General features: G+C 46.0%; 2 protein-coding genes across 7 annotated transcripts in view; both read left to right on the top strand.

Annotated features, from left to right (window-relative positions):
* SLC23A2 (solute carrier family 23 member 2) overlaps window positions 1-715 on the top strand; it is a 134,440-nt gene extending 133,725 nt beyond the window's left edge. For all 4 annotated transcript variants that reach the window (XR_013961538.1, XM_080686436.1, XM_080686438.1 and 1 more), the window contains one exon: window positions 1-715. This exon is cut by the window's left edge and continues 4,023 nt beyond it. The gene's annotated coding sequence lies outside the window, so the exon portion shown is untranslated.
* Window positions 716-33,969: 33,254 nt separating this feature from the next.
* On the top strand, window positions 33,970-68,704 carry RASSF2 (Ras association domain family member 2). Of its 3 annotated transcripts, XR_013961486.1 has the most exons (12): window positions 33,970-34,302; window positions 51,307-51,397; window positions 53,402-53,477; window positions 55,640-55,791; window positions 58,354-58,442; window positions 59,690-59,850; window positions 60,604-60,705; window positions 61,634-61,685; window positions 62,165-62,286; window positions 63,533-63,630; window positions 64,800-67,101; window positions 68,020-68,703. XR_013961486.1 is itself a non-coding variant. In XM_080685416.1 (11 exons), exons 2-11 carry the CDS (start codon window positions 51,339-51,341, stop codon window positions 64,867-64,869), a joined length of 981 nt encoding a protein of 326 aa, XP_080541542.1. In that variant the 5' UTR covers window positions 33,973-34,302; window positions 51,307-51,338; the 3' UTR covers window positions 64,870-68,704. The 3 variants fall into 3 exon arrangements, 2 of the variants coding, with proteins under 2 accessions (XP_080541542.1, XP_080541543.1); XM_080685416.1 differs by having other exon boundaries at window positions 33,973-34,302; window positions 64,800-68,704; XM_080685417.1 differs by lacking the exon at window positions 33,970-34,302 and adding an exon at window positions 35,111-35,247 and having other exon boundaries at window positions 64,800-68,704.
* Window positions 68,705-71,196: the final 2,492 nt, after the last annotated feature.

Raw genomic sequence — 71,196 nt, 5'->3', positions numbered from 1 at the left:
GGGTTTTCACCTGCTACATGTGTTGTGCTCTGTCCACTTATGACCTGAACACGGAGAACAGGACATCCCCCCCGCCCGACCTGCAGTCACCACCCGACAGTGCAAAAAGACCGCGCGTTCTGCCAACGTTTCCGCCCATGGACCCAGAAAGCACGTCCTTTTCAGCAGCCTCACACACATTCCTGTTCTTCTAGGTTGTTCTTGACTGTGCCTCGTCATCACTCTGCATAAGTAACTCCCAGCGTCTTTAGAATTGTGTGTGTTTTCTGGCATTTAGGACACCCTCACCAGCCTGGTCATGTTACTGACAGTTCAAGTTAATACCCTCTTTCGTTCGTTTGTAACAACCTTCGTTTGATACGTTAATAAATTTCTGACTGTTCTTAACACAGTGAGGATGCCTATATTTTCCTTGAGTTTTTGTGGCTGACTTTGGCTATGTACCTTTTGGGGATTTTGTTCGTTTTTTTATTTTGCATACCGAGGGTATTTAGGGTGGGGTTGTTTTTCAGGTGTGTAATTCTTTTACGGAGTTTTTAAAAAGAATTTTCATATTGTTTTTCTAACATGGCTTCATTAAACGTTTAAGTATTTTAAAAATATGTAATATTTGGACCAGATGTTGTGAATAATAGTAGAGATAAAGCTATTTTATTCTGTATTTTTAAAACTGTTCCGTACAAATAAAAGCTCTCCTGGGCACAGCTCTGCTGTTCACACGCCTCCTCCTTTGGTCTTTAAGACAGTGGTGAGTGCATGGAAATCGGCTGATGAAAAGTTCAGTTCATCAAGTTCACAGACATTGTTGGGTGCCTGGGAGATGCCTGGAGAACCACAGTGGCTCCTTGGGAGGATGCCTGAGGGGCACGGAGACCCGAGGATCGCTGATGCTGGACTTTGGGAGTGAAATTGAGTCTCTTATTAAGGCAGCACCATTTGGAGATTGGGGATCGTTTAGGGGCTGGTGATCAGAAAGCCTGTCTGTCCACACGGTGGAGTCAAAGGCTCTGAGAGCAGCCTCGGCCGAGTCCGGTGCACCGAGTACACAGGCAAGCAATGTTGAGGTCCAAGCCTCAGAGAGCCGGTGCGGGCCGGCATGGGGTGTTGCCCCCACCGCCATGAGGGGTGAAGATGAGTCCAGAGGTGCTTCAGTGTCGTTAGAGAAGATGGAGAGCTCCCATTCCCATCCCACCCCTGATTCGTCTCTGGCAGTTTGGACCATGAGTGGCCACCACAGCTACCATATTCCCAATATCCTGACCTGTGAGCCGTTGCTAGACAACCAACCACAAGGTGAAATTTTTATGTGTGTGAAAATAGTCAAGTATTTTTAAAAATAAAAAGAATACCCATGTTCTCATGCCCAGCTGGGACAACAGCACATTACCAATACTTCAGACCCCCTCTCCCCAATCCCGAGGACCTCTCTCCTGTTGCATCCCCATCCTCATCCCCCACAAAGAGAGAGCCACTACCTGGATTTTGGGTTCATCTTTTCCTTGCTTTTCTTCACAATTTTGCCATATACAGGAGTTGGCAAAAGTAGATTTACAGTTGTTTATAGGGAAAAATATGTAATACAAGAATAATACAAAATGAACTTCCATGCACTCACCACTGTAAACCTACTTTTGCCCACCCTTGAATACATATTCCTAAACAATTTACTGTTTTGTTTTAGTTTTGCATGTTTCTGAACGTTATGGAAAAGGCATGATACATTGTATGTATCGTCACATTCCACCCGCTATTGTGAGGTTCATGTTGCGACATACCTAGAATGTAGTTCATCCACCTTCCCTGCTAGGTAGTGAAATGTAAGATAAAGAAAATGAAGATCATTCTGAAAGCTCCCAGAGAGACTGAGCAGAGGGCAGGCCTGAAAAGCCGGGACCAGTGGGTGTCAGGGTCTCCGCCAGCCGCCCTGTCTGTGGAGCTACGTGTTTGAGGACTGCAGAAACTGAACTTACAACTTAGAATGTTACGTCTAGCCACTCAAAGGCCCCCCATTCACATACTTTGGATGAAGAACTTAAAAAAGGAGAAACCTGGGTAGTCATAGGAGATACTGAGGAAAGGTGAACAAGGAATATCTTGCTAAACCTGGTATCTTGGGCCGTTCTGTTGCTATCCCAGAAAACCATAGACTGGGTATCTTAGAAACAAACATTTCTCGCAGTTTTGGAGGCTGGAAATCCAGGCATCCACAGATTTGGTGTCTAGTGAGGGCCTGCTTCCTGGTTCTTGACGGCCATCTTCTCGCAGTATCTTCACCTGGTGGCAGGGGTCAAGGGCCCCCTCTTTGGGGCCTCTCTTAACGACTAAACCCATTGAAGAGGTCTCTGACCTCATGACAAAATCGCCTCCCAGAGTCTCCCCCTCCAGATTCCATCACACTAGGCATTAGGTTTCTACATCGGAGTCCTGGGGTACATGGTCAATAGCACCTGATCATAAAAAAGGGAGGCCAAAGATAAGAAAAAAGTCCATAATGATCTCAAATTACAATCCAAGGCCATATCACCTTGGCAGTGGGGAAAGAGGAGATTTCCAGAGATGAGAGAAACAGGCCCAAGTGTACCAATAGCTAAAAGGACCAAACTTGCCAATTAAAAGGTAGATTGTTAGACCAGATGGCAGAACAAAATCCTGATACATGCTGTTTACAACACTGATGTTAGAAAGTGTGGCCGTAATTGTTGAAGGCTGCAGCAGGGTATGTTCAGAAGTTAATAGTGTTTCAGAAACTTTATAAAAGTTTCTAAGCAATTTGACAGTTATTCTATGTGTTTAATATTAAAATATATGGCTTATACTTTAATTTTAATAAACTTCCAGAACTTTATTAATATACTAGAGGCCTGGTGCACTAAATTCGTGCACTTGGGGGGATCCCTCAGCCCTGGCCTGTGTCCTCTTGCAATCTGGGACCCTTTGGGGGATGTTGGATGTCCGTTTCAGCCTGATCCCTGAGGGATGTAGCAGTGCGCGAAGCGGTAGGTGGCCAGAGAGGAGCCTAAGACAGGACTGGCTCCACTGTGCACCCTGACCCCACTGCGCCTGCGGTGCCGCTGCTTGGTAGCGCTGCCGTGGAGGCAAGAGAGGCTCGCGCCACCACAGCAGCACTTGCCAGCCGTGAGCCCGGCTTCTGGCTGAGTGGTGCTCCCCTGTTGGAGTGCACTGACCACCAGGGGGCAGCTCCTGCATTAAGCGTCTGGCCCCTGGTGGTCAGTGCATGTCAAACCGACCAGTTGTTCCATCATTCAGTTGATTTGCATATTAACCTTTTATTATATAGGATTATATATATAAAAGCCTAAGTGACCGGCCAGTAGCTATGACGTGCACCACCAGGGGGCAGATGCTCAACGCAGGAGTGGAAACCACAGGCATGGAAACATGGAACAGACTGATGAATCTCAGAGGGAAGGGGGGAGGGCAGGAAGAGATTAACCAAAGATCTTATATGCATACTAGAGGCCTGGTGCACGGATTCACACACCAGTGGGGTCCTTCGGCCTGGCCTGCAGGGATCGGGCTGAAACCAAGTCTCCAACATCCCCCAAGGGGTCCTGGATTGTGAGAGTGTGCAGGCCGGGCTGAGGGACCTGCACAAATCTGTGCACCAGGCCTCTAGATTAAAAAATAATGTTTTATAAAACTCTAAGAGCCTATCATGGATTGGGAAAAACAAAAACAATTGATCCTTCACCACAGATGTGTTTTGTAGCACTGGCTCACGTGAGGATGGGTAAAACAAAGTGAAAGGTTGGGGAAATCACATGGGGCAAATACTATTATCTTCAGACAAAATATATCCTAAGACAGAATACACTCTTAAGGATCAGGAGGCTCATGATGTAATGATAGAAAGGTTCAATTTACAAGGAGTCCATTTTTAAACCCATGTACCCAGTCAGACAGCCTCAAAATTCATGCAGTATAAGTGGATAGAACCATAGGAAGGAACTGATAGATCCACCTGCCAATGGGTGATTCCAACACTTCCCTTTTGATGTCAGGCAGGCAAAAACTAAGCAAGGTTTAGAAGGGACTGAGGGCATGTTTACAATTCTGCATCCAACATTTAGAGAATATACATTCTTCACAAGCGCTTGGAATGTTTCTAAAAGCTGTTCTTTAAAAAAAATTTTTTTAATATATTTTTGTTGATTTCAGAGAGGAAGGGAGAGGGAGAGAGAGAAACATCAGTGATGAGAGAGAATCATTGATTGGCAGCCTCCTGCATGCCCCCTACTGGAGATCGAGCCTGCAACCCAGGCATGTGCCCTTGACCGGAATTGAACCCGGGACCCTTCAGTCCATAGGCTGGCGCTCTATCCACTGAGCCAAACCAGCTAGGACTTTAAAATTTTTTTTGTAATTTTTACTTTTTTATTGATTTCAGAGAGGAATGGAGAGGGAGAGAGAGATAGAAACATCAATAATGAGAGGGAATCATTCATCAGCTGTCTGGGAATCAAACCCTGACCTCCTGGTTCATAGGTCGACTCTCAACCACTGAGCCATGCCAGCCGGCCATCTAAAAGCTGTTCTTGTTCTAGGCATAGAGCAAGCCTCAAAAGTTTACAAAAATTGGCATCATATGGAACATGATAACTATACACAATTAAGTTGGAAGTTAATAAAAATGTAAAAGTCTCTGCACATTTGGATGTATAAAATAATGCTAAATGACTCAGTGGTTAAAGAATAAACTGATAATGGAGATGTTCTTTAATGAAGATTCTTGCTTGTCTTTGTCAGTTCTGTTCATGCCTACTGGAATTCTGATTTTATGTTCACACTGCATCTCCCAAGTATCTTCTCTAAGTTTCACATAGTTTCACTCATACTATCTTTTCCCACTTCCTCTAAGATCTGGGAGAATTCCCTGAGCAATAATCTTGTCACTGACTGGTTTTCTAGAATATCCAAACTCTTGCTCATGTCATCTCATGCAATTTTTAAACAAATTATTTTCGTCATTTTCAAATATACAAAAGTAGAATACTATAATAACCCCCCATGTGCCCATCATCCAGCGTAACAGATATCGATCCTGGCCAATCTTGTTTTATCTTCACCCCTCAACTTTCCCTCCCCCATTGTTTTTTTAAAAATATTTTTATTGATTTCAGAGAGGAAGGAAGAGGGAGAGAGAGATAGAAACATCCATGATGAGGGAGAATCATTGATCATCTGCCTCCTGCAAGTCCCCCACTGGGGATCGAGCCCACAACCCGGGCATGTGCCCTTGACCGGAATCGAACCTAGGACCTTTCAGTTTGCAGATCAACACTGTCCACTGAGTCAAACCAGCTAGGCTCCCCTATTGTTTTTGATCAAATCCCCGACATCTTGCTTCATCTATAAATATTTCAGTAGTTACCACTAAAATATAGCTTTAAAAACCAATTATCATATTTTAAAATTTTGACAATATTTATCTAATATGATCAAATATCTAGTCAGGGTTCAAATTTCCAATTGTTTCATAAATGTTTAATATATGATCCACATAATGTCCACACTCCGCCATTGCTTTTGGTTGGTAAGTCTCTCCCTTGCAGTTCGTTGAGCAGTTTGTCCTGCAGCTTCCTACAGGAGGCGCTGTTCCTTTGCTGAATCTGTGGTGTGGAAGCACCACTTTATAAGTGGCTGCTGTCCTTCCACCAGCAGCATGTGGTCTTTCCTTTTGTGGTGCTTTCAACCACCGATGTTCAATTCCAGATCCAGTAGTTTATTAGGGGAACATTGCATTTTTTTTTTCATTTTAAAATATATTTTTTATTGTTGATAGTATTACAGATAACTCCCATTCCCCTCCCCATTCTTCCCCCCTGCTCCTCCCCTGCACCCTGTCTTCACTACCCTGTTGCCCGTGTCCATGGGCTATGCATATAAGTACGTAAGTTCTTTGGTTTATCTCTTCTCGTCCCCCCAGCACCACATGGAGGTATGGCAGTCCGCTCCATGCCTCCCTGCTCCAGGTCTTATTTTGTTGGTCAAAATTGGGCTTTGTAACTGTGTTTCAAATCATAATCTCCCACAATGAGATCTTTTCAAAGATGCAATACCTCTCAAGTTCCACTGAAAAATATATCCTAGGAACTTTGTTTAAAACTTTTCTCCCATTTCATATTTTTGTTTCATTGGGGAGTGTTTTTTCCAGTTCCTTCTTTTGAACTATTGAATCTTTTCACATATTTGGTGATTTTTAAAAACTGCTTATACTAAAGAAGGGGGTCTGTGTTTGTTCAACAATAGGATTTACTGTGGATTTGATTGAGTACTTTCCCCGCAAAGCTCACAAGTTGAAATTAAAATCCTTTAGGCCTTTAGAGTTGGCCACTCCTTGGACTTTCTTCAGTTCGGTTCCATCTGTATCCATTTATTCAGCAATAACTCAGAGATATTTTTCTAACATATCAATTGTATTACAAATACCTTCATAGTTATATGAATGTATGCTTAAAAGAAAATAATGAAAATGTACTCCAAAACCTTTGATTATTATCTTGCAGAGTGGGATTACAGGTTACATTTCTTTCTTTTTTTCGATCTTTTTATTTTTCTTTATTTTCTAACTACTTCAAATACAAATTACTTATATAAATGTTTGTTTACAAAGATGAAAACTGTATTATAAATATTCAGTAATATTGTGGTTTAAGAAATAAGAAAGCCCCTGTTCTTCTCTAATACTAATATAAAATATTGTACTTCCTCAAATTATGCTTGACATTTAAATAACAGTTGTAGCCAAATATACCTTAGTAAAAATATGAAAGTGCTAAAAGTACCACATATGTATTTGCCATCTAATGTCCTGTATAGGAAGGATTTGTCTAATAAATGACAGAGCTTGGCGGATGAAATTTTCCAGAACATTACATCCTGGGGGTGGGGGGTGGGAAGTTGGGGAATACAGTGCGGGATGATTCTCAGATGGTGGATTTAGGCATCTGCCCCTGAGCTGTACCCAGAAGTACAGTGACCACCCTGCACCATCCCCTGCCTCCCAAACACACATGCCAGGGCAGCCCTCCAGACACTGCCTGGGCAAAGGGACAAAACTTCTCTTGTTAGAGCCCCAATCGTCCAAACACTGTGGAGTGGGTGAGCCTCAACATCCCAATTCATATCACCTATGAAACAATTGTATTTGGAACCTCAAAGATGCCAGAGTGCCGTGTGTGTGTGTGTGTGTGTGTGTGTGTGTGTGTGTGTGTGTCTACAAATATGCACACATGTACCATTTATTTGTTTTGGGTAGTAAGTGATCCATTGTGGCCTTGGGAAAATTGTGAGAATGAGTTTGAAGCAGGAAGAATGACCTTCAGAGAGATCCTCCTAGGAATGCTTAGATGATAGATATTTACATGTTTATATGAATATAGAGAAATGTATGAATGGCACAAAGCAGGTAGCTAATGTGGATTAGTAGAACAGTGCAAGAGGGTGGGCAGAGAGAGGCAAATGAAAGTGAGAAGCAAGCAAAATATGGAAAAAAGAATGCACTAGCCGAAGCCGGTTTGGCTCAGTGGATAGAGCGTCGGCCTGCGGACTGAAAGGTCCCGGGTTCGATTCCGGTCAGGGGCATGTACCTTGGTTGCAGGCATATCCTCAGTGGGAGGTGTGCAGGAGGCAGCTGATCGATGTTTCTCTCTCATCGATGTTTCTAGCTCTCTATCCCTCTCCCTTCCTCTCTGTGAAATATCAATAAAATATTAAAAAAAAAAGAATGCACTAAAAAGAAATCAGTGTGTATAAGATCTTACTTATGATAAATGGTATCTCAGTGCATAAAATCTGAGGAAAAGAAAAGATAGATCTGCATCTTCCTATCTGTAGGAATGCGGATGACATATTGTGACGTGAAAAAAGCAAGTTACAAAGTGTAATCTGCTATTATTCTATTTCAATAAAAACAAATAGGCAAACACAACCCTCCCATATGTGTATTTATGATTGTGTCAGTAACAAGGAGATCACTGTGAACGGATACAGATGGGTAACAATGGTTACTGCATGGTGGTGGGAGTGAGTTGTGGGGGAGTGGGTTGGGGACAGCTTCTTGCCCAACAGAAAAACAAAAATATTTTACCCCAGGTAGCATCATAACGATTTTTGTGGTTCAGTGATTAGATATGAGCTTTGCAGATAGACAAATCCCTGCTCAGATCTTAGAAAGCTCCAGAAAGCTCTCTTCCCACGGTAGTAGAGACCCGCCAAGTGTCCTCAGCATCCCATACTTCCAAGGTCATGGAATTTCAGAAGGGCAAAGACTACACTTCCCAGCCTGACTTGCAGCTGATTGTGATCATGTGACCAGGCTCTGGCCAATGAGCTGTAAACAAGGCTGAAGGTGCAACTTCTGGGTTGTGTTCTTAAAGAGTAGATGTTTACGTTCATGCTGGCCCTTTCTTCTCCCTCACCATGGCTGGAAAGCAGAGGTGGCAGCCAAACAACTTGGTCCATTTAGACAAGGGCAACACTTGAGGTGGGAAAGGGAAATATGAAAGAGCCTCAACTGCTCCTGATGACAGAGAGCAGCCCAAACTGATGTGAAAGAGAAATACACTTGTTTAAACCATCATTACCTGGGTTTCTGTTGTAGCAGCCAAAACCACATTCTAACTATTAGAGATTTTGTAGATCAAAAACAATCTAAAATTAGACTAGCAATTCATGCGCTTCAACCTAACAATTGACCAGCTGTATAAGCTTCAGCATGTTACCTAACCTCTGGTCCTCTGTTTTCCTCTCTAAACTGAGGGTAATCCTCACCCAGAGTACTAGAATGGATTACAAGGGCTAAGATAATGAGCCTCAGCAAGCTAGGCTCCCCTCCTCCGCAGTTCCTGTCCAGGCTCTGCAGGCACACACAGCGGCTTTTATAGAGCCACAATCACAGTGTATGTGCTTTGACTGGAAGAATTTGCCAGGCCAGAGCTGATACTGGGGGTGTCAATCTGTAGAGGTGTGGGCCTCATCTCTAGTTCCTCTGTGTTCTCTGGACTAGCCAAATCCTTAAGCGGACCAGAACTTTCAAAGGACCTTGGTGAAAGGTTAACCTTAACTTCCTCCACAAAGGGGACTCGGGAGTCTACACGCATGGTGAGGTGGACTAGGACAGCGTGGCAGCTGGGGCGGAGGGGCGGGGGGCGGGGTTGCTGGGCTACGTTCAAAGCCAAATGTTCAGGAAGGAACAAAGAACAAGAGAGAAAGAAACCGATTACTACTTTAGGGTTTTTTTTTTTTTTTCTCTACTGATGTTCTGAAACGATCAAAGTTGTATGTGCTTGATTGTGACAAGTGAAATAATGCAATCAATACAAAGATGTGAAAATTGAAAACTATCTCCCTCAACCCACTCCTGACACCATGCAGTAACCATTTTATCCACCTTGTATCTCCTTTCACCGTGATCTCCTTGTTCCACAAACTTACACAATTATAAATACATATATAGGGGGGTTGTGTTTGCCTACTTGTTTTTATTAATATGGAATAGCAGCAGACTACATTTTGTAACTTGCTTTTTTTCACTTCACAATGTAGCATCCTCATTCCTACAGATGGGAAGATGCAGATCTATCTTCTCTTTTCCTGATATTTTATGCACTGAGATACAATTTATCATAAGTAAGATCTTATACACACTGATTTCTTTTTCTGGTATTTTCTGTTTGCTTCTCACTTTCATTTACCTCTCACTCTGCCCATCCTCCTGCATTGTTCTACTAATCCACATTAGCTACCTGCTTTGTGTCATTCATACATTTCTCTATATCATACAACCATGTAAACATCTATCATCTATCTATCAGCATCTATTATCTATCTACCTATACACACATATACACACATTAATACCACATATATTCATTCATGTTTTGTCATTCTTTGCTGCACAAAAAATGGATTACCTTATACATACTTTTTCTGCATCTTGCATTGTTCTCTGAACAATATCTTATGGAAATCCCTACAAGTCAGCCCTTACTCTAATTCATTTTTTCATAATACTTTTTACTGAGGATTCACCAGAGCTTATTCAAAATTGAGGGTATTGGTATTTTTCATTCTTAGCCATCACATAGCTACAATAAACATTTTTGCACATATGTTTTAGCATTCCCAGGAGTGAGACTGCTGGGCTAAAGAGTACATGCATTTTACATTTTAAGAGATGTTACCAGGTTGCTTTCCAAAAAGCTATAATAGTTCTCTTTCCAACAGCCAAGTATGAGCATACCTTACTCCTTTCCTCATCCCTGCATCTCTGTCAGCAGTGGGTTTATCTTCCTTTTAATTTTTGTCAGTCTAATCAATATAACATATCTCGTTGTACTTTAGCTTGCCTTTTCTTTCTTTCTTTTTTTTTGGGGGGGGGGGCATGTTGGGAGCTGTCATTTTATTTTATTTTATTTTATTTTTAAATATATTTTATTGATTTTTTACAGAGAGGAAGGGAGAGGGACAGAGAGTTAGAAACATCGATCAGCTGCCTCTTGCACACCCCCCCACTGGGGATGTGCCCGCAACCAAGGTACATGCCCTTGACCGGAATCGAACCCGGGACCCTTCAGTCCACAGGCCGACGCTCTATCCACTGAGCCAAACCAGTCAGGGCTAGCTTGCCTTTTCTTGATCACTCATGTGTTTGAGCAGCTTTTTATATATTTCTCAGCCATTTCGATGTGCCCTTCTGTGAATTGTCTGTTCATATTCTTTGCTTTTTTTTTCTTTTGGGTTGTTTAATCTTTTATTTTGTGAGAGCTCTTTGTCTATTATAGATAATTAACTCTTCATCTGTATTGCAAACTTTTTCCCCAATTATATTTGTCTTACTATTTCTTAGCAAGAAATACCAGTAACAAAGTCAATAGACAAATAAATTTGGGGAAAAGAATTTGCAATACAGATATAAAGTTAAATATCTATAATACATAAAGAGCTCTTAATAATGTTTATATAGTTAGCTAACTCTATCTTCGTCTGAAGGGCAAATGTGTTTCCTGTTTTGATTAAGATAGTCTCCACACCCCAGGTTGTATGTGTAGTCCAAGATTTCACTTTTGATTTTTTTATTGAGTTTTTCACATTTAAATGTTTAATGCTTCTGTAATTTATTTTTATGATTGGTTATTCTGCTAATCTATCTATCCTTATTACAATAAGGCAAATCTAGGCCTATTGTTCTTTTCCGTATTTGGTGGTGAAGGGGGAAAGGAGCGGGGGGTGGGAGAGGTTTCTCAGGCTTTTATTTTATTTTAAAAAATATATTGCCTTATGACTACTATGCGTGGCCTGCATGGGTGGTAGGTGTGCTGGGCTCAGGGTATGCGTGGGCAGTGAGGAGTGACAATTGGGTAGCTGGAAAGAAAGGGTGGGTTTGGAGGTCCAGGGCTCCTAGATTTGCTTCTGGGAACAGGTAGGCATGATAAAGTAGTCATGACAAGCTATGGCCCCGATGCCAAGAAGATTCAGAAATGCTTGGCAATCTAGTAGCTGCCCATCACAGTTGAGGCTCCATTTCTGCATCATGCGGTGGAGAACACCGGGATCCTTCTGGCTCTGTGTGAAGACAGTCAGTTCTGTTTTCGTGAAGCTTAGGAATTCGTTCTTGGTGAGTCTGCAATGTTACCATCTTTTCCAGCACATACTCTGAAACAGCAATCAGAGACTCAACGCACAACAACCCCTGTAGGGCCGGAGACCCTTGTCTTACTGGATTTGAACTGGAGCCTGTGACTGGGGAGCAGCACAGAGAGTGCTGGGTGGGCCTCAGGCAGTTGTTCTTTGTGAACATTGCATTAATCACAGTTTATCCTCTCCCTAGAAACCCTGTTAAAACTCTGACTAGAATTACATTGTTTACACAGTAATTCCCAATAGTGTAGCCTTACATTTGTTCAAAATCTTGTTTTTAATACCTCCAAAAAGATTTTATAAGTTTCTTCATATGGATCTTATGCCTCCATATATTTATTCATAAGAATTTAATAGTTTTGGTGCCACTGTACATGGAATATTTATTCAATATATATTTCTTCACATCTATTGTACAGATCAGATACAAAATTTTAAACATTTATTTTTATCTAGCCAGCTCACTAAATTCTTTTATTAATCCTTCTAGATTTCTTTTATTAGTCAGCTAGACTTTCAATACAAACAACCATGTTTTTGGCAAAAATAAGATAGTTTTTGTGTTTCTTGCCTAATTCTTTTATTTTCTTTTTTTCTGGTCATACTGGAGTTCTAAGGCAGCATTGAATAATAATGATGACATTGGGCATTCTTGTGTAGTTGCTGATTTAGGTTGAGTGTCCATTTAGACTATTTTCTATTGGATTTTGGTAGGTAAGTATTATTTGATAATTTTTATTTTACATTTTTTTGTATTTCTTTTATTCATTAATCACTTCTTATTTATTAATTTTCTCTTCCTTTTATTATTTTTATTTTATACATATTTTTAAATATATTTTTTATTATTGATGGTATTACAGATATCTGCCATTTTCTCCCTCTTCCTATTTTTTTTGATTTAAAGTTTTGGCTCTTCTTCTAATTTCTAAAAATCAATCACTGTATTTCTTTATATTTAGTAATAAAAATTTAAGGCTATCCTATCTAATAAAAGAGTAATATGCAAATTAACCATCACTCCACTATGCCCACCAGCCACACCCACCAGCCAATCAGGAGTGAATATGCAAATAAACCCAACCAACATGGCTACGGCCACAGAGAACAGGAGGGAGGCTTGGGTTTTCCCGGCAATGGAGGAAGCCAAGCTTTCCGCCTGCCCTTGCCGGCCTAGGCCTCCACTCAAGGCTACAAAGTTTCAATGATAGAAGATACATAAATCCCCCCAACAGAAATGGCTGCCGCCACAGAGCAAGCAGAAGGTTTGGCTCTGCTCCAGGCTACAAAGTTTCAATTATAGAAGATAAATAAACCCCAGATACCAGGGCCTCTGCTTGGGTCGCCAGGGGGCATGGCCAGCCTGCAAACCACCACAGGCCCCTCGCCCAGGCCGCCCCATGCCACAAGGGAACTCCCACCCTGATCCGGGACACCCTTCAGGGTAAACCAGCTGGCCCCCACCCGTGCACCAGGCCTCTATCCTATCTAATAAAAGAGTAATATGCAGATTGACCATCACTCCAACACACAAGATGGCTGCCCCCATGTGGTCAAAGATCCTGCCCCCATGTGGACACAAGATGGCCACCACAAGATGGCCAGCAAGGGAGGGCAGTTGGGAGGGACCAGGCCTGCAAGGAAGGGCAGTTGTGGGCGATCAGGCCTGCAGGGGAGGGCAGTTAGGGGTGACCAAGCCGGCAGAGGAGGGAAGTTGGGGGCAACCAGGCCTGCAGGGAAAGACAGTTGGGAGAGACCCAGGCCTGCAGGGGAGGGCAGTTGTGGGTGATCAGGCCAGCAGGGGAGGGCAGTTGGGAGTGACCAGGCCTGCAGGGGAGGGCAGTTAGGGGCAAACAGGCTGGCAGGGGAGCAGTTAGGCATCAATCAGGCTGGCAGGGGAGCAGTTAGGCATCAATCAGGCTGGCAAGGGAGTGGTTAGGGGGTGATCAGGCTGGCAGGCAGAAGCGGTTAGGGGCAATCAGGAAGGCAGGCAGGTGAGCAGTTGGGAGCCAGCAGTCCTGGATTGTGAGAGGGATGTCTGACTGCCCGTTTAGGCTGGATCCCAGTGGAATTGGGCCTAAACGGGCAGTCGGACATCCCTCGAAGGGTCCCAGATTGGAGAGGGTGCAGGCTGGGCTGAGGGACACCCCCCCTCCCAGTGCACGAATTTCGTGCACCGGGCCTCTAGTACATTTTATATTTTCCTCTGAATACTGATTTTGTTGTTAATAGGTTTTGAATTTTTCTCTTCATTGCTTTCTAGATAGTTTCTAAATGCTATTTTGATTTCTTTAGATATTAGAAGTTGGTTCCTTAATTTCTAAGTAGTAAAGTTTTGATTACTTAATTATTTATTGTTAATTTTATTAAATTATGATTAGAAAATGTAGCCAGTTACATGATCAGTTTGTACAAATTAGTCATGATATATAAAATATATATATACTAGAGACCTAGTGCATGAATTTGCACACAGGTGGGGTCTGGCCAGCCCCTATTGGGGTAGATTGGGGCTGGGGCTGTCAGGAGGAGAAGACAGGGAGGGAGGTTGGCCGGCCCACCTGGCTGGATCAGGGCCAAATCAGGGCCAGGCCAGCCAGCGGGGAGGGGCCACAGGTGATTGGCTGGTGGGCCCTGCCCCCTATTGGGGTAGGGGGGGCCAATTAGGGGCGGGGAAGCCGTGGGGAAGGGCTATGGGTAGTGAGCCAGCTGGCCCCACTCCCAATTGTTGTGTGGGGGTGGCCAGCCAGGGTTGGGGCCAGCCAGGGGGAAGGGCTGCAGGCGGTAGCTACTGGCCTTGCCCCTGATCAGAGTGGGTGGGGGGCAATCAGGGGTGGAGCTGGCTGGGGGGAGGGGCTGTGGGCAGTGGGTTGGCCATCCCCGCCCCTGAATGGCATGGGGGGGAGGGCAATCAGGGACCAGCGGCCGGAGGGAGGGGCCATGGGTGGTTGGCTGGCTAGCCCTGCCCCTGATTGGTGTGGTAAGGACAATCAGGGGTGGGGCCGGTCAGAGGGAGGGGTCGAGAGTGGTTTGCTGGCTGGCCCTGCCCCTAATCAGGGTGGAGGGGACAATCTTGGGTGGGGCCAGGTGTGGGGAGGGGCTTCAGGAGTTGACCGGCCAGCTCCACCCCTTAATGGGGTAAGGGAGGCGATCAGAGGTGGGGCTGGCTGGGGGGAGGGGCTGCAGGCTAATCGTGGTGGGGGGGGGCAAAGGGGGTAGGGCCAGCTGGGGGGAGGGGCCGCAGGAAGTTGGCCACTAGCCCCACCCACGATCGAACCAGTTCGCTGGCCGCAGTGGGCATCATAGTGACCGGGCGTTCTGGTCATTAGAACCTTCCAGATGCTGGCTTTTTATATATATAGATATTCTCTACCAAAGGATTTAAGTATGTTGATTGTGTTATGCAATTACTTGATCACCTTTATTTTGCTTTGATTACACATGTCAATAAAAAAAGAGTTGCATTTAAATCTCTGACAATAAACTTTCATATGAAATTTTTCTTGCATTTCTAATAATTTTTGCTTTATATATTTAGTTTCATGTTGTTTGGTGCTTAGATGTTTACAGCTGTTATATCTTCTCTATAAACTGTGACTTTTATAATGATAGACCTCCTTATTTGATTTAGTGCTCTTAATTTAAAAAATTTTAACTATAAAAATGATCAAACTTGAGGAGAAACCAAGATGGCGGCATAGGTAAACACCTAAACTGCTGCCTCACACAACAATTTCAAAACTACAACTAAAAGACAGAACGGACACCATCCAGAACCACAGGAAAGCTGGCTGAGTGAAAATTCTACAACTAGAAGGAAAGAGAAAAGCTCACAGAGAATTGGAGGTACAGCAAAGGGGCTTTGTGCGCGCAGAGAGGAAGGGCGGCTGAGAGCCTGGCTGACTTTCTCTGGCGGAAGGGGGAAGGAAGCCTCCGACCGCACTGAACCCCAGTTCTGACTGCACTGAACCCCAGTTCCGGGAGAACCCCTGGGGACCCACGCTCTTACGGGGGGAGTCTGGACTCTCGGGCGGAGACTCGGGAGCCAGGAAAGGCGGAGGACTGAAAGTGCGCACGCGCGCGCGTGCCAGTGCGCACAAAGGCTGCGGAGGTTGCCACGGGCTTTCCCTAGTGGAAGGGAGTCAGAGGATTCTGACTGCACTGAGCCCCAGTTCTGACTGCAGTGAACCCCAGTTCCAGGCGAGCCCCTGGGGACCCACGCTCTTGTGGGGGGAGTCTGGACTCTCGGCGGAGACTCGGGAGCCGGGGAAGGCGGAGGACTGAAAGCGCACATGCGCGCAAGGGCAAGGCTGACAAGAAGCCAAGACTGAGACTCCACCCCATCCAAGCTGAGCACAGAGGCTATTGCAATTTGGCAAGTCTAATCCTATAAGGCTGTCTCCAGCACCGAACTTCTCCCAGCATAGACACAGCTGATCCTTACAGCCAACTGGCCCGGAGGTCAATTCTTCCCAGTGATACCAACAACAATAAAGACTTAATTACAACAAGGCTGTACACACAGTCCACAAAGGGGTGCACCAAGAGTGTCCACCTCAGGTTAACTGGGGAAGCAGACCCACTGGGCCATATTGGAAACCTAGCACAAATATCTACCTTACCAACTCAGGGAATCAGTGAAAATGCGGGGTCAAAGAATCAGATCACAAACGAAAGAAATGGAGGAAAACAAACGACTGGATATAGAATTCAAAACCACGGTTATAAGACTTTTTAAGAATATCCTAGAAAAGGCCGATAAATATAACGAGACCCTCGAAGATATGAAAAAGGACCAACTAGAAATTAAATATACACTGACTGAAATAAAAAATATTATACAGAGACCCAGAAACAGAATAGAGGAACACAAGAATCAAGTCAAAGAATTGAAATACAAAGAAGCAAAAAACACTCAACCGAAAAAGCAAAAAGCAAAAAAAAAAATCCAAAAAGTTGAAGATAATGTAAGAAGACTCTGGGACAACTTCAAGCGTACCAACATCAGAATTATGGGGGTGCCAGAAGAACAGAGAGAGCAAGATACTGAAAACCTATTTGAAGAAATAATCACCGAAAACTTCCCCCACCTGGTGAAAGAAATAGACTTACAAGTCCAGGAAGCCCACAGAACTCCAAACAAAAGGAATCCAAAGAGGACCACACCAAGACACATCATCATTAAAATGCCAAGAGCAAAAGACAAAGAGAGAATATTAAAAGCAGCAAGAGAAAAACAGTTAATTACCTACAAGGGAGCACCCATACGACTGTCAGCTGACTTCTCAACAGAAACTATGCAGGCCAGACGGGAGTGGCAAGAAATTTTCAATGTGATGAATAGCAAGAACCTACAACCAAGATTACTCTACCCAGCAAAGCTATCATTCAGAATTGAAGGGCAGATAAAGAGCTTCACAGATAAGAAAAAGCTGAAGGAGTTCATCACCACCAAACCAGTATTATATGAAATGCTGAAAGGTATTCTTAAAGAAGAGGAAGAAGAAAAAAGTAAAGAGAAAAATTATGAACAACAAATACATATCTATCAACAAGCGAACCTAAAAATCAAGTGAATTAAAAACCTGAGGAACAGAATAATCTGGTGAATATAATAGAATCAGGGGCATAGAAAGGGAGTGGACTGATAATTCTCAGGGGGAAAGGGGTATGGGGGGTTCATGAAGAGAATGGACAAAAATCATACACCTATGGATGAGGACAGTTGGGGGGGAGGTAAGGGCAGAAGGTGGGGTGGGAAATGGGTGGAGGGGAGCTATGGGGGGAAAAAGGAGAAATAATTGTAATACTCTGAATAAAGATTTATTTAAAAATAAAAATAAAAATAAAAAAATAAAATCAGGAGGGAAAAAAATGATCAAACTTTATTATTATCATTACTGGTAATATTTGTATCAACTCCATATTTCTTTATCTATCCCTTAACTGTCAGTTATTCTTTGTCATTACATATACTGTATTATCATATACTGTTTTCTGCTTATAGTATATAGCTAGCTTTTACATTTTAACTGTCTGACATTTCTGTCTTTTATTGGGATCATTTATTCTGTTTAAACTTATTGTATTAACTGATATTCTTTATTTTATTCCTTTTTTATTTTACTTACTACTTCCTTTACTTTGTTGTATCTATTTTACCTTTTTTTTAGGTGAACATTTAACTTAAAAATTTTTTTTCAATTATAGGGTACATTCAATATTATTTTGTATCAGTTTCAAGTACACAGCATAGTGGTTAAACAATCATATACTTTACAAAGTGTTCCTCCTCGATGTTTTAAGTGTCTACCTGGTACCATACATAGTTATTACAATATTATTGACTATATTTCCTATGCTGTACTTTACACCCCCATGATTATTTTGTAACTCCAATCTGCACTTCTCAATCTCTTCACCTTTTTTACCCAGTCCCACAATCCAGCCCACTCTCCTCTAGCAACCATCAGTCTGTTATCTGTGTTTATAAGTCTGTTTCTATTTTGTTTGTTCATTTATATTATTCTTTTAGATTCCACATATAAGTGAAATAATTCAGTATGACCGAGTTATTTCACTTAGCATGATACCTTCTAGTTCTATCTATGCTGTTGCAAATGGTAAGATTTAACTTTTTTATGGCCAAGTAATATTCCATCATATATATGTACCACAGCTTTTTTTATCCTCTCATCTACTGATGGGCACTTGGATTGGTTCCAAAGCTTGGCTATTGTAAACAACTCTGCAATGAACATAGGGGTGCATATATTCTTTTGCATTTGTGTTTTGTGTTTCTTTAGATATATACGCGAAGTGGAATTGCTGGGTCACAAAGCAGTTCCATTTTTAATTTTTGGAGAAACCTCCATACTGTTTTTCATAGTACTGCACCAATCTGCATTCCCACCTACAGTGCACAAGGGTTCCCTTTTCTCCACATCTTCACCAACGCTTGTTGTTTGTTGACTTATTGATGATAGCAATTTGACAGGTATGAAGTGATATCTCATTGTGATTTTAATTTGCATTTCTCTGATGATTAGTGACATTTTTTCATGTCTATTGGCCATCTCTATGTCCTCTTTGGAGAAGTGTCTGTTCAGATCCCCCTCCCCGTGCCCCTCCCCCCCCCCCCCCCCCCCCGCCACACACACTTTATAATTGGACTGTTGGGGGCGTTTTTGGTGTTGAGTTGTATGAGTTCTTTATAAATTTTGGATATTAACCCCTTATGAGATGTATCATTGGCAAATATATTCTCCCATTCAGGGGGTTGTCTTTTCATTTTGTTGATGGTTTATTTTAATTTTTAAAAATGTTTGTTAATTTGATGATATTGTTTCCTTTTCTTTATCTTCCTCTCCCTTCTCTGCCAGTTAAGTAGGGCATATCATTGACTTTTCCCCAGACTTCATAATTTAAAAATATAATTATACTAGAGGCCTGGATCATGGATTTGTGCACCAGTGGGGTCCCTCAACCTGGCCTGCACCCTCTCCAATCTGGGACCCCTTGGGGGATGTCCGACTGCCAGTTTAGGCCCAATCCCACAGGACATCCCTCTCGCAATCCGGGACCATGGGCTCCTAACTGCTCACCTGCCTGCCTGCCTGATCGCCCCTAACAACTCTGCCTGATGGCCTGCTCGTCCGCAACTACCACCCCCCCTTGCTGGCCTGCTTGCCCCCAACTGACCCCCCGCTGGCCTGATCACCCCTAACCACCTCTGCCTCAGCCCTGCCACCATGGCTTTGTCTGGAAGGACATCTGGAAGGTCTCCCAGAAGGTCTCCCAGTTTAATTAGCATATTACCCTTTTATTAGTATAGATAGAGGCCTGGTGCACGGGTGGGGGCTGTCTGGTCTGCCCTGAAGGGAGTCCCGGATCAAGGTGGGGGTCTCCTTGGGGGGTGGGGCCAGCCTGGACAAGGGACCTGGGGCCGTTTGCAGGCCGGCCACATCCCCATTGGGATGGGGGTCTGCACTGGGGGGCGTGGCCAGCCCGGTTGAGGAGCTGAGGGCCATTTTCAGGCTGGCCATACACCCTTCGGGGTGGGGGGCCCCTCTGGGGGGGCGTGGCCGGCCTGGGCAAGGGGCTGATGGCTGTTCACAGGCTGGACATGCCCCAGTTGGGGTGAGGGTCCCTGCTGGGGGGTGTGGCTGGCCTGGGCGAGGGGCTGAGGGCCATTTGGGGGCAGTTTGCAGGCTGGCCAAGCCCCTTGCTTTGTCCAGAAGGACGTCCGGAAAGTGTCCGGAAGGTCTCCCAGTCTAATTAGCATATTACTCTTTGATTAGTATAGAAAGATTATGAAAACAGGACACGAACCACTCCTCTCACTCCCCCTCAGTAAGTTGAGACAAAGATAATACTTTCATTTCCCTATCTTCCCACATGAGACATTTAGAAAGCTTTCACTTCTGAATCCTTTAATGTCTAAGTTTTGCCAACAGTTTAATACTCTTCATTCCAGTTGATATCTGAATTTCTCTTGTAATATGTCTCTTCTATTTATAAATACTTACTTAGTATTTATATAGTATAAATACTTACTTAGTATTTATATAGTATAAATACTTACTTAGTATTTATACTACATAATTTCACACAGTGTTTTATTCTGTTATGTTTAACAGTATGTGTTTTGAAAGGCCCATTGTTAGCCCAAAGGCCCAACAGATGTGTTGGAACAGAAAGAATAACCCAGATCCCTGGAATAAATAAGGTCCCAATGATCAATACAAGTTCTACTCAGTGAATGTAAATTACAGCAAACTGAAGAAAGAAGGGCTGGGCTTCTCAACGAAATGTTTCACATTAAACAATAGAATAAAGGTCTTCCAGAAGCCATCCAACAATTTTTCACTTAACCAGGAAATATTTCCTTCCCAAATATCTGAAATCATGTGGTGTATTGTGTTGAGGTTTACACTGAATGAATAAATGTATGAAAAAAAAATGTAAAGCCTTCAATGGTAGCCCAGTGCAATCTCTTAAAGATTAAGTGCTTTTTTTTTAATCCTCACCTGAGGAATGAGGATATTTTTCCCAAGATCTTTAGAGAGAGTGGAAGGGAAAGAGAGAGAGAAACATTGACGTGGTTGTCACCAACTTGCGCCCCAACAGGGATCAAACCCGCAACAGAGGTACGTGCCCTTTTTTTTTTTTTTTTTAAATATATTTTATTGATATTTTACAGAGAGGAAGGGAGAGGGATAGAGAGTTAGAAACATCGATGAGAGAGAAACATCGATCAGCTGCCTCCTGCACACCTCCCACTGGGGATGTGCCCGCAACCAAGGTACATGCCCTTGACCGGAATCGAACCCGGGACCCTTCAGTCCGCAGGCCGACGCTCTATCCACTGAGCCAAAACGGTTTCGGCAGAGGTACGTGCCCTTGACTAGAAATCAAACCAGTGACCCTTAGGTTTGCGGGCTAACCACTGAGCCAAACCGGCCAGGGCAAATAAAGTACTGTCAATGATATAGTCATTAAAGGGTTTAAGTGTGCATATCGCAAAATGATAAACAAAGGACAGATGCACTTATCAAGTAAAGAAGAAATTCAGTAAAAATTGAGACCAAAGAAATCCTATGCTATCACTTCTACAAATATAATTTTTATAAATAGCATTTAGAAACAATGCTAAGTTTATATGAGTGCATTTGGAATATTAAACAAAACCAGCATTAGAGAAAGCTCTCAATTTATGCTACACCCAGTCTATGGGAGCTGGTACTGTGTCAACCAAGCTAAGCTGGAGTTACATTTATCAGCATTCCCTTCACTGTACAGGGCCAGATTAGGGTTGGCCACAAGAGAAACTTGTGCAAAATTTGGAAAGAGACATCAAGCAGCAGCAGGAGATATTACTTTTGGAAGACGTGTGCAGGGTCCCGTGCCACTGCAGCTGCTTCCGTCCTGGTCCCTGATCTGTTGGATGGCCTCATTGGTGTCGGAAGCAGGGGGGTGGGGGCAGTCAGGCCACCACCTCCTCCTCTTCATGCTGGATTCCCTACATGTGCAGCTCTGAGGTGAGTGCGCCGGTGTCTGCAGGTCACCCTCAGGCTGTGAAAGATAGATGCAGGTTCCGTTTGTCCGCATGGATTCTGGTGTGTCTTTGTGGGTTCCCATTCGTTTTTCCTGTCCCCACTTTCATCCAGTTTTTCTTTTCAGCCTGCGCTGGCTGACCCAGGTTTACCACTGAATACAGAGGCAACAGCCTCTTGTAAATTTCTTCATCACTTCCCCTGCTTGTGGTTTTGTGACTTTTTTTCTGATCTCCAACAGTCTTCTTCCAGGTGTTACCTCCTTGGCTTCTCCCACAAAGGTGTAAGGTCTAATCAATGTAATAAAGCATTCTAAGGGCATCTCATCGCTATATGAATGCAACCCCAACCTCCTCACTGTAGCCTACAATACAAGGCATGACCTGACCCCTCCCACCTAATCTTGTGCCCATCTCCCTATGCCCTCCTCCCTGCTTGCCTGGGCACTATTTTCACAGCACAAGAGCCAGTTGACTGGACGTTGGAAGTTACATTCTCTGTCTAGTAAATTAGCTATTTCAAGATGGCCTGGGTCTGGGGAGGAAGAGGTTAAGGTTGTTGGAAGGCCTGGACAGCCCAGGCCTGTTCTCAATCAGGGGCACAGCAAGAAGGCGTGGAGCTGCTTGCTGCATCTGGGAAGTCTCCATAGCAAAGTGATTAGGGAGAGTGTGGGAGAGAACATGCCGAACTTTCATTTCTGTGCACGGAGAGGATGGGGTGGGCCAGGGCCAGGCAGGAGGGGCTGTCAAGGTCTCAAAGAGGTGACATTGGGCGATAGCCCTGAACACTGGCTTTGCAACTGCAGAGATCTGGCCAGCTCTGGGCGGAGGGTCAGTGTCTCACGAAGCCTGGAAGAGGCCCATGGGCCAGTCCCGCTGGCTTGGCTGTCCTGCCCTCCCTTCCTTGGCTCCTTCCAGAGGCTTCTTGGCCCAGTAATCATATCTATCCTCCAAGAAACTTACCCCAGCTGGCTCCTCTCAGCCGGGCTGCATCTCCATGAGAGGAGGTGTTGGCTCCCTTTCTGGCCCTGCAGTTTGGACAACCTCCAACGTTAGGGAGGGGCAGGACAGCTGTGTTTGAAACACTGCAGGAACCAAGGACCTCGACTGGTCTTGAGTTTTCTTTTTTGGCTGCAAAAGTGGAACATAAAACACCTCTCACTTCCCACCTTCTGTTCCAGCCACACTGGACCACATGCTGTTCTCTGACCAACCAGGCTTTTCATGGCTTTGAACTTGCTGTAGCTCTGCCTGGAATGTCCTTCTCCATCTAAGCAACTCCTGCTCAGTTTCTAAGACTCAACCCAGATGTCACCTCCTTCCTGAGGGCTCTCCTCATACACCTAATCTTATCTTCCTAGGCCAGTGGTTCTCAACCTTTCTAATGCCGTGACCCCCAACCATAAAATTATTTTCGTTGCTACTTCATAACTGTAATTTTGCTACTGTTAATGAATCGTAATGTAAATATCTGTATTTTCCGATGGTCTTAGGCCAGCCTTGGGCAAACTACGGCCCGCGGGCCCGATCCGGCTGTTCTATCCGGTTCTCTTGCTCTCCCCTCCACTCCTTTACTTTGAATTTATATTAGTTCACACAAACACTCCATCCATGCTTTTGTTCCAGCCCTCCGGTCCAGTTTAAGAACCCATTGTGGCCCTCGAGTCAAAAGTTTGCCCACCCTGGGGAGCTCTACAGCAGCGGTTCTCAACCTGTGGGTCGCGACTCACAGGTTGAGAACCGTTAGCAGGGTCTCCTACTTTCAGGTGCTACACTATCCAAGGTGCTTCCGTGTAGCACCTGAAAGTATTAAAGCAGGTGGTCTCCACCGTTAGCACGTACACAGAGCACCTGGCCATCTCGTTAAACTTGAACATGGCCTGAGACCTGGTTCTTCTGTATTTATAGCCAACTCTTAGATGATGTTGATGCTGCTGGTCCAAGGACCACACTCTAAGCAGCAAAGATTTTAAAGCATTTCTCTCATTCTCTTACTTGAATTTTTAAGTCAAATGCTTTGAATACACATGAAATTAAAAAAAAAAACCCACACAAATTAGTTTCTACTCTCTGCCTTCATTTGTCTAGAGCACAAAACATCTTGGTTAATTTAGGGTAAACTTGGTCATTTTAAGTTAAACTCGGTTAATTCTGAAATGTTCTTTTCTGTCTGCCCATCCCCACCTTCCTGGGTCTCATTTCAGTTTTGCTGCTGCTGCTGCTGCTGCTGCTGCTGGTAGTGGCAGGGTCACAGAGCATCTTGGCAGTTGGGGGTGGGAGCAGGCATCTGGTCCTGGTGGGTGTCATGCTGGTTCTGGGTACAGCATCCTTCCACCCTGACTCCCTCAACATGTCTGAGTTCCAGCGTGGTCCCTGGCATGGCCCAGACCACTTCCTTTTTGTGGGTCCTCTTGTCTCAACTGTGATATGTCCTCAGGTCCTTCAGCTTTCTCCCATCTGACTTCCATGCCCTCCTGGGGTATAAAAATGATGGCTGTCTCCCATGCCCTCTATAGCCCCCAGAGTTTCCTGGGTCTGCCTAGGTCCCTCCCCTCCTGAAGATGCCCTAGGTAGCCCCCATGCCATGGGTGCCAGGTTACTCCAGGTGCCTGATAGAAAGTGGCATAGTTCTCCACTTTCAGATCCCAAACTGTCCTGAAATCTGAGGGTCTTATTGTCCACTGCCATCCTTCTGGATATAACTCTATTGAAGAGGCAACATGCTGGACACTTCAGAAATCTCTACCAGTGCCCTGGCCAGTGTGACTCAGTTGGTTGGAGCTTCGTCCTGTACATTGAAAGGTCAATTCTGGTAAGGGCACAGAGTCAGGTTGCAGATTTGGTTCCTGGTTGGGGCGTGAGTGGGAGGCAGCTGATTGATGTTTCTTTCTCTCTGAAAATCAATAAAACATTTTTTAAAAAAAGAAAGAAATCTTTACCAGCATCTAACTGACTTGCTTCACTATCAGCCCACCACTTCCTGCACCTCATAGGACTATCTTTCTAAATTTTTTGATTAGTCAATATATGCATATGAAACAATTCAAATAGTACAAAAGAGTACTCAAATTTCTATATAATTTAGTTAATCTTTTTAAGACAATATCCTTTGACTCTCCACAAGTGATGTTGAATCAGTGTGCTTCTACTTTATCCCAGCTCTCTTCTTTCCTCTCCTCTCTTCCCCTCCCCTCCCTTCTCCACAGTTTTGGTTGGTTATTACTATTGTTAGTTCCAGTGCTTTATTTCTCCATGGGGATGAATGAATGTTTTTATATGAGACAAATCTTCTTTGTCTGTTGAGCGCTTTGCAGTTTGCTCATTTTCTTTGATCCCAAAACACAAAATGACATCAGTGCCGCTCAAATTTCAAGACCACCAGTGATGCAGGCACCCTCCCTCCACCCCCACCCAGCTGAAAAGCACTATCTGGGTACTTGTACAACTTTATATCTCTACTAGAAGCCTGATGCACGAAAATTCGTGCCAGAATGGGCCTTCTTTTCCCTGGCTGCTGGCACTGCTTTCACTCTGGCTGGAGCCACCTTTCCACCTTCCTGTGCTGCTCAGAGGCCCAGAGCAGTGGGGGGTGGGGCGGAATGCCTGCGTCGTTGCCATGGAGACGATGCAAGCGTCCCACCCTGCCCCCGTTGCTTGGTGGCCCCATGTGCAAATTAACCGCCATCTTTGTTGGGTTAATTTGCATACTCAGTCCTGATTGGCTTTAGGCGTCGTGAAGGTAAGGTCAATTAGCATGTTTGGCTATTATTAGGTAAGATTACCTGGGCTATTTACTTTATTTATTTTTGTTTTTTTGTTTCTTTTTTAAATAAATCTTTATTCAGATTATTACAATTGTTTCTCCTTTTTCCCCCCATAGCTCCCCTCCACTGGGTTCCCACCCCACCTTCTGCCCTTACCTCCCCCCCACTATCCTCATCCATAGGTGTATGATTTTTGTCCAGTCTCTTCCTGAACCCCCCATACTCCTTTCCCCCTGAGAATTATCAGTCCACTCCCTTTCTATGCCCCTGATTCTATTATATTCACCAGATTATTCTGTTCCTCAGGTTTTTAATTCACTTGATTTTTAGGTTCACTTGTTGATAGATATGTATTTGTTGTTCATAATTTTTATCTTTACTTTTTTCTTCTTCCTCTTCTTTAAGAATACCTTTCAGCATTTCATATAATACTGGTTTGGTGGTGATGAACTCCTTTAGCTTTTTCTTATCTGTGAAGCTCTTTATCTGCCCTTCAATTCTGAATGATAGCTTTGCTGGATAGAGTAATCTTGGTTATAGGTTCTTGCTATTCATCACTTTGAAAATTTCTTGCCACTCCCGTCTGGCCTGCATAGTTTCTGTTGAGAAATCAGCTGACAATCGTATGGGTGCTCCCTTGTAGGTAATTAACTGTTTTTCTCTTGCTGCTTTTAATATTCTCTCTTTGTCTTTTGCTCTTGGCATTTTAATTATGATGTGTCTTGGTGTGGTCCTCTTTGGATTCCTTTTGTTTGGGGTTCTGTGCGCTTTCTGGACTTGTAAGTCTATTTCTTTCACCAGGTGTGGGAAGTTTTCTGTCATTATTTCTTCCAATAGGTTTTCAGTATCTTGCTCTCTCTCTTCTTCTGGCACCCCCATAGTTCTGATGTTGGTACGCTTGAAGTTGTCCCAGAGTCTTCTTACACTATCTTCAACTTTTTGGATTTTTTTTGCTTTTTGCTTTTTTGGTTGAGTGTTTTTTGCTTCTTTGTATTTCAATTCTTTGACTTGATTTTTGTGTTCCTCTAGTCTGTTGTTGGGTCTCTGTATAATATTTTTTATTTCAGTCAGTGTATGTTTAATTTCTAGTTGGTCCTTTTTCATATCTTCGAGGGTCTCGTTATCCTTATCGGCCTTTTCTAGGATATTCTTGAAAAGCCTTATAACCGTGGTTTTGAATTCTATATCCAGTCGTTTGTTTTCCTCCATTTCTTTCGTTTGTGATCTGTTTCTTTGACGCCGCATTTTCACTGCTTCCCTGAGTTGGTAGGGTAGATTTGTGTGCTAGGTTTCCTATATAGCCCAGTGGGTCGGCCTCCCCAGTTAACTTGAGGTGGACACACTTGGTGCACCCCTTTGTGGACTGTGTGTACAGCCTTGTTGTAGTTAAGTCTTGATTGTTGTTGGTATCACTGGGAGGAATTGACCTCCAGGCCAGTTGGCTGTAAGGATCAGCTGTGTCTACGCTGGGAGAAGTTCGGTGCTGGAGACAGCCTTATAGGATTAGACTTGCCAAATTGCAATAGCCTCTGTGCTCAGCTTGGATGGGGTGGAGTCTCAGGTCGGAGCAGACAGTCTTGGCTTCCAGTCAGCCTTGCCCTTGGCGTGCACGCCTGCAGACCTCTGCCTTCCCCGGCTCCTGAGTCTCCACCCGAGAGTCCAGATTCCCCCCACAAGAGCGTGGATCCCCAGGGGCTTGCCTGGAACTGGGGTTCAGTGCAGTCAGAATTGGGGTTCAGTGCAGTCAGGAGCTACGGACTCCCTTCTGCTAGGGAAAGCCTGTGGCAACCTCCGCAGCCTTTGTGCACACTGGCGCGCGCCTCCAGAACCCTGCCTGCCGGGGCTCCCCCGGGTCTCCCCCGGGTCTCCGAGTCTCCGGGTACCTTTCTCTCTACCTGACAGTCCAGACTCCCCCTGTATGAGCCTGGGTCCATGGGGTTTCGCCCAGGACTGGGGTGTTCAGTGCAGTCAGAACTGGGGTTCAGTGCGGTCGGGGGCTTTCTTCCTCCTTCTGCCAAAGAAAGTCAGCCAGGCTCTCAGCTACCCTTCCTCTCTGCGCGCACAAAGACCCTTTGCCGTACCTCCAATTCTCTGTGAGCTTTTCTCTTTCCTTCTAGTTGTAGAATTTTCACTCAGCCAGCTTTCCTGTGGTTCTGGATGGTGTCCGTTCTGTCTTTTAGTTGTAGTTTTGAAATTGTTGTGTGTGGCAGCAGTTTAGGTGCTTACCTATGCCACCATCTTGGTTTCTCCTGGGCTATTTACTTTAAACATATCTTTTTATTCCCCTCCTATAAAAAGTGAAATCTGAATACTAATGAACAAATTCCTACCTTCATTGGTTTTATAACTTCTACATCAGAAGAGTTTATATATTTATGTTGTGTTTTAACCTTAATCCCAGTAGTTGTTTTACCTACAATCTCAAATATAAATGTATTCAGTGCCCACTTTGCTGCTTTAGCCTGTTTCTCTATTCATTTGTTTTCCAAACTTGGTCTTTTGTTATTTTCTTTAAGGTGATTGAATTTCTGTAATTTTGAAAATATTTGCATGTTTTTAGATTTGAAATGACAGTTTGTGATGACATATAGTTCCTGGTCATGTTTTCTTTCTCTAAGGACACTATGGTTCTTTATTTATAGCCATTTATGACATTGTCTCTTAGCTTTGAATGTTTTGGTACTGAAGTCGTTAGCCAGCCTACTTTTTTTTTTTTTTTTTAAATCGGTGGTTTGACCTTTCTGCTGGGGAACCAGAGGAATCTTTATCCCTGCAGTGTGGTAACACTAATAGTGTGTGTCAGTTTCTTCAGCAATTCAGTCAATGAATGTTTATTGGGAGTTCCTAGGTGCTATGCATTATTTTATACATTAGGGACATTGCAGTGACAAATAGAACAAAAATCCCTGTCCCCATACCTCATGGAACTTACATTCTGATGAAAGACTTAGGGGGATGAAAAAACTATATCCATTCTCTCAGAACATAGTGTGTTCTTTCAGTCTATAAATTCAAGTTCTTTTGTTTTAGAAAAGTTTTTTAAATGTATAGGGTGTTCCCAAAGAATGTATCCATACACCCTGAATAATTATAAAGGCAGTGTTTATTAAAATACATTTCATTTCCAAAATTGAGCTATCAGCTGTTAAAGTGTGCATACATTTTGAGGGATACCCTGTATATAATTGGATGCCAATTATACATATGTTGGATTTCCTTGGTCTTTGTTCTATATCTATTATTTCTTCTTTTTATTTTCAAATTCATTGCCATCCTGCATATTATTGTGTTCATTTTTCTGAAGTCTACCTTCCATGTTCTTAGCTGAATTTTCACTAGCATTTTGATGCTTCATTGGGTCCTTCATGTCTATGATGATTTATTTTCTCTTTCACTTCATTCCTGAGCCACGGTGGTTTATATTGCTCCTCTTTCCATAGTCTTGGATTTTTTTTCTCATGTACTTGTAAGTTTACTTTGAATTATTATTTAGAGGTGATTTTTAAAAATCAAGTTATTAAATTCATGAGAAAATCATTGGTCTCAATTTTCATTTATCCAAGACAAAGTCTTTCTCAAGTGTTAGCAAGAAGTCTTTCTCTGGCTCATTGGAAGCTGTGAATAATGCACAGATGTGTGTGTGTGTGTGTGTGTGTGTGTGTGTGTGTGTGTGTGTGTGTGTCTGCGGTGGTTTAGCCTTTCCTATGTTAAACAGAGACTGCAGAGCCACTAGCCTCTCACGGACTTTCCTTCATTCTGTAGCTTCGTTGCAGTGTTCTATGTCTACGCATTTTTTTTCATTCAGCATCCATCTCCCCTGCACTCCCTGATGTAACATGGGGTTCAGGAAGGCTCTTCTCCTGAAGCCAGACATGTGTGTGTGTGTGTATGTGTTTAATACTTAAGCATATTATCTCACCATACTGTAGCCCTTGGACCTGGCTTACTTCTTTCTCATCAGTCATGTAAGAAACTGTTCTTTAAAATCAAGCTCTCTTACTTAGGCTGGCTCAAATGACTTCTGTCTTGCAACCAAATGGTGTAGTGAGTTGATTTCTCTAAGTTTCAGTTTCTGAGCCCATCAAATGATGTTAAATGAGATGCTGCCTAATATTTTTTTTGGCTCCATGATTCTTATTTTTCTTATCCTTCCCCATGCCTACCATGACACCTTGCATACCACAGCTGTCCAGTAAATATCTATCAATATAATTTTGAATGCATACTCAATCTGTGTTATGAGAGGGTAACATTTTCACACTAAGTAATTAATATTTCAGTACAATCAGAAATGGAGGGGGAACTTTGATGGAATGTAACCTTGGGGTTAAGGAAACTTGAATGGATTCCTAGAAAAATTAAATGAAATCTCCCATCTAATTTGAAACACAGTTCAGCTACTTTGTTTAGGTGGATAACTACCCAGAAAGTTTAGCCTTAAGGTTCTCTACCAAATATTTTATGTGAAAAAAGATATATTGGCTGGAAATAAATGAGTCAAGGCCATGTACTTTGGATCCTTTGCTCTCCTTTCTTTCACTAGCCCCTGTTTATTCTTTAACTGAAGGAGGAAAAATCTAAAAAAATAAATCTCCTGCCGAAACCGGTTTGGCTCAGTGGATAGAGTGTCGGCCTGCGGACTGAAGGGTCCCGGGTTCGATTCCGGTCAAGGGCATGTACCTTGGTTGCGGGCACATCCCCAGTGGGGGGTGTGCAGGAGGCAGCTGATCGATGTTTCTCTCTCATCGATGTTTCTAGCTCTCTATCCCTCTCCCTTCCTCTCTGTAAAAAATCAATAAAATATATTAAAAAAATAAATAAATAAATAAATCTCCTGAGTCTACTTAGGTACCTATGGTATAAGAGCTTTAACCCACCCAATCATCTCCAGGCTGAATCCAGACACGTTCCCTCTGAGTTCCCATCATGTTCTCCTGCCAGTGCTTGCCTTAGCCTCCACGGTCAACATGCCCTTTCCATGCTGGTCTTAGAGCCAATGATTTGTGTGTTCTGTATCACATCCCTTCGGCCCACTTCTCTTCCCTGCATAGCTGTGGAGGGTAGCTCTATGCACAACAACTAGTCCCACCTCAAGTGCCAATGACAGTGGCTGCTCTTCTGCCTCAAATGTTTTCTGGAGGCCAAAGATGTTCACACAGCCAGGAAGTAAGAAGAGGTAAATAAAACATTCCCAGGAGTAAACCTCAGCTGGTGAGGGGTGAGATTCAGCAGATAAATGCCCCAGCCCCCCTGACCTATAGAAAGGACAATTCTGAGACTAATTTTACACAGTTCCTCAGAGGGTCCTGAGAGGGTCCCCAGAGGGATGGAGCCCCAGTTGTGCATCCTTTATTAGCTTCTTCTCCTTGCCTGTCTCATTTTCTTGCTTTCTGGGATCAACTTTTAAGTAAACAACCTGCACCCATGTCTTTGTCTCAGGTTCTGCTTTTGAGGGAACCCAAACAGGCCCTATGGAAGGCCCATGCTTCACAATATAGTGTCCCTCTGAAGCTTCTGGTCTTTGGGAGCAGTGGGAACTTCTGCATCATGTCTATGCCATGCAGGAATTGTGAAGTGACCCCAGAAAGCTAAACCCAGGCCCTCTCTCTGTGTAGCCATGGTGATCCACTAAGTTGACCTTAGTGAGGCTGCCTCCTCCCCTTGGTCAGTGCCTGAGAACAGCCAGTGTGGCAATCTTTCTCTCTTCTATTCCCAGAACTCCATTCACCCCTCAACATACATCTTCACTCTAATCGAAGGCCACAAACCGAGTAGATGTGGCATTTCTATCTGCTTGTGTCCCCTGCTTCCTCCCTTCTCCTAGAATCTATTGGGAACAGAAGAGTGAGCTTTGGACACCCACTTCTTCTCTGCATAGCTTCCTTCTACTCAGACATAAAATAGAACCTACTGGCAAAAGCTTCCTCTTGAGATGTTATAGGGGGACATAAAGGAATTTGGAAAATAATTTTCTGTCTGGCTGTGCTTGACATTTCCCCTTCTGTTCTGCTAAACAGTGACGTCCTTGCTTCGTAAACTTGTGCAGGCCCAATATGGTAGCCACTAGCCACATGTGCTACTGAGCACTTGAAATGTGACTAAAAATTCAAATGTGAAATTGAATTTTAAGTTTATGTAATCTTAATTAAAACTTAAATTTAAAAAACAAATACTTAATTCAGTTATCGAGAAACTTCTACTTTTTCAAGTAGAACTTTTTTTTTTTTTTTAAAGTATATATAATTGATTTCTTACAGAGAGGAAGGGAGAGGGATAGAGAGTTAGAAACATCAGTCAGCTGCCTCCTGCACACTCCCTACTGGGGATGTGCCCGCAACTAAGGTACATGTCCTTGACTGGAATCAAACCCGGGACCCTTCAGTCTGCAAGCCAACGCTCCATCCACTGAGCCAAACCAGTTAGGGCTCAAGTAGAACTTTTATAAACCCTATATACAGGTCAAGTATTTTTGATGAAAATTTAATGTCCGAATTGAGATATGTGTAAATGCACACCTGATTTTAGCTTTGTTAGAAAAATAGAATATAAAATACCTCATGAAGATTTCTTTATATTGTTTACACATTGATATGGTAATGTTTGGTTTAAATACAACATATTAAAATTAATTTCACTTGTTTCTTTTTACTACTTTTAATGCGGCTAAAAAGTTTTCAAATTCTTCTGTGGTTTGCATTGCATTTCTATTAAATGACTGGTTCTAGGCAATGCTTATCTGCTGCTTTCCTGAGGCCATGTGCCTCCTGGCCCAGTCCCTGGGGGTGGAAGGCTGCAAGAAGCAGGGTTTAAGGGGGATGGGGGAGTCTTCAATGTATTAGTTTGCAAAATATTATCCTTGTTACAGATGTATTGTCCCTATATTGCCTTGAAAGATTCCTTTCTCTCCTATGGCTCCCATATGGGGAAATTGATGAAAAGAAAGACGGTTTCTGGTGTCTTGAACTAATCAATTGATCAATTTATTCACCACCATGGAGAGTATCAGTGGAGGGGAGTGGATTTTGTTTTAAGCAGAGTATATGGCTAGGATTCCTAGCAGTCTAGTTTGAACAAGTTAAGCCCGCCCCTGTCTCTAGTTGATTGGGCATAGCATGGTCACCTGACCCAAGCTGGGCCAATGAGTTACTGTTCTGAGAGCTAGGACTAGCGACTCAGGAATTCTAGCTTCACCTGGTGGCTTTCTTCAACAGGGGAACTCCAAGCCCCAGTGATTAAAGTAATTGCCATCCTTTGTCATGTGTCTAGGGTGCAGGAAAGGCCTGTCTATGATGAAAGGGAAGAGCTGGCCCCTAACAGAAGACTTCCTGTGTTACTAGAAGCCCTCTAAGGCTCTTGATTTGCCTCTTACTAAGCCTTTCCTGTAATCCTGACCCGGAGGCTATAGGGAAACCCTTATGTTCTCAGAATACATTCCCCTGGGGGTACTCAGGTTAACTTAACTAATACACAGTAGTGGGACTTCATGGGAGAGCCTTGTGTTCCTAGCTCAAGGGGAAAGAACCAGATTTTTTTTTTTCCTGTAGAAAAAGCTGGTCGGTCAGTGGCCTCCTTGTTCCTGGGTAGCTGACACAGTTTTCAGCACCACCCTACAGCTGCTTTAGGTTCAAAAGACTTTTGTGGCTGGCCTGGGAAGCAGATCACCATGTATAACATTGTTTCTAAGGGAGACACATTCCAAGATCCAAACAATGAATTTAGTGAAGAATGTTTGGCTTTCAGGAGGGATGAGCTGATCCTGCTCTATCTTAGGGGTTGGCTACCCATCCACTTTTAGGTCCCCTTCCCTTTTGGCGTGGGGACTGATTCTTCAGAATTGGGGTATGCGTGTGGGAGGAGAATTCTGAAAATAGGGAAGAAACAGATAAGTCTTCCCCCACCCCTCCCGCCCCACCCGCTTCGGGGTAGCTGAGATGTTCTAGGGCTTCCTATGCACTGAGAGCCCCTGGAGGTCCAGGGATGGATAAGAGGGGGAGGTGAGAGGTGGACAAAGACACTTGGCCTCCTTCACATTATTGTCACGTCTGCCAGCCCGCGAAGTCGAAGGGGCCTGGCTTAGCTCCTGCTCGGCTCAACCCCTTTTTGGAATAAGCCTGTGTGTTAGGAGGAAAAAAAAATCCTACATCCTCGCCTGGGAAATCCGGGGTGCTCGAGGTGGGCTTCCCTGGACAGCGTGACTCTTCCCTGGGAGTGGCTGTCACAGCGCGGGGCCAAGACCCCATCCCTCTTGGAGAGGGCAGAGCGAATGGGGGAGGGAAACCAGCTCTGCCTCCCCGCCCTCGCACACTAACCCCCTCCACGCACTCACCCCCTCCCCCTGCCCCCCAGAGCCCGGAAGAGGCACTGACAGTCCCAGTCCTGACTCAAAGGCGGGGAAGGAGGGGACGCTCAGCCACCCCATTGTCTGGGAGGGAGGGGAGAAGCTCCGCCCCCGGGGGGAGGGGAAGGGGAGAAGGGGGGGAAAGCGGGAGAGAAGGAGAGGAAGAAAGGCGAGGGTAGAGGGGTGTGGGGAGAGATGGAGAGCTCTGGAAATAAGTGGAGGGAGGATGATCAAACCGGATAGGGGAAGATAAAGGCTTTGGGGCGGGCAAGAGAGCGAGGAGGGGCGGAGAGGGAGCGAGGAGGGCGGGGCGTCCGACCCCCAATCTCGTGGCGGTCGCCAGCCCTGCCCCGCCCCGCCGGATTTGATCCGAACCCGCTGAACGCTGACCGAGGCCCAGGCTGGAGCAGCCCCCCTGCCGCGGCACCCCACTTCCAACTCCACGGTCTCCGCGGCGCGCGCGATGCTGCGGGATTGGAACGCAGGCAAGGCTCTGGGCGCGGGGCGTGGGGGCCAGGCTCTGGGCTCAGCACGCGGAATGCCAGGTGCGGGGTCCCCGCGGTCCTCTCTCCCATGCCAATCTCCGCCTCCCCGAAAGTTTTCCCGCACGGCCTGGTCCAGGTCAGCCCCTCTCTCCTCGCCTGCCCCCGTCTCCTCCCCCAACCGCTGGGGGTTCCCGTAGGGTTTCTGGGGGTGTGGACTCCCCAGGGACTGCGTAGGCGTGGAACCCCAGCCGACCTGTCTTCCGGCCGGAGAAAGTTGTGGCTCCAAGTTCGTCCTCCCGCCCGAGCCGGGGGGGGGGGGGGTGTCCTTCCTTCTCTCCGCAACCTGGGCGGCGGCTGGAAGGCTCCTCCGCCCCATCCCCGGGGTCCCGGGGACTCCCTGGCGAGGTGGGGCAGGGCAGCAGGTGCAGAGAGGGGAGGCCCCCACAACCCTGGTGAGTGCCCGGACTCCAATCCGGTCCTCTCCTTCCCGGCCCAATGAACACTTAGTTCCTCACAGGCGGGTTGCAGCCACCCCTCCTCCCCCTCCCCCCACTCGGGCTCCCTCTGCCTCCCCAAGGGCTCCGGGTGCTCAGGGGCCCCTGGTCCTCGGGACACTTCCCCTTTGCGGTCTTCCCGCCCGCCTCCGTAGCTAGTGCTTGAGGTCGTAGGGGACCTCGGCTTTTCGTCCTCCGCGCCCGAGAGAGGCAGGTGCCTTGGGCGGACGCGGCCACTTCTGCATTTCGAGCGCCTGCTTTGCATTCAGCTTCTAAACTGGGAGAAGCCGGGGACAGCCGAGCGGCGCCGTGGCCTGACGGGGAGGCCCAGGGTCCCATCTTGCCCTAGGGCGCTCTGTGGGTCCTGGGTTGTTCGCAGCACCTTTGCACCTCCGTGACAGGAGGAACTGAGCAGGCGGTTTCTCCAGGCTGTCATGCACTTCATTCCCAGGTGATCGGAATCTGGGCCCCTAGAACGTGTTCTCCCAGAGGACAGAGGCTGTTTCTAGAGCCGGCCAGGTTTATAGCGAGTACCTTACTTGTAATGAATGAACGTTTGAACCAGTGAGCTGACAAGTAACCATTTGCCCTGGAGCGGGACTCAGTTCCTGCCACAGTTGATCTTAGCACAATGGGAGGAAAGAATTAGAAACAATGATTGTTTGAAGCAGCTGCCTCAGCCAGAGCCAGGAGCCTTCTTTCCAGATTATCTGGATGAGGAATCTGGGGTTGGAATGATTGTACTTACCAGTCCTCATTTACTTACGGGGAACTTTTTCTGCAGGTGGTCTGAGAAATTAAAGACACTTCTCATGACTAAGACATATTTATTGGGTTGTTTGAGGAGAGTTCTTTCTTTTTAGCTTGTGTCCAAATGTAGTGTCCTAGGGCCAAAGTGTGGAGTTGGCATGGGAGGTGCCCATTTGAGAACAGAGACCCTGGAGTGGGGCCATGAGTCTGTGCACCAGCTGTGCTTTCTCCTCTAGACAGGCCAACTGATGCCTAGGAGCTTGGGCAGGGAATCTGGGGGGCGGGGGGTGGGAGGAGGCGGGGTAGATAGAACAGGGAGGGCCTCAAATGATGGCTGAGCTCAGAGAGGTGGGGTATTTTGGAAAGAGAATAGTTCTTGCCCTGGGAGAAGGAGGCATAGCAAGCAGCCTGCGGGAGACCTGGGAGTCTGAGCTGGTACAGGTTGGGGGTCTCTGTGCTGGAGAGGCTGGAGGTGACTCCTGCTCCTGCTTCAGAAGATGGGAGAGCAGAGGTGGAGAACTGGGGAGATCGGATAATCTTTGTGGTGCAGCCTACACATATCCCATGCTCCTCTGGCTTCGTTTTTATGCTGGTGAAATCTGTTAGAATGGTGTGGGGCACCTTTGGGGAGCCTGGCTGAGAGGAGGTCAGGGGATCTGGGGTTCCCAGTCATGCCCTCCTCCTAGGGAAGGTGGAGTGTACCTTCACCAGGCTGAGTGGGCCAGGGCATATGCAGTACCTACACCTGCTGCATCTCTAGCTGGCAGCACCCCACCTTCCTGAGGGTGGTCTCCTGCTGCCCTGGGGGCTCCATAACTCACTTCTCTGCTTTTCTGCATGGCTTCTGTTTGGGGGTTCAGGCATTCTCTCCAATTTGTGTTATCTTGGGAGTGGTAGGTGACCCTACACCTTGTTTTTGATCCCCCAGTCCTCCTCAACTCTCTGATGCACTGGCCTACTTGGGACTTTTCAGTCATCTGCTGGTTGTGCTTGGATTTCTTGGTCTATTTCCTGGTGCCCTGGAGCCAAGCTTTGTGTCTGCCTTCTGGGTGTAAACTGCTTAGGAACGGCTGAGAGAGTGGGCTAGAGAGATGCCCAGGAGCACACATCCTGGCATCCCTGCGGGGGTGCCAAAGGCTGGACTCTGGAGCTGGCCAGAAAGGGGTCCTGTCACCAGAGGACCTTGGCCTGATGATTGCTTTCAGTCCTGTCTAGGATACTTTGGCAGGAAGTGTGCTCACTGGGAGGTGGGGTGTAGAATCAGGACCAGATTGCCAGAGAATCCCATGGAGAGAAGGGGATTCGAACTGGGTGTTCTAAGAGCAGCTCCGGGACTTGCCCACCTTGCCTTCTCCTCTCCCTCAGAGTGAAAAACTGGGCAGGTCTCCGCTGTGCAGTTGGAATGGAACAAGACACCCAGTCTCTGTCTTTATCCGTAGTTGCTGAGAACTGCTATAGCTGGGTTTGTAAAACCAGGGCAGCCGTCCTCTCCCCCCACCGGTCACAATATGGTGCAGTGATTTACCCAATGACACACTGTCCTATTTAAACACCTCCCTGCCTCTCCAGAAGAATTTAAAATAAATCCTTAAGATGGGTTATGCTCCCACAGACCCATGATTGTGGTTTTATTTATTTGGCCTGCTTGTGGGTTCCCGTGAAGGACCTTGAGGGGTGGGGATGGGACAGGAGGCAGAGGGAAAGCAGGGTACAGAAAACAGGGACAGTCTTCAGCCTCGACTGGCTGGGGGACCAAGGGGTCACTCTTGGTCATCCCTAGGATGGCAGATTAAGCCTGTAATCACAGGTTGATGCAGTTGCTGGGATGATGACAGCTTGGGGCTCAGGACTCCTGCCCAAGGCAATTGTGGCTGAACCTGAGAGGGCAGCCTCTCACAGGAGAAGCGGGTGGGGAAGGGCATTTGGCCTGTTCCCGAGGGATGAGCAAAGTAACTTAGAAGGGCTTTTTCTATTCTACTGATAGAAATTGGTAAAAAGATACCCTGTGCTTTCCTTGGTCATGTCAACCCAAAGTGCTTTGACAAAGAAACTTTACTTCACCAGCAAGTTTACCTGTAAGTGGCACTCATTTGAGTGTTTGTTTGATTAATGGCTTATTTCTTTAAGAGTAATGAAAACAGTGTTGAATTTGGAGTTGAATTGTATTTTACCATTTTCTAGCTGGGTGGCACTGAGCAATGTCAGCACCCTTCCCATGTTCCTTTGGCCTCGAGCAATGACTGATGGGAGAAGGTGCATAAACACTCCAGCTCCCTCACCTCTTGGTTGGGGATGCCGGCATGTTCTCTGCTGGCTCACAGGTAACTGGCTCCCTCCATTGGCTGCCTTCCCTTCCCTGTTCACTTTCTCACTGCCTTCCACTGGCCCTTGAACCCTTATCTTAGGGTCAGCATCTGGGGAATACCACCCTAAGAGAGGCTTTAGTCGTAATTAAAAAGTCATTGGAAGTCTCTTGAGTTTCAGTTTCCCCAACTGTAAGACAGAACTGATAACTATCTCACAGGGATATTGTGCTGTGAGCTCAGCCCGGGGCCTGGCAGACAGCAAGCATTCAGGCAAACATTTACTGGCACATTGATTAGTACCAAAGGGGCTGTGGTGGATTTGGGAGTGAAAATTATAATGGACCATGGAGAATTATAATGCTGTCCTTAGGTTAGGTGAGGAACCCACGTCAACTGCCCGTGGTTTTCTCATCTAGATTCTGACCTGTGATGTGCTGATGAATGTTTAACAACTGGCGCTGCAGGGAGGTGAATAAGCCGTGTTTTGTGGCATTTGCTGGTTTCTGTAATGTAAATTTACCCACCAGCAGATTTCAAGCTACTAACATGGCAAGCTACTAACACTGAATTGGGATGAGATGTGCTCCATCAGCACTTGAGAGCCAGTTGGTCATGTGTGAGCTGGGATGTGACCTCAGATCTTTTTAAAAAAAATACATATTTTTATTGATTTCAGAGAGGGAGAGAGAGGGAGAGAGAGATAGAAACATCAATGATGAGGGAATCATTGCCAGATGATTCCTGCACTCCCCACACGAGCCCGAAACCCAGGCATGTGCCCTGACTGGGAATCAAACCGCGATCTTCTGGTTCATAGGTTGACGCTCAACCACCGAGCCACGCTGGCTGGGCTGACCTCAGATCATGATTTCCAGTTTCGTACACAGGGTGAGAAGGATAAGAATTGTACTAGGCGTCAAAATTTGGAGTGTGTTCAGCCCTGGCCGGGTGGCTCAATTGATTGGAACATCGTCCCATACACCAAAACCGTTTTGGGCTCCATTCCTGGGCAGGGCACATACCTAGGTTGTGGATTTGATCCCCAGTCAGGGTGTGTGTGGAAGGCAGTTGATGGATGTTTCTCACCCCCCACCCCTTTCCTTTCTCTCTAAAATCAATTTTAAAACCCAAAACATGCCCAGACAGGTGTGGCTCAGCTGTTGTCGACCCAGGAACCAAGAGGTCACTGGTTCAATTCCTGGTCAGGGCTTGATCCCCAGTGTGGGGGCATGCAGGAGGCAGCCAATCAATGATTCTCTTTCATCATTGATGTTTCTCTCTCTCCCTCTCCCTTCCTCTCTGAAATCAATAAAGATATATTAAAAAAAAAAATAAAACCCAAAACATATCCTCAGGTGAGGATTAAAAAAATTGGGAGTATGTTCAACGCTGTCCTGAACTGGCTGATTCACTGTGTGTGCGACACTTCTGGGTTCATTTAGAGATTACTGGAATGTTTATGCTATGAGTCTTTCAGTTTCCCTATCTCCAGGGCACAGGGTTAGATGACTCCACAAGTCCCTTCTAGCCTTTGGTCTCTTTAGGAAGGGTCCATTGCATTCTTCCTTTGTCCACACAAGAACAAAACCTTTCACAAAAGAAAACCTTTCATGTGTCCACACATGTGTTGCCCACGGTGGGGCACCCAGCACTGGGCCATCCTAGGTTTTGCTATCTTTTTCTGCTGGCACAAGGAATTCAGTAGGCATTAACGCAGAAAAATTCAACCTTCCTGTGTACCAGTGTCACATCATCACACAGGCATGGTGTGTCCCCAGAGGAAGCACAATGGGGACAGAGGGGAGAGATGATTTCTCATGAAAAAGGCAGTCCCTACTTCTCTGAACTACTATGCAATGTCATAGACGCCCAAGTGGAATCCAAGAAAAGCCCACGTGGAGAAATAGACTTTTATATGACAGAATCCAACATCCCTGCTTCAGTTTTTTGTTGCCAATCCTCCCAAGGGAGTCTTGGGCTCAACAGTTCCACCTGTAGGAATTCCTACCCTAAGGATTCAATTGGACAAGTGCAGAAGAATACGTGCACAGCAATGTCCTTTGCAGCATTCTTTATAATAATAACCACCAGAATAAAAATGGAGACTAGATGTCCAGTAATAGTAAACTTGTTAATTATGGTATATCTATGTATTTTGGAATACTACCTGGCTACAAAAAGTATAGGACAAAAGAAGTATATATATTAACATGGAAAAAATATATATTTCTAAAGAGCTGGTTCCTAAACAGTATGCTAATTTTATAAAATATATCATGTCATCCATTTATGTTTGCCTCTGAAATAATGTTTGGCAAAATGTTACTGCTGCCGATTGCCTCATCCCAGGGTGTTTTTTTTTGTGTGTGTGTATGTGTTGGGGGTGGGGGGGGGCGGGCGTGGGATAGAGAAGTTGTGCTTGGGGTTCACAGCTCTCCTGCAGTGAGTGAGGTCCAAATGAAGTGAAAACCATCTTCCTTGAAGACTGTGAACGAGAGCGTCAACCTTTCTATTTCTATTTGTGTGTTTCAAACTCTGCTAAATACCCACATGGTGGCTGTGGATATGGCTGCTGGATGTTTGTGCACAGGCAGGGTCCGCTGTCCACTGCTAGAGTCCGGGAGGCTCCCAATACTCCGGGGAGATGGGTGGTAGCCTCAGATAATGGGTGCTGTCTTTCTAAAGCTCATACAGACATCTGGGACAAGGATCGCTCTCTTGTGTGTGTGCTGGGTTGTGTGTGTGACAGGGCAGTCGGACTCAAGGTGCAGGGGGGTGGGGGGAGGCAGGGGAGGTGGTGTGTATACTTTAGTCCTGTCTGTGGTGAGAGGAGGTTGGGAAGCTTCTGGACCCAGAACCAGGAAACCAGTTCATGACTCTGTTCAGGGGTCACAGGGGTGGGTCAAATGGCTTTGCTCTGGGATAACTAGTTCTGTGGGAAATGCTCTACCTTCCTCATTACGGGAGCTCCCGTGAGGGCCTGCGGGGCCTCCACTGAGTTGAGGAGAGAATGTAGGTCTGGGAGCAGCTGTGGGCAAACTACGGCCCGCGGGCCGGATCCGGCCCGTTCGGCTGTTCTATCCGGCCTGCGGAGCCAAAAGAGCGGAGGGTTCTCTTGCTCTCCCCTCCGCTCCTTTACTTTGAATTTATATTAGTTCACAGAAACACTCCATCCATGCTTTTGTTCCGGCCCTCTGGTCCAGTTTAAGAACCCATTGTGGCCCTCGAGTCAAAAAGTTTGCCCACCCGTGTCTGGGAGGGACACGTACCGCTGGGCCCTCCAGGGCTTTCTCTACCTGGTGCCTGGCTCTGCCTGTTTCTGTCTGCCCAGGAGGAGGCTGCTTTCACTCCCAGAAAGCTGGGGAAATGCAGAGTTTACAAATGGAAGGAGAGGCTTCTGAAGGCTATTTTGAGGAGAAGTTCTGTTTTCGTGGTGCTGGTTTTCTGTCAGGGTTAGTCAGCAGGGGACAGGGCAGCAGGGGAGGGTGTGAATGTGGTTTTGTGGAAAACTTCCCCTCAGTCTCCTGGAAATGTTCTGGAAACCCCTGGACGTGCCCTCTGTCCTGGCAATTTGAGGGGGCAAGAGATCTGCTGTGTGAGGGATCTGCTGTATGAAGTTGTAGGGAGTACACGAGGTTAAACGGGAGCGGATGTAAGATGCCCCCCAGTGGCTGTCCAGGGGAGGGCTCAGAACTGGGGACCCTGCCTCCACTCTCCCCTCTGGACTGCTTCTCAAGTGCAAGGAACCTCCCCTCTCAGCTGGAGGAGGCCAGTGGTCCTGGCTCTTGGGTTTCCAGTTCTGGCCCCAGGTAGCAGGGAGGGGAAACTCGAAGATCTCGGCACTCAAGGTCCGTATCAGCCTATAGCACCAAAAAAGGAAGCAGTGCTGGGGTTCCCTGAGGAAGGGGATGTGAGGTCAGAGATGAGTCTTAGAGAAAGAGCTCGGTAAACAGGAAGTGTGGCCCGAGAAACCTGTGCTGGTCGGAAATGGGGAAGAGGAGGTGCCCCTCTTCACCTGCCCAGATAGGTCGCAGGTCCCTGCAGAGCTGAGACACTAACCCACAGAGAGCCAGTTGGGGCTTTGAGCACATGGGGTGATACAGGCCCTGGGCCCCCGATCAGATGGGTCTCCACTTAAATCCTGTAATTACTGGGCTGGAGAAGAGCTAAATGTGCCATTCCTGAGTTAGGACACGAAACTACCCTGTAAAAGGGCCCTCAGTCTTGAGAGATGCAGGTCAAGGAATGCTTAATCATATTTGCCTCATTAGGGCCAGTGTCACCTCCACCAACTTCCCATGATGTCCTATCAGTCACATGGAATTGCACACTCTGTTGGCTTTTAGCTGGGCCCCTCTGGTTGAAGGTGATGTAGGTGCTGCTTTAGGGAGGCAGATGTGACCATGCCCTTCCCTGGGGGTCTGTAGATATCATTAGAGAGTTAGCTTTCTAGGTCTTTGGTTTCTCTGAGCCAGAATCTAAATTGTACCAGTGCGCGCGCGCGCACACACACACACACACACACACACATGCACATGCACACACACACGCACATGCACACTCCATACGCACACTCTCACACATCCATACTTATGCATTCACACACATACACACAGCTTTTTCTGTCTGGAGTTTTTACTTCCTTTATGCCTTTTTTTGGTCTCACTTCAACACCCCGATCCTCTGATGTGAGGCTATGGGCCTTTGGGCTTCTTTCTAAACATCTATTCAGATGTTGGGATTTCCTTCTTTCTTCCTGGGATGGTTGTGGGGATTAAATGAGTCGGAGCAGGTAAGAGCCCGCAGTAAGCTAGCGTTTATGGTAGCTACCTATTATTCACATCTGTTGTCTTATTAGGAGCACGATAATAACACTGTGATTGTTCTGCTCCTGATTTATGGGGAACAGGTGTCCAGGGCCTCCTGCAACTAGTCTGCCAGTTCTCTTTTCTACCTGCCTTCAGGTAAGTGCCTCTCTGGTCAGGCAGGGCAAGCCACCTTCTCCCACGTGCCTTTCCCTTCCTTCTTGGATGATGCTTGACATTCTTTGAGGAGGGGAGGGGCAAAGCCTTTTATTCATAGTCACAGTAAAGCTGAGAAAGTGCAGTTCATGCACCAGCACACTTGACCTTAACTTTCCCCTTGGTGGTGTTTGATGCTCAGACCCTTTCCTGAGCAGAGTTCTTGGGAGAGCTGTGTGGGTGGATCACAGGGGGCCTGGCCCCCGAGGGTGGGAAAGGGGATGGAGGTACATTTCAGGAAGGGAGGTTCAGGGATCAGTGGGGTGGGCAAGTTCCAGAGAGGACACGGGCCTGGCCAATAAGTGGACCTTTTATTGAATAAGCCAGGCAGGCAGGAAGTAAAATTGCATCCTGTTTCCTTCCAAGGCAGCCCGAATTTTGACCATGTCCAGGATAGGCTCGGGTTCAGGAATCAGGAGGTGGAATCTCTCGTAATCTCTAGATCTTGGCAGGGCCCCAGGCCATAGCTCAAGTCTCATTCCTCGTGTGGCAACAGGGCTGGGGTTTCCTGTTTGCCATCTACATTTCTTCCTGCCCCCGTAGGAGGGGGCCGAAGTGCAGAGGGGCCAGCACTATCTCTGTCAAAGCTGCTTGGTTGCAAAGCAGAGTCTTCAGGAGACCGGCTGGGGCGGTCTTTAACATTGTAGTACGAAGCACTGTGTCCGATAAAGTGCTTGTCCAACCCAGGAGACACAGATTGTCTCCAGAGGGCAAGGCAGAGTTCAGGGAAGAGGTGGGGAAAGCCCCAAAAAGGGAAGTCTCAGGCTCCCGTCAGCACAGCATTTCCTTCGCATCTGGGCCCAGGGCTGGCTTCCTGGTTTCCCGGCCTCTGTGGTGTGGTGCCTTGCTTTGCGTGATGAGCACTTTGGGTTGGCTCTGTGCCTGCATATACTGGCCCTCTGGGGGCTCAGCATTGTCCCCTTACCCCTTTGAAATATTAGTTATGGGGGGGGGCGTTAAAGGCCAAACTCAGTTTGCTTTTAGAAAATTCTGTCCTCTCCACTCAAAAGCTGCTTTGAGAGGCAGGTGTTGGGTGTCCTCGGTCTCTATTCCTGTCAGATTTCACGCTGGTTCTCAGCCCCGGTTGTACATTGGCAGGACCTGGGGAGGCTTTTAAAATGCTCACCCTGGGACCCGCCCAGAGGGTCTGATGTAATTGGTCTGAGTTACAGCCTGGATGTTAGTATTTTAAGTCACCATCCTGCCTCCCCTCAGCCCCACCCTCTGACCTTGGGAGAGTCTAAAGAGAACCTCTGAGATGTCCTGTGGTGTCTCAAGGTCAGCTGCTCCTCCTTCCCCGTTAGGTTTCAGCTGAGGCCCTGCCAAGTGCACAGACCTCTCACTGGTCAGGGGTGGTCCTGTGAGGTGGCACCCAGTTTTTTCTGTGGAAAGCACCCCCCTTCTCAAGCCTGGCCCTTTTCCTAGCTATACTTTCTTAGACAATGAAATTGCCTGTGTCCTATAAATTAGCTGTTGTCCTCCACCTTCCATCCTACACTGGGAGCTCAGGTGGGAGTGGGGAGGGGCCAGGCTCCTGCTATACAACCAGGAAGACAGTTTAGGAAACAAAAAAAACCCCAAACCACCAAAGGGGGGTGGTTCTTCATCTCACCCTGGACTTTCCTGCCAGGGTTTGCCTACCTTTCTGTTCTGCATTTATGGCCTCCCCCGCCCCCCGCCCCCCTGCCCCCCACCCTCGGGACTTCCCAGATGATAAGTGAGCTGAGAGCCACTTTGTCTCTGGGCCTGGAACTGTATAGCGATTAGCCCGAGTCCCGGGGATGCTCCGACACCCGATTAACTGCCTGTGTTTTCCGGGCTCCCTGGCAGAATGGGAGTGAGGGCACTGGAGCTTGGAGGAACCAAGAGCTAGGAACAGAGGAGAGTCTACTCTTTGGAGCAAGTTTTATTTTATTAATTTATTACCATTTTTTGAAGCGAGTTTTGGATGGCTTTTCCCACCTGCTTGAGTTTCTTGAGATTTGATGTTTGCCCTCTTCACAGGAAGCTGAGCTGGTGACTTCCATTTATCTGGGAGGCCTGGAGTGGGAGGCTGGAAGCACCTGTGAGTAGGAGGTCTGTGAGAAGGAAGAGGAAGGGGTCCTTCCTGCAATAACTTCAGGGTTTTGACTGGTCCAGAGCTTGGGCAAGTCTATTCTCCGTTCCTACAGCTCAGCCCCTCACTGCACCTGGTTATTCTGTGTGGGCAGCTGTTTCCTCCCAGCCTGAGGGTGTGTGGGAGAAGGTGACAAAGCCAGGAGCTGCTTCAAGCCCAGACATAGGGCAGGTAGTGAACGATGCTGGTACCCACCAGGATCCCCTGTATCTACTGCATGTTGTGGGTGTTGACTATGGGGGGCCTTAGCTGCTCCCTAGTCCTCAGAACTGCTCTTGCAGGGAAATGCCTGGGAGCTCAGCCTGTCCTCCGAGGGCTGGCCTGGAGTCGGTGACTGACTGGCACTGGGTACAAAGGCCTGGCCTGCTTGTCTGAAGGTGGGACAACTGTGCAGTTATTCACACCCTGCAGCTCCCATGGGATCAGGCTGTGGCTGGACTCCAGCTGGGCCCATGTCACTCCCGGTCCTGCTTCCCTCGCTCCCTTAATGGGTTCTCCTGAAAGCATTTCCTCAGTAATCACGTGCACAAGAACCCTCATTTTGGGCTGTGCTTCTAGGAATCCTCATTGCGGACTGACTGTGCTTCTAGATTTTCCTTGGGCTGGCTTCTGAACCCACTCCCTCCCTCAAAAAAATAATGATAATGAGAATATTTGCAGGAGAGGCTCAGTGTGGCAGCTGGGGGTCCAAAGAGAGGAGACTCCAGGTTCAGGAGGGAAAAGAAACACCAGAGGGATGGTTTCTGTGCAGTGGGAAGTATTGGAAGGAAGGACAGGCTGAGGGGTGAGCTCCTGTCCCTACCTCCCAACCCCCACCACAGCTCAGGGGCAGTGGGGACAGTTTGTGGGAAGAGTTAGGTTTTGGATCAGGGTCCAGAAAACATGTGAGGGTGCTTGGGTCTGAGGAGGAGCGTGGGCACACTCACAGTGGGTGAAACGCAGGCCCAGAAAGTTCTCTATGGCTGGGGTCATCATACTTAATGGCTTAGTAATCTTTCCTTTGTCAAGGCATTCTCTTGAATCTTAGGGAGGGTCTTACCTCCAGGTTGTCTTTGAAGCAGGCAGCAAGTATGGATGGGCCTCCACATGGGACACATTAGGTCCCATGGACAGGCTGGATGGCATCGCCCAGGCATTTAATGGAGCTGAGGAGAACCTGGACTATTCTGCCAGGGCATGTAGTCAGTGCCAGAGACTGACTGGTTGGTGGCCCCAATGTGTCTCCAACAGGATTAGGTCCTGGGAGGCTCCCGTCCCACCTTGGCTCTTGTAAATGATTCTTACAAGGCATTTTGGAGTCCAGGTAGGGGCCGTAAATTCTTTTTTAAAAAACTTTTGTTGTTGTTGTTAATTCTCACCTGAGGATATTTTCCCACTGATTTTTAGAGAGATTGGAAGGAAGGGAAGGTGGGAGAGGAAGAGGGAGGGAAGAAGAGAGAGAGAGAAAGAGAAACATTGATGTGAGGGAGACACATTGATTGGCTGCCTCCCGCAGGCTCCCTTGACTGGAAATCAAACCCCAGACCCTTCCATGCGCAGGCTGACCCTCTAACCAATGAGCCACACTGGCCAGGACGGGGCCTTAAAGTCTTAGTAATAACAGAGTTGCAACCAGCCAGCTGAGCGAATCCCTCTCTCCAAGGCTGCAGATATTGGCAAGCCCCTCAAAGGAAGTGTCCTCCACATTCCAGCCCATCAATGGTCTTCCTTTGGCCCTTCCTTATGTGAGAAACAATGCTCTGTTAAGGAGTCTCGGACTGAACCTGAATTTCCGGCCTTTTGTCAGCTCTGCTGCTGTGTTGGCCTTAAAGTGTATGTAAATTTAGCTGGCTTTACTTTTTCTGTCCCCTCCACCCCATAGCTGGCTGGAATAACCAGTGATTTGTGGTGATGGTTGGAAAGTTTGTGGAGGGAGATGCAGATGTTGTCCTTGAGGCAGACCAAGGAGGGGCTTGTTTGGGTCCTGTAATCAGTTACCTGTAATTTCAGTTCAACAATGTGGTAGGCGATGTAAGTATTTTCCTAACACTTTTAACCCAAGAAATGTAAAAGTACCAAGAAAAAAGGTGGGGAGGAGTCAGGCTGGAGACAAAGATTGGGCAACATGAGCCTATAGGTTGGATTTATAGCGATGGCCCTGGTAGGATCACCCAACAGATTGAGAGTGACCAAAAGTCTTGGAGAATTCCCGCATCTGTGCCTCATGACTACTTGATTTATATCTGTAACGGAGAAGAGTTTGTCCACCGGCGCTGCAGGTAGCCAGTTGCGCTGACACTGGGTGCAGTGAAAGAGAGTGGCGGTTATTGTATAGCGCTACGCAGGGGAGACTGGGCAGCTTGTGCTGGAAAAACCCGAGCTCCTCAATGCTTTACAGACAAAGGGTTTCACAGAACAGAAATCATGAGTGAGGGGCTCAGGGTCCTGGGCTGTGTTGATTGGTCAGTTCTTACTCAAGCTTCAGCAACCTGATTTTTTTTTTCAACTCCTGGGGGCATCTTGTCTGGGTCTACTTGACTATGGGAGATAACACATCTTGGGGTTGTGAGTCAGAGACATTATCCTAAGAACAGTAAGAAAAGAACAGAGCTTTGCCTTCCATTCTTCACACGGTATGTTCTTCTGTTATCTTAAGCTGAGTATACCTTCTGAAACTTGCTTTACAGGCAGGCTTGCAGGCCCCAGGACATGACTACATTGCATTGCAATGCAGCTATGACTCTTAAGGGCTAATTGAATAATTTTAACTAAAAGTGAAATTCTAATATATCTAGTATGCTATGATTTGCTATTTGCTTCATATCAGTTGGTAGGTAAAAATATAGTGATGAGAAAGATTTCATAGTTTATTAACTATTTGTGTTTATTTTTCTTCGAATTGTCTGTTCATGTCCTTTGACCAATTTTTACTGAGTGTAGAATCTTTTTCTTTCTGATTTATTAAAGCCCTGTACATATTAAGGACATTAGCCTTTTGTCACATTTTGTAAATATTTTCTTCCAATTTGTTATTTGCCTTTTGACTTTGGGTAGGGAAATTTTTTTTTTAAACAGAAATTTAAAATTTTTACAGATTGGTATTTTTATTATGCCTTCTCGTTTTGTTTTTTTCCCCACCCCACACGTTCTTCCCCTTTGGCAACCATCAGCTTGTTCTCTATATCTATGGGTCTGTTTGTTTTGTTTCATTTATTCACTTAATTTTTTAGATTCCATTTATAAGTGAAATCATATGGTATTTGTCTTGTCTGATTTATTTCACTTAGCATAATACCCTGTAGGTTCATTCATGTTGCTGCAAATGGCAAGATTTCATTATTTTTTATTAATGAGTAATATTCCATTATATGTATCATCTTTTTTTGTATGTTTTTATTGATTTTTAGAGAGAGAGGAAGGGAGAGGGAGGGAGAGATAGAAACATCAATGAGAAAGAAACATCGACCAGCTGCCTCCTGCACATCCCCTACTGGGGATTGAGCCTGCAACCTGGGCATGTGCCCTGACCGGGAATTGAACTAATGACCTCTTGGTTCATGGGCTGACATTCAACCACTGAGCCACACTAGCCAGGCTATATCATATCTTTTTTTATCCATTCACCTATTGATGGACATCTAGGTTGTTTCTGTATCTCTCTCTCTCTCTCCCTCTCTCTCTCTCCCTCTCCCTCTCTCTCTCTCTCTCTCTCTCTCTCTCTCTCTCTCTCTCTCTCTCTCTGTGTGTGTGTGTGTGTGTGTTTTCAGATAAATACCCAGAAGTAGAATTGATGGGTCATCTGGCAGCTCTGTTTTTAATTTTTGAGGAACTTCCATAGTGTTTTCCATAGTGGCTGCACCAATTTATATCCCACCAATGGTGCATGAAAGTTCCCTTTTCTCTACATCCTCACCTACATTTGTTGCTTGCTGATTTTTTGATGATGGCCATTTTGACAGGTGTGAGGTCATATCTCATTGTGGTTTTAATTTGCATTTTCCTCATGATTAATGATGTTGAGCATCTTTTCATATGTCTGTTGGCCATCTGTATGTGCTCTCTGTAGACTTGTCTATTCAGGCCCTTTATTCATTTTTAAATTGGATTATTCATATTTTTTTGCTATTAAGTTAATATGCGTTCCTTATATATTTTGGATATTAATCACTTACAAGACACATGATTTGCAAATATTTCTTCCTGTTCTGTAGGTTGCTTTTTCATTTTGCTGGTTGTTCTCTTTGCTTTTCAGTTTGATGTAGTCTCACTTATTTCTGCTTTTCTTGCTTGTGCTTTTAGTGTCACATCCAGAAAAAATGTTGCCAAGATCAATGTCCAGAGCTTTTTCTCTGTGTGTTTTTTTTTTCTAGAATTTTTACCATTTCAGGTTTTACATTTAAGTCTAATCGATTTCAAATTATTTTTTCTAAGTGGTGTAAAATAAGGGTCCAATTTCATTCTTTTGCATGTGAGTATCGAGCTTTCCCAATATTTATTGAAGAGACTGTTGTTTCCTCACTAAGTATTCTTGGCTCCCCTGGTCAAATATTAGTTGACTGTATATGCATGGGTTTATTTCTGTACTCTTAATTTTGTTCCATTGGTCTATGTGCCAGTATCATACTGTTTTGGTGACTAGACCTTTGCAGTATAGTTTGAAATCAGGAAGTTTGATGCCTCCAGCTCTGTTCTTTGGCAGGATTGCTTTGCCTATTTGAGGTCTTTGTGGTTCCATACAAATTTTAGTATATTTTATTTTATTTTATCTCTGTGAAAAATGCCATTGGAATTTGGGTAGGGATTGTATTGGATCTGGAGATAGCTCTGGGTAATATTGACATTTTAACACTATTCTTCTTCAATTTCTTTCATCGAAGTCATATAAGTTTAAGTGTGCAGATATTTCAACTCCTTGCTTAAACTTATTCCTAAGTATTTTATTATTTCTGATGCTATTGTAAATGGAATTGTTTTCTTTATTTCTTTTCAGATAGTTTGTTGTTAGTGTATAGATATGCAACTGATTTTTGTATGTTGATTCTGGATGCTGCAACTTGACTGAATTCATTGATTAATTCTAATAGATTTTTTGGTGGAGTCTTTAATGTAAGATCATATTATCTACAAACAGAGATAATTTTACTTCTTCCTTACTGATTTGGATGCCTTTTATTTATTTTTCTTGCCTGATTGCTCTGGCGAGGATTTCCAGTACTATGTTGAATAGGACCGTGAGAGTGGGTACACTTATCTTGTTCCTGTTCATAGAAAAAAAGCTTTCAGTTTTCATTGTTGAGTATGATGTTAGCTGTGGGCTTGTCATATGTGGCCTTTATTATGTTGAAGTACATTCTTTTTATACTGAATATGTTGTAATTTTTATCATGAAAGGATGTTGGATTTTGTTAAATGCCTTTTTTTTCATGTGTTGAGATGATCATATGATTTTAATCTTTCATTTGATTAATGTCATTTCATTCTATGGCATTTCATTATAATGTTGATGAAATACCTTAGGAACTTAACTCTTGTTTATATCAATTAACCTATGGTAAAATTGTGTCATTATACATCATTTTGCTTAAAGTTACAGAAACAATCGATGACGTTGTGACCTGACTGCATATATATAATTGAAATCTGAATATATATTTATTCAAGTAAATGTATATATATATTAATATTTTATGCTTACATATATATTTTTTAAAACATATTCTTATTATTGATAGTATTAAAGATATCTCCCTTTCCCCCTCTATATCCCTCTTGCTTACATATATTTTAAACAAAAGTAGACTCATAGTTGTGTAGCATGTGTTTTCTTAATGTATTGTCATTTTCCCAGGTAATTCATTTGCCTTCACAGTATCATATTTTAATGGTGGTTATAGATGTGTATGCTGCCAGTTTTTGCCCCCAGCTCTGTTTGGGCATTTTTAGGTGGTTTACCAATCTTTCGTGTGCCTCAGTGGAATCTGAGCCTTCCTGTCAGATGAATCTCTATTCTGTGTTTGAAGGTCTCTTCAGGGATGACTCACTGGTTGACCTTGGAACCAAGTTGGGTGTCAACATTCTCTGTGGCTAGGGCACTTGCTCTGGAGCTGTCCACGGTGGTCATCTTCCCTTTGGGCGTTTTTTCTCTCCGAGGCTGTGGCAAGCAGAGGCAGCAGCCAGCAGTGTGGCATCTCACTAGCCCTGGGTCACCTTTGGGCTGCCCAGGCTGTGGGTCTGGAAGGGGGACAGAGAGCCACACACCCTGGTCCCCTGGCCCAACTTTTGCTTATTCCTAAGGACACAACCTAACTCTAACCTCTGCCTTCTCCTTTCAAATACAGGTCTCTCCTTCTGATGAAAAGAGAAAATAAGAATGGATTACAGTCACCAAACTTCCCTTGTCCCATGTGGAAAAGATAAATACATTTCCAAGTAAGTCTTTTTGCTGTCGTGTTGTGTCCCCATGTGGATGGAAGCCACTGGCAGAGATGCCTCCTCTGTACATGAGAGAGCTGAGGCTCTTGTGTGTGAGAAAGAGCTAAGTAAGTAGCTGAGTGTGGACTAGTAAAAGCATCAGCAAGGCTGCTGCTCTAGATAACACGCCCCCAAAGTCTGGCTATAGAGAGTGAACTAAGGGGGGCCTTTAAGATATGGCACCTTTGAAAGCTCAGAAGAGATGGTGTCCTGGAGGGCTTCCAGGAGGAGGAGTCAGCAGTGGCTGCTCACTGTCCTGTCTGTGGTGTCTCCCGGGGAGTCCCAGCTGAGTTGTGTCCCTGTACTGCTGCAGTTCTGGCTAAATCACAGGTTCCCCCTGAAAAGGAGAAGACAGTGTTATTGCTTTATAGGCAATAAAATCTCCTGAACTCAGCTTTTTGCTAATGTGACGGGGCTGAGCCAAAATGGACTTTTTTTGAATTATAAGTTTCAGGTTATATATTTATATTCAGCACAGAGATTTACACATCCTGGAAGCTCTCTATCTTAATTAAATGTTTAATTTTTCTGAGTCCAAATTGTGCTAATTTTTAAAGACACACTTGGCCATCTATAGACACATCTTGTGTGAGATATGGATCATTCTTATCACTACATTGAAGGATTTCCCCGGGGACTTCTCCTGACCAGTAATTTTGCATCCTAGTTTCAGATTTGTGTGTTCAAAAGTACCAACAGTTTTTTGGTTTACGTTATTTGGAGTCACATTTTTCACTAATTCATTTAGGCTTGTGTAGAATTACTCCAATTTATCTGGACTTAGCTTGTCAAGAGCTTCTTAGAATTTCCAGCCAGCTTTGATCTCTGGCATGGCCCCAAATATCTCCACTGAATGGCTCCATTGCCCCTTGTCTGAGAATAGACAAAAGCAACTAGCAGACTCCTCAAGCTTCTCTCCCTTTGAGCCCTCGTGCACCACCATACATTTTTAGACAAAACTCAATCAGACTATTCTTAGGTTTGATGAGGGCTCACCCTGATCACAGAGGGATGAAGCCCTCTCTCTCCCAGGTTCAGTAGAGCTGGGTCCCAGGTGGAACACCTGGAAATCAGTATTTAGCAGCTAAGAAAGCCTGGTAACAGGCTTGTAAGTTAAAAAACTTTCTTTAAATAAATGAAAAGCACCTAGAATAGAATATTGCCAGGGCCCAGAAACCCTCTCATTCCCACTTCTAGTAACTGCTCCCCAAGGTGAACCACTATCCCGAATTCTAACACCCATTTCAAACTTTATATAAATGGAATCATACAATATGTGCTCTTTTGTGTCTGGCTTTTACTCAGCATAACATCTGTGAGATTCATCTATGTCGTGTGTAGTTTATTCATATTCTCATTGCCATCTAATATTTTGTTGTGTGACTGTAGCTGCCTTTATTCATCCATTCACCATCGCTGGGAGTTTGTAAGTTTTTAAACACGTGATCAGGTCATGTCCATGAAGCATAAGTCCGTGTCTATGAAGCATTCTCAAAAGCCCAGAAGTTTCAGAGTCTCACGAAAAAAGCCTCCAGCGATTGTCCTCTCCTAACTCCCAGCATGCACGAGGGAGGAAAGGCTGAGAGGCAGAAGGCCTGTCTGTGAGCTCATTTACTGGGGTTTGGAGGGTAGCGTCGGGGCTGCCCACCTCCGCCAGCAGACAAGGCCCACCTTGGTTTTCTAGGTTTGCTCCTTACATTCCGTCTGTCCTAGGTGGTGTTTACTATTGATCTTAATCCTGGGGGAAGATGGCAACGGGGGTGGTGGTAGACCCTGTGTGTGTGTGTGTGTGTGTGTCTGTGTGTCTGTGTGTCTGTGTGTCTGTGTGTGTACACACATGTGTGGACAAGCACCCAGACTAGGGTGAATGAGGCCAGGTTAGAGGTGAGAAAAAGAGGGAACAACTGCATTGTAAGTGGCTTCAGCTAAGAATGTTTTACCTCTTATATTTTTTCGCCTAAGGAATGAGCTTCTCCTGCATCTGAAGACCTACAACCTGTACTATGAAGGCCAGAATTTGCAGCTCCGACACCGTGAGGTGAGGAGGCCCCAGGGATGGCCTGTTGTGAGGCTCCTTCTCTGGTGGGCCAGCCCAGTCTTTGTCTCCATGTGTCCTGGGTCTGAGATGCCCTGTATCCTGGACCCCTGTCCCTCCTGCCACAGTGAGTGGCCTCTCATATAGGGCTAGCACTAGCCTGACTGGGGGGAATCTCCAAAGGGAGGCTTTTATGAAATGATCCTTTCAGATGGCTTCCAAGCAGGCTTCTTCACTTGGGGCAATTCAGGTACTTCCCAGTCCTCTATGTTTACACATTTTGGCCTACGTCTTATGTTGCAGCAACCCGGGTAAATCATCTAAGCTCTGGGTGGTACCCTTCGCCTTTCTCTAAAACTGCAGCAGCCTTCCTAGGGTGTCTTCTTGGAAAGCCACTTGTTATCCATCTGTCTTTCCCCAGCCCCCATCCTGCATCTAAGCTTACTCATCTTGTATCCATTTCTGTAAAACCTGTTATCAGATAGATGGTGAGTTATATAGGAGCCTGGCAGAGTAATTTATACTCAAGTGTTCTTGACTGATAAGAAGGTATGTGTAATACCCTTCTAAACACATTTTCAGGTTATCAAGCCATGGTGATTTAATCCATAGAAAAAGATAGCAGTTGGTAGAATTTCAGCTACTAAGACAGATTGGTTGGGGATAGGATGTGGATGCAGTGGCCTTCTCTGTGTCCCTCAAATAATCCCATTTAGGCAAAGCCCTACTTTGGATTAAATTCTGTCTTATAGGAATGTAATTAAAGCAATGATGCCAGCCTTGACCATCTAGAAGGCCATATATGTAGCCTGTACTTAATTAAAGCCTTTCTCCCCAAGATCCACAAATGTCCTAAAGTTGCTCAGCTCTTCTACATTCTTTTATTCCCTCTCCCTCTCTAAGGATGATCCTGGGGCTCAGGTTAGTTGTCCCCTGGACAGGTATCATATTCACCCAGGGGGCTTGTCCTGAAGATGTGTCCATGGCTCGGGTCTGACGTCTGTGGGCCCTGCCCCAAATAGATTTTTCTGCGACTTGGAGACGAAGGCCTGACCCTTTTAGGCATTGATCTCAAAGCTTCTACTGATTATTGGTTGGGCCACTAACAAGATTTTAGTCCTTAAACAGCTTTCTCGGGTGTGTCCTATAGAATAAATTCCCAACATGCTTGGTAATCAAAGAGTTTCATGGTCGTAAATGAGATCCATTTCTCCGGATCATGCAAATGCCCTTAAAAGGGTTTCACATTTAACTTATTAGTGAACGACCCTTGAGTGTAAATTTGGAATTTTTGCAAGATTTATTCACTTCTTGGATAGTCACAATCTAGCACGTAAGCTTATTATAGGCTCTGGGAAGTTCTGCTGTTAAGAATTCTGATTAACAGCATCTCCCAACACATGATCATGTGACACCCTTTTAAAGGTAACAACTGATCTGCTAGAGCAGCGGTTCTCAACCTGTGGGTCGCGACCCCTTTGGGGGTCGAATGACCCTTTCACAGGGGTCGCCTAAGACATCCTGCATATCAGATATTTACATTACAATTCATAATAGTAGCAAAATTACAGTTATGAAGTAGCAACAGAAATAATTTTATGGTTGGGGGTCACCACAACATGAGGAACTGTATTAAAGGGTCGCGGCGTTAGGAAGGTTGAGAACCACTGTGCTAGAGGATTCTGTATTCTGCTAGGTGTTCTGTGTATTCTGTAGAATAAACTTGGGGAAATGTTACTTTAAATCTCCTTCAACCAGCAGGTCAGATTGCTAAATATATGTTGTAGCTAAAGACATCGTTTTTTCCATAGTGGGGGAGGAGAAAAAAGCTAATTCTGTTAGCAAGGCTAGTGTCATTTACTTTAAGAGATGTATTCTTCTTTCTTTAAAGTCATTAGTATTAAAAAAAAAAACACAAACACCAACACACTCCGTTCTTACAATTTGCACATGTGTACTTGAATTTCGAGGCAACTTGTGTGCTCACCTGCCAGGTCACCCTCAGGGTGGTTTAGAGTGGAGAGAGTCTGGGAGCTGGGGTGTGAATATAACTCACGTGCACCCAGCCAGGACCCAGCCAGGATCCTGTCCGTTGTCCCCCAGGGTGATGCTGGCTTCCACAGGGCTTTTCTGCTGGACTCACTGCACCAATTGCTTTGTGGCAGGAAGAAGATGAGTTCATCGTGGAGGGGCTGCTGAACATCTCCTGGGGGCTGCGCCGGCCCATCCGTCTGCAGATGCAGGATGACAACGAGCGCATTCGCCCCCCTCCCTCCTCTTCCTCCTGGCACTCTGGCTGTAACTTGGGGGCTCAGGGGTGAGTGAGGAGGGATGGAACTGGGGATGTCTGGGGGTTCTGTGTGTTCTTGAGCAGGTAGATGCCACCTTCTTCCAGCCAGCCTTGACCCCCGCTCCCATTCCTACCTCCTCCATTGTCCACCTGCTCTGCTATGGGATAAGGAGAAAGGGGCAGGTGTTGGTGTGATCAGGCTTCCATGAAACCTGTCACCACAATTACTGAGTGACAGTCAGAGTGAGGAGGGGAGATGCTGAGTCAGAGGGAAGTACCAAAGCCTGGGTGAGCAATGTGTCCTCCCTCGTGGAGAATTCCAGAGCCTCTGAGAGGTGCTGGTAGTGTCCAGCCAGGCCCAGCCTGCAGATGTCTGACAGGACACCTGGGGCCCCAGCAGCCTCCCCACGGGGCCCACCTCATAGAGAGACCCTGCTCTGGAGACATTTAGGGCTTTCCGTGTCTTGGGGGGATGTGGACAAGGAAATGAATGTCACACCACGTGCGAGGTGGCCAAGAGAGGTGGATGGTGGTGTGATGGTCCGTCGACTGGGAGGTCCTCTCTTCTGAGCCCCCCCTGGAAGGTCTGCAAAGACACGCCTGTTTCTCCCCTCCCTTCACCACCAAAGGAGATTGAGGGTTCTGGGAAGGCACGCCCTCCTTGCTGTCTTTCCGGGACTTCAGTTTTCAGGGTCAAGTGACTAGCCTTGTGCCATCTTGAAACTTGCTGATGCTGACTGCCTTCTGGCCAGAGCATGGGTGGAGCGTGCCAACTTCTCGGCCAAAACCACACTGATGTTTTTTCTATTTGACATGAGAACCAAGCCCTCTCTGTTGGCCACCTTGAACATTTTGTTAAACTCCACAGCCAATGTGATCTTTCTCTAAAATTGAGAGGAACCCACATGTAGCCAAGTCCTGGAGCGGACCTGGTTGTTTTCCAAGGGAATTCAAGGAGGAAAGTCTGCCCATCCCATCAGACGCTGGGGTGGCTGGTCATGGCTCTGATTTTGCTGGTTCCACACTCTGCTTTGCATTCAGAACGTTTACGGTGCTTGGTTTCCAGTGGGCCAAACCCTTCCCACAGTCCCACCCTGACCCCCAAACTAGGTTACATTCTGTTCCCAAAGTAAGATGATTTTTGAAATTCCATTAGACCATGTGGCCTTTGGCTGGGCCTGCTAAAGGGTCCTTCTTTCCCCACATTTGTTCCTTTTCCCTTCCCTGTAGCACAAAGCTGGTGTTGGTTGGTTCTTGAAACCTCCAACTACTGTGAGAGAGTTTTCAGGAATGGAAATAATGTTGTCCCAGATGCCTGCTGTGATAAAGTGGATGCCTGGACCACTGTGTTAAGAAGGATGCTGAAACCAGTTTCTGCTCCAGCCAGAACGAGGGCTCTGGACAGAGAAGGTGCCCAGTGTTCACCAGTCCTGAGAGGCTCTGACCAGTTCCATCTGGGGTCAGAAGTTCACAATTTATAATACAATAGGAAGTTCCTATAGATTTTCAATTTTAAATATATTTTTTATTGATTTCAGAGAGGAAGAGAGAGAGAGAGAGAGAGAGAGAGAGAGAGAGAGAGAGAGAGAGAGAGAAACATCAATGATGAGAGAGTATTATTGATTGGCTGCCTTCTGCACACCTCTTACTGGGGATATAGCCTGCAACCCTTACGTGCCCTGATGGGGAATTAAACTGTGACCTCCTGGTTCATTGGTCGATGTTCAACCACTGAGCCACATCGTCTGGGCCAGATGTTCAGTTTTAATTCTCTTCCCTTAAAACTATCATTCCCTGAACATGAGTCCTATCTGTCTACTGGGTCCCAGGGAGACCATGCTCTTCTCTCCAGGGGATTGTCCTAATTGTTAAATATTATTCTCCTTTCTGGCAAAATCCTCTGTTGATTTTGGGTATGTTTCTTGGAGCTGCTCCCATTGTCCTTTTGGCTTTGAGGAGTTATTTGCCAGTTATGACAATACCAGGTCTCAGCTCAGACTGCCTGCTTGTGGCCCTTTCTCCAGTGTGGCTCACGAGCACGGCTCAGTCCCTGCAACCCCGAGAACATTATTATCGGCGCCCCTTCCAAAGCTGCCCTGGCCCATGGCAGGCAGCCTCTTATTTTCCATGCCTTTTAGATGCTAGAAGCAGTTTCTGAGTTACTCCTCTAACAGAAGTGGGTCAGAACTGGAATCTTGTCCCAAGAAATGAATGACCATTATTGGGGATTTCCAGATAAGCTATAGAACCTGCACGTGCTTAGAAACTCAGCCCAGGGAACACACGGATTTTGTTCTTTGCTGTTCCCCACCCTGCGCTTGATGAATTGGGTGCTTATGTTGCTGCAGCTGCTGGGAATGAGCGTCTTCTCCCTCCAGACCTCCCGCCCCACCCAGGGCTCAGCCTGGAGCTGGGCCAACCTCATGGCACACTCAGCACAGCCCACCCAAATCCTTTATCACCTGATGTGTGCTGGTCCCCAGCCGGAACAAGCAAAGTGCTCCCTGTGCAGGTGTGGGGTGGGGTGGGTTTGGGGCGTCTCCCCACAGGGGCTGAAGCCGCCTCTCTTTGTTTGTTTTCTGCCCCCAGCACCATCCTGAAGCCCATCACCATGCCCGACATTCAGATCACAGAGGTGGATGCTCCGGCTGAGAGTGACCAGATGTCAAGCCCCACAGGTACCCCCTAGTGGGAGGAGCCTCCAGTTGGGGGCCAGCCATGTGAAGACTGATGTGGTAGATGCTGTAAACTGTTATTTACTTTTTTTTTTTTAATATACTTTATTGATTTTTTACAGAGAGGAAGGGAGAGGGATAGAGAGTTAGAAACAACGATGAGAGAGAAACATCGATCAGCTGCCTCCTGCACACCTCCTACTGTGGATGTGCCCGCAACCAAGGTACATGCCCTTGACCGGAATCGAACCTGGGACCTTTCAGTCCGCAGGCCGACGCTCTATCCACTGAGCCAAACCGGTTTTGGCATGTTATTTACTTTTTGAATAAATAAAATCCACATGGCTCAAGATTCAGAAATATTAAAAAGAATGAAAAGTTTTCCATTTCATCTACTTATTATTGTGGTTCTCTCCATAGAAGCAACTCCAAGGCATCCTCCTGAGATATTCTTTGCAAATATGAGCAAATATACACTCAGACCTTTAACGGCTGGATGTCATTTCTTTTCTTCCCCTTTTTATATAAGTGGTAGCATTTGCACATCCCTGTTTCTATATCAGTTTGTCTTGAGGATTTTCCCATACAAATCCATAAAGAACTTCTGCATTCTTCATAGCTCCGCAGTATCCCATCGTATGGAAAAATGACCATTTCTGTAATCGTTCCCTATCGATAGACATGGAAATCATTTCTAGTCTTTTGCTATGACAAACAAGGTTGCAGTCAGTGGCCTTGTTGATGTATCATTTCACACATTTGTCTGTGTCTGCAGGATTCTTTCAAGGGGGATTGCTGGGCCTGAGGCCATGAGCATTTGTAACTTTGATAATCAGTTTGCAATACCTTGCAAGTCCTTTTATCATGCTTACCCTATGTCAGGCACTGTTCCAAGTGCTTTACATGCATTGACTCATTTAAACCCTCACAACAACCCCATGAGCTGGGTGCTGTTATTGTTCCCATTTTATAAATGAGGAAACTGAGGCAAGAGAGGTTAGTGATACGTAGCAATGACAGAGTTGGGATTAGAATCTGGGAGTCTGGCTCTGAAGTCTGGACTCTAAACCTTGTATTGTGCCTCAGTAAGTAATGCATTGTATTGTTCCCCTGGTAGGAAATACTGATTTTATAAAATATATTTTTGGGCAGTAAGTGGGTGCAATAGCATTGGCCACCAAGGGGGTACCATGTACAAACTGCCACATGTTGGTGCCAGCGGACAAAGCTCATTTTCCCCTTCCTCTCAGACTCCAGGGACCTGAAGCCCGTGCAGGAAGACACCCCGCAGCTGATGCGCACACGCAGTGATGTTGGGGTGCGTCGCCGCGGCAATGTGAGGACAACCAGCGACCAGCGGCGAATCAGACGCCACCGCTTCTCCATTAATGGTCATTTCTACAACCACAAGGTAGAGGGGACAGGGTGGCAGGGGATAGGGGGCAACCTGAAGGGGAGGGCAAAGGTCCTTCCTAGGCAGCTGACACCTCAGGGCGACAGACACCGGGGAAGACAAGTGTTTACCATTCATTCTTTGAGTTGTGGGTGGGCTGCTGGCTCTGTGAGAAACAAGGAATCCCAGAGCAGGAAACCCCCTAGGTGGTGGGTGAGATGATCCCACAGACACCCTTGTCGGATACCAGCAAATCCCTGGGTTACCCTCTTCCTGCCTCCCAGCTGCTGTGTGGTCTGACTTTTCCATGAGCTAAGGGCACCCCAAAAGCAGAGCTGTGGGACTCAGATAGGGGGTATTAGGACTCCACCTCAATTAGCTGACCCTCCTTCCCTCCTATTGCCTGGGTCACATCTGACCCCAGAGGCAGGTGCATCGTGGAAGAGTGGTTAGAGTCCTTGTGTTGAAGTCGCAGTGGAAGGGACTTTGTGTGTTTTATTGGGAGAGAGGGCCTCCTTTATCTAGTCCTGTTCCCTCCCCAACCCTGCCCCTTGGAGATCAGCCCTCTTGAGCTCCCGAGTTAGGCAAAACTGAGGGCTCTGTTGACAACAAAGCCCAATACTTGCCAGGTTATTCGAGGGCTGTCAGTGAGCACAGGTTGAGTGTGATTGTCCCTGTGCCCTTTAGTCCTGGGAACAGGGTGGGACTCCTCGGTTTTAGACCCCGTCCTTGTCCCCACTCGCACCTTGAGCTGGACCCCTCTATTGGCAGACGTCGGTGTTCACCCCGGCCTATGGCTCCGTCACCAACGTCCGCATCAACAGCACCATGACCACCCCGCAGGTTCTGAAGCTGTTGCTCAACAAATTTAAGGCAAGTCCCCTCTGCTGGCTGGTTTCAGGAGGCAGCACATGTGCCTTGGTGGCCCCAGAGGTGTAAAGGTGGGGGCTGTGGAGAGTGTGGTGAGGGGGGCACCAGGCAGAAGTTTGAGTTCTTTGGACCCAGGCAGCAGCTTCACCTGGGAACCCCTTAGAAAAGCAGATTCTCAGGCCCACGCCTGAATCAGACTGACTGGATCCGAAGCTCAGAGGTGAGGCCAGGGAACCTGCTCCACAAGGCTTGCAGGGAATTCTGGGGCCTCAGAAGCCCGAGCGGCTCCAGCCCGTGGGTGCTTTATGGACTGCTGGAAGGACTGTGGGCCTGACAACTAGTTTGGGGTCCTGTGCACTAAGTAGGTTGGGGAACCGACTTTGAAAATGAACCTTCAATAAGATGTGCAAACGATAGTGCATGAATGTTTTTAACGTCCTGTTATTCTATATGGTTTCCACAATCCGCTTACTATAAATCTTTGGGAGACCAGGTATTCTTATTTTAATGGAAGCCAGTGTCACCTAGAGGCCTAAGGGCTCAGGCTCTGGGTTCAAATCCCGTCCCATCACCTACCTACTTGCTGATTGGATGAGTTGGGCAAGTTACTTAAGCTCCTTGTGCTTCTGCTTCTTCATCTGTAAAATGAGGGTAACAGGACCCTATTATGAGGTATTAGGTGAGTTAAGACATAAAGTGTTAAAACGTAGAAACACCTCACCCAGTCCAATAAATGGGAGCTCTTATCTATTATCACTGATAACATTACCTGAAGCCCATTTCCTTATCACTTCTGAGAGAGCTGCAGATGAACAGCCCGCCCCTCAAAAGAGTCTAAAAACTATGTAGCTTTGCAGTGATGAGGCAGGAATGGCTCAGGTCCGGATGTGTAATGTGTGCTTTCACCAAGCATCTTTTGCTCCTGATTCAGATTGAGAATTCGGCGGAGGAGTTTGCTTTGTACGTGGTCCATACCAGTGGTGGTAAGTCTGAAGAACATTGTGTACTTTAAGACTTTTAATTAACTCAGAATAGTAAGTTAAAAAACACACATACACAAAATCAACCTTTGCCTCATTTTGCTTGTTTATCGTTTGGAAACTTTCAAGTGGTGCTTGCCTCCAAGGCTGGTGGAATGCCAGGTGTGGTCAGTAAGCAAGCCCTAGAACCTAACTGCCTATTGAAAAAGGAACTGGAGTTTTTTGGAGACAGATAAACCAATTCAACCATTGCAGCATCTTCCAAAGGGTTCGAGGCACAGGAGTATTGCTGGGGAGAGGAGAGGGAACAGTTGCATTGAACAACATTTATTAAACTGTACACTTGCAAATCAGTCTCCTGACTTGTATGGCCGCATCTCCTAAGGTGCCTGGTCCATTTGGGCCCCTGAGTTGACCCCTACTTATGGTGACAAAGGCCTCAGGCCAAACTCAGCGCTGCTCTTGGCTGTGTGTGGTTCCAGAAAAACAGAAGCTGAAGAATACCGATTATCCGCTGATTGCCCGGATCCTCCAGGGCCCGTGTGAGCAGGTCTCCAAAGTGTTCCTTATGGAGAAGGATCAGGTGGAGGAAGTCACCTATGATGTGAGTCCCCTTTTAAGTAGATGGACTGTCCTCAGGAGGGTGGGGGTTTATTTGGTTTACCTGCAACTGGGATAGAGCTTGATTTTTTGGTTAAGGATCATGCCCCATGTTGTTGCCATTCCTCAATACAAGGTTTTGTCGAAGCAGTAATGGCCATGGGCCAGGAGAATAAATGCAGGGACTAGTTTGAGGGTATTCCCGGTGGGAGTTGTTGGAGGAATGTTCAAGCACGAAGTGATTTCCATAAAAGGAATAAATGTCTTGAGCCTTTCTGAGGTCCTGTAAGAGGGCTGCGAAGTTTCTGCAAACCGTCTCTTAGCAACTTCAAGAAGTTAGCAGTGATTTTACCTTATCTTGTGTATTAGTCAGCTTTTGCTACAGTAAGAAACATCCCCAAATCTTAGCCATTGACAACAGCAAACACTTTTTGCTCAGGATTCTGCAGGCTGGTAGCAGCAGCTCTGCTCTAGGCTGTGGGTTGAGGATCTGCATTGCATGTCTCATTCAGAGACCCAAGTTCAAGGGGCAGTGGCTACCTGGGATATGCTTCTCATGGCCGATGGCTGGGATGCAAGAGACCAGGCCAAACCATGTAAACTCATTTGAAGCCTCTACTCAGATTTGCCGTATGTCACGTCCATATACATTCCATTGGCCAAAGCAAGTCACATAGCTAAGCCCAACATGAAGAGGGTGGAGAAATAGACTTTTTCCAGGGAAAAGAGTGGATAGAGTAGGGTGGGGATTCTGGTGGGTGAGGAAGAAATGGTTGTTTAACTTCAACTCACCTGGGAGCCACCCCACCCACAGCATCTCAGGATCAAGCTCACATTCAGATGCCTACTTGAGACAGGAGACACAGTCATCATTCTGAGTCATGGTTCCTTAAATTCTCTTAGGGGAGAGCAGAGAGGTGTATTAAACGTTATGGGTTCAGGCCTTTCTCTGCATCATGGAATTAGGAGAAAGTGCTATTCCACGTTGGACATAAATCACCTCAGCATGTGAAACGAGAAATGCGAGGTATGAGATATGTGTCATGTACATGAAGGGATCTTCACTGCAGACTCTATATCAGCCTTGGAAGAATGAGGCATGGCTCCTGCCTTTAAGGAAATCCAGGATCTATGCAGAAATGGGTTCCCCAAGGCTCTGTGCCTTATAGGGGAGAGAGAGACGCGCAAAGGCATTGGAACAATGCTGGGATGGGGAGGCACCCTAGCATTACTTACTTTTTCCTTCCCAGGTGGCCCAGTACATAAAGTTCGAGATGCCTGTCCTTAAAAGCTTCATTCAGAAGCTCCAAGAGGAGGAAGATCGGGAAGTAAAGAAGCTGATGCGCAAGTAGGCCTGGCCCCCAGGTGGCTGGTTGGGTTTCTCCTGGGGCCTCAGTGGGAGGGCTCTGTTCAGGCGACTTGCCTGGGGCTGAGCTGCTGCAGGGCCTGGGTCTTCTCAGCCTTCTTTAGGGACCTTCCCTTTGATGAATCCAAACCTCAGCTGGGGGCACCAAACTTCAGTGTCTTGGTCCCTCTGCTTCTCAGTGTGATGTGAGACACGGAAATGTTCTGGAGACTTCAGGCAGGCTGTCTTAGCAGTGGCGAGGAGCCTGAGCAACCTACCTCTGAAGTCCTTTCCTCACACCTTCCTCCCTTTTTAACATTTCTCTTATGGAAATTGCACTTGGGTTGGCAAGTTCAGTAAAACTTCTCTCTGGAAAGGGTTTTATGATTTTTTTTGAAATGCACAGTCATAAAGTAAAATGTGTTTTATGGGTGTGGTAGAACAATTGATTCGTTTTTGCCATTAGAGAATAAAGCCAATGCTATATTTGCTGTATCGATGATAATAGCAAGTATGATAGCAGTTAACATTTATTGAACATTTACTATGCGCCAAACTTTAAAAATAGCTTTCGCTGTGCAGTGCAAAGCCCTGAACATGAGGAATGTCCCCTTTAGCCCTGCATTGCTATAGTTCAGGGAAGGGATGGGGATATTGCCTTCACTAGCGAGCCATGGGCCTCCAGGCCTGGTAGTTGCTATGGCCTCTTCTGTAAAATGCAGGAACTGGTATTAGGCTGAACCACATGAAGTGGTCATTTTTGTAGTGCGCCCCCTCCCCCCAAGAACAGTTAGATAGTGATAATTTCATATGGTCCAGCCTAGGTGAGGGTTCATATGCTACTGTGCGTATAAAGGACTCGCACAGTGCCTTGGGCACAGTAAGAACTCAGCTAATGGAACCCTTATTATTGTTTCTGTTGTTATTCCACCTTCTCATCCTTCTTTGCCAGACGTTCTAACTATAGGAAAGCAATCTAGGTTGGAGTTAGCTTCTTCAGTCCCTCTCACCCTGTTGTGGAAATGAACCCAAGCAGCCAAGTGTTCACTTTTGCCACTGACAGAAGCAAAGGGACAGGACAGTCGCCCACACTGTGACCTGGGTTGGGAAACAGGGTGGAGAGGAGGTGTGTGTTGCTTCCTGATCTCCACCGCGGCTGTTTGTGTTCCCAGGTACACCGTGCTCCGGCTAATGATTCGGCAGAGGCTGGAGGAGATAGCTGAGACCCCAGAAACAATCTGAGCCACAGAAGGAGGGGATCCAGACACCACAATGGCCGCTGATGACATGAGAAGACCCACAGGAAGCTGGGTGCCTTCTTTCCACAGAAGCACTTAAAACCTTCTCCAGCTCCTGACAAGCCACCATTGGCTGCCTGGACAGAGAAGCCAGCTGACAGCTCCCCATCCTTGGATCTCTGCTCTTCTCCTTTCCTTCATTCACAAGGACTTTTGATTTTTGTTATAAGGGGGACCCAAAATGTGTGTATGTGCACACACACGTCCACACACATATATATGTCCACGTGCCTACCTGATATAGTCACATGCAATTCAATTCCAAACAACCAGCACAAGTGCCATGAGGCTGGCGGATGTGCTACTCATGGTCGGAACATCAGGGGAGTCACCAATCTGAGGGGTTTTATGCTGAAGAAAAATTTCCCCCCTCAAGTGCCTGGGAGCAGCCACATATATCTGTCCATCTTTAGAAAGGGAAGGGGCCTCAGAAAGCTCACAGTTGGGGTATTTATATGAGTAGGGATTCTCTTTGTAAGCCTAGAAGGGTCTGTGAATGTGAGATCCTTGGAAATTAACAAAATAACAGCCCATGCACTTGGGGCAAGTCTGATGGGAAGAGAAAGATAAACCATCAGTGGGGTAGCTGCAATAAGCCCACAAGTTTTTACACTGGAAACTTGGATTTTAAATAACAAAGATGTGTGTTATGAACTACATGGATGCCTGTAGAGAACGGATTCTGCCTCCGTCCTTGCCTCCATGGCCACCTTCCTCTCAGCACGCCAAGCTGCTGACCCCAACTCTGGTGCCTCCTTGAGTTGAAGGAAGGATCTCATGAGACAGGCCTCACTCTCGCTAGTTTGCACATGGCACTGACTGGCTAGTGCGACCCAGGCCTGGGCTTGATCTGGCCTCCTTAGGGTAGTGTAGAGGTGTCTATGAGCCCAGCCCACTTCACATCATCAAGGGAGCTTGCTGCACTTCTGTGTGTTTGAAGTCAAGGCTTTATTCCTTCCAAGGCTGGATTCTTGCAAATTGCCCGTGCATTGTGAAGATGGACTCCAAGAACGAGGACTTGTCCTGCTGCCGACCCACTGTGGGGTCCAGGGAAGCTCTTCGGGCTGCCCTGTGAAGGTGCAGATCAAGCATGGAACTTCAATTGCAGCGTCTCTGAGCAGCCACCTCGGTGATCTTTAGAGCAGACCCCAATTGGGGGGAGCGGGGGAAGGGGACAGCAGGGACGGTCTGTCCCCTGTGGCCCCCATCGGGAAGATTGCCAGGCAGCTGGACGCCAGTGTGACTGATGCTGTTTGATGAGGGGCAGACAGATGCTTGGAGAAGGGTGCCTGGCTGTGGAGATCAACCAAGCAAGGCCAGGAGCTCCTGACAGCAGGCATCTGTGAGCCCTGTGGGGGTAGCGACGCTTCCCATCTCTTCTCCACCTCCTCTCCAGGAAAGGTTTGAAGAGCTGGCCAGTTGAGGAAAGGAGAACCACTGATAGGTACCTGCAAGGAAGGCGGAGCTTTGCAGCAACGCCTTTACTGCTCCAGTCACCCTCCTGCTCTCTTCCACCCCTGCTGCCTTCGTGGCCTTTTTAGATGGCTCACAGCTGCTCTTATTGTTGACTTTCAAAAAGATGGCATGCTGCCACCTGGCCCTTTGCCAGGGTCTCTTAGCAAGCCTACCTCCTCTGTCGGGACAGCACCATGAGCCCAGTGGGGTGTGGACTGGAAATCCGGAGGGCCTTAGTCTCAATCAGACACGTTGGTGGGCTTTGCAACATGCACAGAATTGGGGAAAAGGGGTGGAGGGGAGGCTTCCTTTGTTACCGATGAGAAAGGGCAGTTTTGTGAATGCAAACATACTTCCTGAGTTTTGCATTTGAGAAATTGAGTTGGAAAACTTCTCTTCCAGTTATTTTGAAGTGCTCAAAGCCTTTGTTGGCCCCAATGATTCTTCTTGGGGGCCAGGGAGAAGAATTTCCACCAAGCGAATACTAACCACTAACTTACTGGACAGCTTTTTCTGGGTTATCAAAGTTCTCTTTAATTTGCACTAGCACTACGATAGTGTTAAATGTGGAAATGTTGTAAAATGTCAGGTTTGCCAGGTCACTTTGTAAGAAAGTGGTAAGATAGACTTGGGCGTCGGGATGAATATGAGGGGAAACTGTTATTTTACACAATGCGTTCCATTTAATGAGGCCACACATTTCCATCTTGGCCCACCCTTGGTTAGAGATCATTTCTCACGTCCTTAATAAACACAATCAGGAATTTTGGAAAAGTTCTTTGAAACAGCAGCAGCTGAAACAAATACTTCTCCACAGTGTGGAGCTGGATTTTCTCATCGGTATCACATGGCCCTTCAGCTTTGAACTTCTCCACTGATCTGTGTGGGTTTATGTAACTGCGTGCAATGAACCTGAAATCATGTGAAGAACAAAGGCCAATTTGTAGGGTCTTCCCCTAACTTGTGAAAAGCAGTATAGCCACAATTGCTTTCTTTTGCCAGAGGCTTGTGTTATAAGGTGATCAAATGAAGAAAAACCTGAGTCCATCTGGCTGGGAAGGGGGTCCCGCTCCCCCAGGTGATGGTGGAGTCTAGCACAAGATCACCTTCTCAGTGATCACATTAGTGGGAAGGTGATGAGTTAAGGGGTGGGGGTGGGGTTACCTGGGGGAGGGACTGGAAAGCACAAAGGATGGGCGTGTCTGTGCGGCTGGTGAGAAATGTGCACTCTGGTCTCCAGGCTAGACAGGCTTGACCTAGACGTGGAGGTGGAGGCGTGAGGATCTCAGATTAGCTACCCATCCACGTGAAAAAATGCTGAGACCTCAGGTTGAGATTTTGGTCTGAGACTTCAAAGAGAATTATTTTCACCCTAGTCTCCTCCATACTGGGAAGAAAAAATCATACTCTCTCCTGGAGATACCCAGATAAAGACATTTTATTACAAGTGTAGAAAACACTTGGGCATGAAGTGACCAAAAAATAAATAACTGTTCTCCAATGCAAAAACATCTTGGCAGGAATTGTTTTCTGCGGAGTTGGGTGGTTATCTGGTTGTCAGTGGCAGGGGATGGGCCACAGAAGGCAAGGAGCTCTTTTAAGAAAAGAGAAGCTCTTAACCCCCCCCCCACCCCCACAGTTATTTCAAGGCTCTATAGCATGGAGAACATGGAGTCATAGCTGCATCTCCAAGGCATAACTTTCTATATGAACAAGGGCATCTCAGTCTCATACTGACCAAACTATGATGTGCAGGCTGAGATAGGAGACAAGCGATCTGGAGCGCCCGGACGCAGCAGCATGAACTTTCCAGACTCTACTTAAATGGTTTTACACAAAGTCTTGTTTGAATTAGATAAGATGGGAAAGATGTCCTATCTGGATAGAAATAAAAATAAATACGGCACTCCTTTCTGATGTAACTGAAAGTGTTTACCCCGTCACGGGGCTTACAGCGCCCCCTGTGTTTTAACTGAGCACAAGACACGGACAGCTATGAAGGGAAAGCCTCCATTTGCTAGTACTTTTGAGTCAGATCGCAGACCTGTTTCCCGGGCTGATGGTTTCCGTGGGTTTTTGCTAGTGTTTCCGAAGGGTTTCCCCACTTGTTTTAGCTTTGTGAAGTGTTCTTTTCTTAATCATAACTTGACTTTTAGCAAAGGTACATGACCTGGTTTAATGCTTGGTTCTGAACTTATGAATCGATGCGTTTAGGTATCTTAACATAATTTGACAAGGCTTCATAGGGAGCCGTGTAACATTTTGATATGTTATAATACATCTGACTGAGATCTTGTTAAATAAAGCACTTTTCAAAGAGCTGTCCCCTGTGGCTGGTCTGTGTGTGTCGCCTGGCGGGAGCTCTGTGCTACATGAGGGTGTGGGATGGGAATGTGAAAGTGCACCCAGGAGGAATGTTGATTTTCTTGGCCTGCAGTTTACCGTTTGAATGGACTTGGACTTGTCTGTAATTTTCCAAATAAGTGAGATGAGAGTGTTCCTCTGTAAGTCGAGTTCAGGCCCTGGTGGAGACAGGAGTTGCAGTGGAAAGAGCTGGGCATTATCATTCGATGAGGCTGGATGTCTGTCCTGACTTGTTGGGGTAACTCACTGAACCTTTATCTAGGACTTGGCTTTCTCGTCTATAAAATGGCCAGGCCACCTCTATTGGAGGCAGCCCCCTGGGAGTCACCAAATGTAGGACCTCAGACTAAGGCAGGGGTGGGCAAACTTTTTGACTCGAGGGCCACAATGGGTTCTTAAACTGGACCGGAGGGCCGGAACAAAAGCATGGATGGAGTGTTTATGTGAATTAATATAAATTCAAAGTAAACATCATTACATAAAAGGGTACGGTCTTTTTTTTTTATTTCAATAGTTTTATTCATTTCAAACATTTTAACAAGAAGAATGTAAACACTAATTATTATAATTTGAAACTTCAAAAAATGGAGGAATCATAGCACAATAACATACCTTATATTGAAGATGGCAAAGGCAAAATAAAATTGCCTAACAAAGGAAAGGTACAAAAGCCTTTCAAATTAAACTTAAATATAATAAAATAATTTAAAACTAAAACAAATAGAAAAGAACAAAATGTGTAAACAGTAAATTAAACATTTCCTTTAGTGCAACTTCCAAATTATGCCCGGGACGTAGATGTAGATGGCAATGTAGACTGGGTTGAAAGGTTTTTGGTCTTTAAAACATCAACTTCAGTGGGAACAGTGTTGTTGGTCTCCTTTTTAGCTAATGCTCTGATACTGTGCTCTCCAGGGGCGTGTCTCCCTACATCACCACAATAACGTGTCTACGCATTCCCAGGGTGATGTCGGGGGACACATCCGCGGGCATTACAAGGAGCCTCTGGAAGATTGAGAGGTTGTTCCTTCTACTGAATGGGCGGAAGAAGGAGCTGCGGCGGTGTTTCCCGATGTTGCCATGTTAACACTGCTGCTGGTGAAGGAGCAGAGGGGAGAGCAAGAGAACCCTCTGCTCTTTCGGCTCCGCGGGCCAGATAGAACAGCCAAACGGGCTGGATCCGGCCCGCGGGCCGTAGTTTGCCCACGGCTGGACTAAGGCCAAGTTCCACCCTATGGTTACTTTTACCCGTCAACTTGGCTAGGCCATGGCACCCAGGTATTTGGTCAAACACTATCTAGATGTTGCTGTGGAGGTATTTTTAAACATGAGATTAACATTTAAATCAGCAGACTTTGAGTAAAGCAGATTGCCCTCCACAATGTTGAAGATCTTGAGAAAAAGACGGATTCCCCTGAGGGAGAGGAATTCTACCTCCAGTCTGCCTTTGGCCTTGAGTTGCAACATCAACATCTTTTCTGGGTTTCCAGCCTCCCCTATTGTGTGAGCCAAATTCCTTAAACTAAATCTCTCTCTATGGATATACATTCTATTGGTTCTGTTTTTCTGGAAAACTCTGACTAATACAGAGGAGTATGTGGTTGGTCCATAATGTTTGAATATGTGATTGATAGTTATCTTCCTAGGAAACTGGCCATGGAGCATAAACCATGACCAATATAATTTGACTAGTGGCCCGGTGCACAAAATTCATGTGTGTGGGGGGGATGGTGTCCCTCAGCCTGGCCTGCACCCTCTCCAACCTGGGACCCCTCGGGGGATGTCTGACTGCTGGTTTAGGCCCACAGGGATCAGGCCTAGACTGGCAGTTGGACATCCCTCTCGCAATCCAGGACCGCTGGTTCCTAACCGCTCACCTGCCTGCCTGCCTGATTGCCCCTAACCACTCTGCCTGCCAGCCTAATCACCCCCAACTTCCCCCCTTCCAGTCTGATCGCCCCCAACTGCCCTCCCCTCCTGGACGATTGCCCCTAACCGCCTCGGCCTCAGCCCTGCCACCATGGCTTTGTCCAGAAGGACGTCTGGAAGGTCTCCCCATCTAATTAGCATATTACCCTTTTATTAGTATAGATTCCTACCTTTAGGAGATGGGGTGTTCCTCTCCACATGCCAAGCTGCTGAACCCAACTCTATAAAGACAAAGTTTTTAGCAATGCCCTCAACAATGCTTATGTTTTTTTAAAAGAGAAAAGTTTAGATAAATCACTATTCCCTTTAAGTGTTGTTTTGATTTCCTATATTTAGAGTTTTCACTCAATGCAGTTGCTTTTTAGTTGCTGAATTAACGAAGCCGGGTGCAGTAGATGGACAGATGGCTGACTCTCCCAAGGCAGGGAGTTTTTATGCTGTACAGCATGTAGATGTAGATGCCAATATAGATGACATACACAAAATATGATAAATGGTCCATGTGGGGGCCCCACTGAGACTC

Source organism: Plecotus auritus (genome assembly GCF_963455305.1).
Source record: "Plecotus auritus genome assembly, chromosome: 8".
Classification (NCBI taxonomy): Eukaryota; Metazoa; Chordata; class Mammalia; order Chiroptera; family Vespertilionidae; genus Plecotus; species Plecotus auritus.
This window is presented reverse-complemented; position numbering and strand designations above follow the sequence as displayed.

Coding starts and splice junctions, on each gene's coding strand:
- RASSF2 (XM_080685416.1), top strand. CDS start 51,339: ATGGATTACAGTCACCAAACTTCCCTTGTCCCATGTGGAAAAGATAAA. Junction 55,792..58,353: donor TGTAACTTGGGGGCTCAGGG/GTGAGTGAGGAG, acceptor TTCTGCCCCCAG/CACCATCCTGAAGCCCATCA. Junction 62,287..63,532: donor TGGAGGAAGTCACCTATGAT/GTGAGTCCCCTT, acceptor TTTCCTTCCCAG/GTGGCCCAGTACATAAAGTT.